Source organism: Lissotriton helveticus, chromosome 10 (assembly GCF_964261635.1).
Source record: "Lissotriton helveticus chromosome 10, aLisHel1.1, whole genome shotgun sequence".
In the NCBI taxonomy this organism is placed as follows: domain Eukaryota; kingdom Metazoa; phylum Chordata; class Amphibia; order Caudata; family Salamandridae; genus Lissotriton; species Lissotriton helveticus.
Genome location: NC_136071.1, coordinates 572,080,000 through 572,152,088, shown reverse-complemented (window position 1 = coordinate 572,152,088; position 72,089 = coordinate 572,080,000).

The following is a 72,089-nucleotide window of genomic DNA, read 5'->3' as shown; positions in this document are numbered from 1 at the left end:
TCACATGCGCAGTGAAGGCAGTGCACCTACCACTCCCCTCAGTGCATGTCTTCACTGTGGCCCATCCCCCAAGACGTGGCACAAGGAAAATAAAACGATAATAAAACGGGTTTTAAACCCGTTTTATTTTTCATGTTTTGGAGAGTGAGTTGGGGGGAGGGGTGGGGGTGACGCCAAAGAGGAGGAGCGACCTGCATATAGGTCTAAAGGTCCCAAATGTTTGAATACTTCCAAGTTATTTTGATAGACATGGCACAGAATAGCATTCTATTTCACCATGGGCGAAGCCATGGTGATTTGGGAGACCTTTTATGGAGCTGCCTCATGCTCCATTTATGCCCATTCTCCTTTACATTTACCTGCAGAGGTGGCTAATGATAAAGATGAATAGAACCTTTTGAAGACTAGCTATAGCTCTTTATTCTTCTGAAGCTACATACTTGATCTTACTGGCAAAGACATGGGAATGTATCAGGGCCATATATAGATTTACCAAAATGCTCCATGTTATGAGAACACCTCTTTTTCTGCAAAAAATCTGTGTATTCTGGAATTATTCATTCTGGTTCAGTTTAATTAAAAAATCAGACTAAAAAGACCTGAAAACAATGATTTGTAAAAGCAAAAATCAGAACTGGAAATGTTGGGTCCCAGTGACATTGAGCCATCTAATATTTAGGGTGATTGTATCAAGATAGAACCAATTGCATAGGGCCCCTAATGAAGTGGCCGATACATTATAAATTGAGATACTTCAGTCCAATCTCATGTTGGGTCAACAGAAGAAGTATTCTACCAAGGAGCCTCAAACAAAGGAATGAGGCTATAGTTAATTGAACTGAATATCATTGGAATATGAATGTATTTTCCCAGTTAATCAGAGAAAGACACATAGGTAACAAAGACACAGAAGGAAAGAAGCTCACAGACTCATTGACATTATTACAAATATTGGAAGAAATCAGGCGCTGAATAAACAGATACATTTTGTTCCCTTCATTCTTACTTGTTATTTTCATTCCTACTGATTGAACATTTCTCAGTTCCACTTAAATGATAATTTTCCAGACTGAGATGTGGATCCACTATTGAAGGTTTTAGAACTGATTTGGGGTGCTTCTCTTTCATATATAATTTTCTGGCTGTAGCTTAGACACAACCTTTGTACTTAGTGATGGCTCTCACTGCAGTAGTAATAGTGCTGGCTCCCAGCAGAAGTAACTAAAACAAGGACACAACGAAGATCTCAGCATATGCTGTCATCAGACTTTCTGAGTATTAATCAGGCACGGACAAAAGGGCAACGCTGCTTAGAAACTTTTACACCTTTAACAAAAGAAACTAATGGCCTACTTCTTACTCCTCAGAATAATTAAACAGAGTCTGTTTATATGCCAGGGTGCACTGTTCACAAGCCCAATCTGGTGCTGTAAGTGTAGCGTTTATAAAATGATTATTTCACATCACACAATGCATTAAACCAATGTTATTCATCAGTAAGAAATGAATCTAGAGTATTTCATCATTTGTGCATCTGCCACAATGTGTCGTTAAACATAAGTTGTCAAAACCAAACTGTACTATATGTATGTACAATAATAGAAACAACAAAAAAAGAGAAACAATAAAGAATCCTCTTAACAGTGTGGTTGAATCAACACTATATATGCAGTTTATATTTGACAGTATCCAATGTTCCAATTATCAATTCTTCAACAAAGCATCCAATATTTCCCAATGCATTTCGGTGCGGGCACCTTCATCAGAGGGACACTGCAAAAACATATGTGTACATACTATGTATTGCATTTCGATTAAATTTTCAAGAAGTATCAAAGTAAATTAAAGAAGCGTTAACAAATTAAAGTCTGTTCACACTCAATTGTGTGAGAGCATCATCAGCCAAAATCATGTGTAATCTCCAATCTGCTGTCAATTGTCTCAAAGTGGTATTTTTGCCAGTTGTGCACATAACCAGAACAAAAAAGTTACTTTTCAAGGAAAAATTGCTATTTTCAAAAAGTGCAGTTTTCAAAAAGACACGCAAAGTGCAGTGAGTTTAAAAAGAGTAACCCAAGTTGTGTTGAATAATAATGTCCAAGGGTGAACTAAGGATACACATGCAATAGCACATGCCTATGATATACCCTATCTCGTCACTCAGGAAGAAGTAATCAGCAGCCCTTTGCTAAGAGGACCTTACAGAAGAATTTGTTTAGGTAGTCTGTTCTCCATTTTTCCTCACTTTATTTCTGGGTCTCCGCCCTGTATCCACACGGATGCAATCAATACATGCCCACAGTGTAGGGAAGCTGAATCAATTCTCCATCACATCATGCAAAATGCATCCTACTGGTCCATGCACTTAGACTTTCCTTACACAAGGAGTCTTACTACTTTGCCATTGCTACATACCCAGCTCACATACACACACATGGAATGTCAGCACAATGATTTAGAGGGTCACACAGAATCATTCTTTCAGCCATCTGAGATGATCTATTTGGAGCCTCCATCCCCCCTCCTTTGCTCATCAGAGCCTTCATATCGTACTGAGCTTTCCTTTGCTGATGGCAATAGGCCTTTAATCCCCTTTGCTAACCATTAACCAATTTTTGTTTACTTCAGTCATTTGAGATTCTCAAACACTTTCCGTCATCCTTCCCATCTCATTTTTACCCATTCACCTATAAACTCCTCTGGCAAGTTTCAGTCTCTGTGCTCTCATACACACCCCAGACTATTGTGCCAGTCTGAGGCCATGTCTTCTATCACTCAGGGGTCACATTGTAATATCCCAGCTTTTTAGTCACTTTACAGAAAGTACTTACCAGGTTTATATGTGGGCTGAAGACCTGGGGGGTTGGCAGCATGAGAAGCATGAATAAGAACCATTTACAAAAGGAATATCCTAATACATGTGGCCTTGAATCACACAGGTGTCCTCTCTTCTTCTCTCACTTCCAGGTCCTTTTGGGCCTGTAGGCGTTGGTCCTACTCCAAGATCTATTCTCCTTTTCTGGAATGTGTTGGGCTTCCTGATCCTCACCCTGGCCCTGGTCTAACTAGTTCTGTTCACCATAGTACCAGTTTCTTGAATCTGGTGGCCCTGGTTGTAGTCCTTCCTGACCCTGGACTTCCTGGCCCTGCTCCTGGCTCATCCTTCTATTAGTCCTTCCTGGGCCTCCTGACCCTTGTACAAATGATCCACACCGGGACCCTCCTGGTCTGATGGGTCCTTATACACCTAGCCCTCATGTCCTGGTTTTTATAGGCTGGCACTCCACGTTTTCCTGGTCATCCTGATTCTCCTTGCCATGGTCATTGTGGTCCACCTGGTGCTTCTTCCATTGATCCTGATCCTCCTTATCAGTTCCTCTTAGGCCAGTCCTCGTCATTTTGGTCCTGGTCTGGCCCCATTGGTCCTCAAGGCTCTTGTTGTACCGATTTTCCTGATCCTTGCAAGCCTTGTCTTAATACACCAGTACCTAAATCTCCTGCTCCACTTAGAATTTCAGGTTCTGGTCCCTTGGTTCTGACCTCTCTGATCCTCTGAGCCCTGTTCCTGCTTATTTTTTTTCCTTCTCCTCCACCTAACCCTCCCCTGTCTGGTCAGTGGTTTTAATAGCCCTAGTCTTGACCTGACTATCTCTCCGAATCTTCCTACAACATGTCATGATACACTTGGGCCTGGTCCTCCTGCTTTTGGTCTTCTTGGACTAACCAGCTTTTATCCTGCTGGAAGTGGTTTCCTGGCCAACTACTCTTGATTCTTCAGGTCGTGTTCTTTCAGTCTTCCTGGCTCTCAGTCTGGTTTGCCTAGCAATGGTCTACTTAATCCTGGTCCTTCCAGTCTGTGTTCTCCTCCTGGTTTTGTGCCCACTTAACTTGATGCTTTTGTTTCGGATCCCACTTGTTTGGGTCTTTGTTTGCCTAATCCTATTGGTTCCTCCCCTCTGGCCATCCTGATTCCTTTCAGGCCCCCTTTCTGCTAGCTCTTCCTTTTCTTTTCTGATTCTCTCGACCCTTAGCCATTCAATCTGGTTCTTTCAGATCACTCTCACACTGCTCATCTGATTCCCAGGACATCAATTTCTGTTCCTGCTGGTTCCCCTGTCTAAAAGACCCCTTGTGTCCTAGCCCTCTAAGGCCTTTCCCTCTTAGCTCTTTCTTTCCCGGATTAGATCATCCTTCTCCTCCTGGACCTTTGCCAAATGGTCTGGGCCCTCTTGTTTGATTCGCTTTGTTTGGGTCCTTCTGAGCCTCTGCATTTTGGTTCTGGTCTTCCTGGGCATCCAGATACAGTCTCCTTAGTCTTCCTGGCTCTGGATGTTCTGGTCCCCCTGATCTTCCATACCATGGTCTTGCTACACCCAGGTCCTGGTCTTTCTTCTCCACTTGGTACATTGGACGCTAGCTCTATGGTCATGGTCCCTATGGCACTCCTAGGCCTGTTCCTGGTCTGCTTGGCGCTGATCCCTCTAATACTCCTACTATGACCTGGTCCTCCTGGTATTCTTGGTACAGACCCCTCATCTTCCTCACTTATTCTGGCCCCTGGTCCTATTGGCTTGGATCTTGTCTTCCTGGATCTGGTCCTGATCCTCTTGGCATTGGTCTTCCTGCTGCTTGTCTTCATGCTTCAACACAAATTCATCATGGTCCTCGTTATCTGGTCCTCCTGGGCCTGGTCATCCTGTTGCCCATCTTCCTGGTCATTCTGTTTCTAGCCGCTGTGGCCTGGACCTGCAGGCTGTGATCATCCTGGTCCGCCTCGTTTTGGTACTCAAGATCCTGATCCTCTTTGCCCTGATCTTCCTAGTCCCCCTACTCCTTTGTTTTTAAGTTCTCTTATAACTTTTCCTCCTGGCCACCACAGTAAATTCCACTTGTCTCCCAGATTCTGGTTGGCCCTCCTTTTTTTTAGTTTAGAAAGATTTATTGAATATTATATGCATAGTAAAACATCAGTACAGAAAAATGTGGCATTGAAAAGAGAATGGCATAATAATAAAAGGAAACATGTATACAAATCAATCCCAAACAGGGATGTAAAACTTTACCAATGGAAAAAAAGGCTTTTACATTTGTTTTCCTTTTTGGAAGAGAGGGGAGAAAAAGAGAGACAGAGAAAGAAGGGGGGGAGAGAAAGGGCAACATACAATACAGAATCAATAATAAATATTTCACAAATCATTACAAGTGAAAATAATCATTAATACAAACATTGTGATATTGAAAGGAGAAAAAGGGAAATTCAAGAAACGTGTCTAGAAAGAAAATCCGTTAGAGGTAACCATAACAAGTCCTTTTTGATTAATAGAAGTACTGAGGTGGCAAAAGCACAGTCTAGTCCATGATGGTGACATAACAGGTTCCACCAGGCATTGTATGAAATTTTTGAATTATCCTTCCAATTGGTTGTGATGATCTGAAAAGAGATAGCTATATATAGATTCATAAACTTGCGTACATTACATTGAATATTCCATAAAGGTGAGGAACCACCTAAAAAGATATGCACAAGCTCAAAAGGAAATCTATGGCTAAAACATCATTTAGTTTTGACCATAAATGGGACCAAAGGGATTTGACCAGCGGGCAATGAAAAAACATGTGAAAGAAATGGGATGTCTGATATTAAGGAGATCAAAAATTCCCAGGGAACCAAGGTCAAGGATGCAGAGCAGATCAGAGAGGTTTTTAAACAATTTTACATGGAGCTTTATACTTCAGAGGGTCACGAAAGAGAGGAGGATATAAGGGCATATTTGAGCGAGATAGAGTCCTCGGGATTAGCAGAGGCTGATAGAAAAGGGCTGGAGGAATTATTCCAGGTGGAGGAACTGATTGAGGCTCTGAGGGATTTACCGTCTGGGAAGGCTGCAGGTCCGGACCAGATTCCGATAGAATTTTACAAGGTTTTTCAATCCTCTATCCTAAAAGAAATGTATGAAGTGATGTTGCTAGCACAAATGGGTGAGTCTGTTCCAGAATCTTGGGGGGGCGCTGATATTATTATTATACCAAAAAAGGGCAAACCCATCGACGCCCCGGGCTCTTACCGCCCCATTACTTTAATGAACGCGGATATCAAGGTGTTCTCCAAAATTTTGGCAAAAAGGTTATCTAGGGTAATTGAATCACTCGTTATTCCCTCTCAGCATGGATTTATTCCAGGGAAGGGAACAACTCAGCACACCAGACAAGTGATTACGGCATTTGATGTAGCAAATACCCTAGAAGTCCCAATGGCAGCGGTGTTTCTTGACGCCGAAAAAACTTTCGATAGGGTTTCTTGGAGGTACTTGTGGGATGTTTTGAGTTGGCATGGTATAGGACCAGGCTTTATAAAGGCCCTGCAGACTTTATACATAAACCCGAGTGCCAAGATAAGAGTCAATAGAGGCTATTCAACAGCAGTTAATATCCAGAGAGGTACAAGGCAAGGATGCCCTTCTTCTCCTTTGCTTTTCGTTCTATATCTTGATCCTTATGTACGCAAGTTGGAATGTAATGAGCAGATTCCACCTTTAGTTCTCAATGGTTGTCGATTTAAGTCATTAGCTTACGCGGATGATGTCGCCATCCTGACTGCAGCACCTACGCTTGCCATTAGGGCAATCGAAGATGAAGCTGAGGCATTTGGTCAGTTCTCAGGGTACAGCTTGAACAGCACTAAAACGCAGATCGTCAAAAACCAGTGGGTAATATGTAATGATGACAGAGTGACGGGTATGGCAACTTACTTGGGGGTACAAATCACAGCGGAAATAGATAAGATTGTTAAAAAGAATTTGGATCCTTTGATAGCTCAAGCCAAAAGAGATCTGGAAAGAATGAACAATTTACACCTCTCTTTGGTAGGCTGTACAAATATTATCAAAATGATGTTGCTACCTAAATTCTTGTATATATTCAGGGCTGTACCCTTGTTGATTGAATCTAGCTGGTTTAATAGTATCGAGGCTATTTGTAATAGGTTTATCTGGGCACACGGTAAGACCCGGAGGGCCTACAGGTATATGACACTTCCTAGGGAAAAAGGGGGCTGGGGTGCACCAGATTTCCGTTTATATTAAATGGCTACGGTGCTGCAATATATACAGGGACTTATTGGAGGCAATGTTGATGATGTAAGAATGCATAATATGTCTACGGAGGTCTATGCTGTTGCACTGGGGGTAAATGTTCATAATTGCTTCTTAAAATGTACAGATTATAGCTACTTTAAGAGAACCAGATTTAAAACGGTCAAGGCGGCAATCACGGTATGGAATGCTTTCTTAAAGAAAGCCAAGATGGGGAGGTATAATAGGTATGTTTTCTTGGTCAACAACAGATCACTCCCAGAGGAAATATTTGCCGATCACACAATGGCAGAGTGGGCTTCAAGGGGGGTTACGCAAATAGGCGATCTATTTTCACAGGAGGGTTTTAAGCAATTTTCGGATTTAAGAGACACGTATGGCATACACAACAGGGGTTTCTTTAAGTACCTGCAGATCAGAAGTTTTTTGAAAAATAAAGTGGGAGGCCCAGTAGGCTTTAATAAAATAGAAATATTGGAGAAAATAAAGTTGATGGGGGATTGCACAATTAAGTCTTTTTACGCAATTCTGCTGAAAGAAAAGCAAGATGACTTAGGCAAATTCAGTAAGAAATGGGCAGATAAACTAGGAGTTGAAAGTAACTTGTTTTTTGATTCGCTGGACCTAGGCTGTACAATATTATGTGCAGCCCCGTTACAGTCCCAGCATTACAAAACACTATATTTTTTGTATTTCACGCCTGCAAGGATTGCAAAATGGGGGGGGAATACAGGAATTAACTGCCCCCGCTGTAATGCGTTGGAAGCAGATAGCATACATATCTTTGCAACATGTCCCCAAATACAAACACTGATTAATGAGATTGAGGGGTTTTTGGCAAGGTCTTTGGGCATTGTGATTTCTCTTACTCCAGCTTGGATTATGTTAGGTGTGGCTGATCGGGAGCAGGATCTGCACACTGAATTTCTGTTTGTGATAATGGCTGTCTACAGACTGACAATAGCCAGGGCTTGGCTAGATAAAATCCTCCGAAACTGCAAAGTTGGTTGGCAAATATTCTGTATGCATACAATATAGAGGAAAAAATGTATGCTCAAAAAGGGAGGAGAGGAAGATGTCTGGGGAGAAGAATTTGGGAGCCAATACGTAAATGGAAAGAGCGGCAAAGAGAGGACAATTAAGGAGTTAAATTTTCAAGTTGGTTGAAGTTATAATGGGTTTAGCATTAGTCAAGGGTGGAATCTATACATTAGACTTCATGGATTGGAATATTTACAGAATTGTAATGTACTTTTCTCTGTTTTCCATTTTGCTTCTGTGTTTCTTTTTGATTATGCTTGTGTAATATGTATCTGATTTGCTTGCAAGGAAAAAATAAAAATATATTTAAAAAAAAAACAAGTGAAAATAATCATTAATACAAACATTGTGATATTGAAAGGAGAAAAAGGGAAATTCAAGAAACGTGTCTAGAAAGAAAATCCGTTAGAGGTAACCATAACAAGTCCTTTTTGATTAATAGAAGTACTGAGGTGGCAAAAGCACAGTCTAGTCCATGATGGTGACATAACAGGTTCCACCAGGCATTGTATGAAATTTTTGAATTATCCTTCCAATTGGTTGTGATGATCTGAAAAGAGATAGCTATATATAGATTCATAAACTTGCGTACATTACATTGAATATTCCATAAAGGTGAGGAACCACCTAAAAAGATATGCACAAGCTCAAAAGGAAATCTATGGCTAAAACATCATTTAGTTTTGACCATAAATGGGACCAAAGGGATTTGACCAGCGGGCAATGAAAAAACATGTGAAAGAAATCACTATCATCATAGGAGCAGGACCGGGGGCGTGGCTAAGCAAGCCACGATGGCGGCTGTGTGTTGCTGAGGCTCCGCGATCGGGCTTGCATCCTGCCCGTTCCTGGGAATCGCTGGGAGCCTCAGCCAACACAGAAACCCACCGGCAGCTGCAGGCACATCGGGGGCAGCTTTCCCAGACCCGATAACAGCCACTACAGCGCGGCACCGAAGAGCGACACTGACTCTGCCGGGGCGACGGACAGCCCGCAAGATGGCGGCCGCGTCTCCAGCCTCCTGAGCCCGGTGCTAATACATCCCTGAGCCAGAAGCGGACATCCGCGATCCATCCACACAGCCCGGAGGGGCGGCGCACCTATCCGGGTGGCACGGCTCACGCCCGGAGATCTACTGTCCACTGGGCTCACCTCCGCGAGCACGGCTTGCTCCATAAGATGGCGGCCGCCGATCAGAAGCCTCACCACACCGGTGCTCCCACCCGGCCGGACGCCTACCGGACTGCAGCGGACTGAGGACCGTCAGCCACCACACCGCCAGTGCAGCGACCGTACTTCCCGACGCCAGTGGGGCTCTCCGCGGCGGTGAGTGCCAGCTGTCTTTCGGACCCCCCCCCTCCTGGGGATCTCTGACACCGCCGCCCCGGCGGCCCCGGTGCCCCCCTGAGAGGCCCCCTCGAGGATAGCCCAACACCCCTCCCCCCTGACTGTGAGAGCGGAGGGGCCTGGGCGCTCCCGGCGCGGACTGCCTGACCCTAAGATGGCGCCCGGACCTGGCGCGGACCTCCTCATAATGCCGACGGTGGCGGGACCTCCCGGAGAGCAGCGGTGATGCTCCGCAACCTAGACTCATCGTCCCTGCCACGGCCTCGTGGGCGCCCGACACCCGCAAACCCTGCCGAACGCTGTTATCTACCTAGTGAAGGGCGAAGTGCGACCGGCCTCTCGCCTTGTCACCGGCCAGCCGCTGTACGTCTGCGGGCACCACTGGGAGGAGCCCCCTCATCACCTCGTCGCTACCACAATCCCAGGGGATCCCGGGACGAGCCAGGCGGTACCTGGATACAACCTGGGGTCCTTCAGCACACCGAAAGCCTCCCTGAACCCTCCAGCATATCCCCTGAGCCGGCATTACCTCACCGCTCACCCTGCGGAGAGATCGGGACTCTGCAACACAGAGGGGACCCCTCCGTTTGAGCCATCAGTCACCACAGGCCGCCGACCAGCTCCGGACCCTCCTGGTCTCCATTCCCCGAGCACCATCTGCTGTGCATGCGCAGTCGCTGGCCTACGCCGAAGGGCACCCGCTGCCCCCGCTACTACCGTGAACGCAGTACTAAAGAGGTATCTACCTCACCCCCGCACCAGTGCAGATCGTGTGCCTGGCCCCTGCCGGCCAGCTATCGCCCGGGCCGCCCGCTCTCTGGCTCCTGCTCTCCTCTCCAACTGGACGACGTTACAAAGCCCACCCCATCGATCCCTTGGGGAAACCGAGGGGCCAGCAGGCGACCGCCGTCCCGGAAATGGCCCCCGAGAACATGCCACAAACAAGGGCCTGGACACAGAGCAATACCCCACCCACCGATCCCACGCTGTCGGCGAAGCTGGATCAGGTGTTGGCAGCCATTGAACTATCCAGACTTTCGATGGAAGAACGGTTGGGGGTCCTGACGACTGACATCACCCTGATCCGCGACGATCACCGTAAACTGGTGGACAGAGTGAAGGAAGGTGAGCGGGTTGCCTCCGAGATACTGCCCAAGGTGAAGACCCAAGCGACGGACATACAGGACATCCTACGCCGGGTGGCGACTCTCGAGGAACGTACAGTGGACTTGGAGGGGCGCTCGAGGAGATGCAACATTCGCGTCCTGGGGCTGCCGGAAGGAATCGAGAACTCGGATCCTCTGACCTACATGGAGTCCTGGACAAGATCCTTCACCCCAGAATCGGAACGGTCGGCGTTCTTCTCCATCGAAAGGGCACATAGGGTCCCCGCCCGGGCGCCTAAACCGGGCCTCCCTCCGCGCCCCATGCTGGCCAAGTTCCTACACTTCCGAGACCGAGATGCGGTGCTCCGAGCGGCCCGGGCGGTGGGCCCCTTGCAGGTGGAAGACCAGCGAGTCATGGTGTTTCCGGACTATGCCCGAGAGGTCCAACAACAGAGATCCACCTTTCTGGACGTTAAAAGGCGCCTCCATGCGAACGCTGTGCAATACTCGTTGCTATTTCCGGCGCGCCTCAAGGTGCTGCACAATGGAAAGGCACTTTTCTTCACCGACGTGGACGAGGCACAGGACTGGGCTGAACGCCACTGCCCGCTGATCCCCAACGCCAGGCCCCCAAGAGGACAAACCGTTGATCATCGTCGACCCAGAAAACGAGGTACGAAGCGCACCCAAACGGGCTCATCCAAAAGTCAAGCCTCCTCTCCATCGGGCTCTCCCGACCTCACGCAGATCATGAAGGAGCGACGAGACGCACTGAAGGCGGTAACGGATCTGCACCTCTCCCCCCTGGCTCCGGACCTTGAACGCCAGCCACACCTATTCACCCCTGAGAAGGACCGAGACAGCGACGGAACTATGTCGGGATTCGGCCCGATCTCTTCCCCTCTTCTTGTTCCGCATGAGATGGACGCTATCCTGATTACGCAACCTGGAACCGCTTCCTGAGCAGAGACATACGCACTACTGTATCCTCTTATAATGGCTGCTCTTTGTGTTGTATGTGAACCGTTGGTTACATGATGGATTGAATGTGTGTGCACACGTGCGATCGATACTTCTCCTACAGAAGCCCGATCGACGCACAGCCCAGCGACGACACACGCCGCCACCCCCGCTAACTTTTGCTTAATTTCCTCCCTAGTGGGACTTTTGGTTTGGATATGCCACCCCCGGTGATATATCCCTTGTATTGGGACTGTTTCCCACCTTTGGTTTTTACCTGTTTCTTCCCGACAGTTCCCCCATCGTTCCTATGGAAGCACGGCACGCAGGAGCTTACACAACGCTCACAATCACGCTCCCTCGGGGGTTACAAGGGGGCTAGACTCACACACACGATTCCATGGTCATGACGACCTCACGCCCGGATGTTAGCATCCTCACACTCAATGTACGAGGCCTTCACACGCCCAGCAAACGATATTCTGTCTACTCCTACATAAAGCGCATGTCGTCTAATATTGCTCTCTTACAAGAGACGCACATCAATGCTACTGAATTACGCCGGCTACAGTCCAAGTGGCGGGGGACCCTCTGCGCCACGACATATTCAGCATTTGCGCGCGGCGCCTTGGTCTGGGTTCGACCGGGGACCCCTTTCCGAGAACTTAGGCGGGTGGTGGACAAAGACGGCAGATATGCGCTACTGGAGGGTCTACTAGACGGTCAGGGGATCCTTATAGGAAGCATTTATGCCCCCAATACAGAACAAGATAAATTTTGGGATCACCTCACGGGAGTGTTAGCCCAGTTCACCGACGTCCCCTGGGTCTTAGGGGGTGACTACAACTGCACGTTGGATCCTTTACTAGACCGCTCACACCCCCCCCCTGCGCGCTCTCCAATCCCCCGGCAGGCGGAACTTTTCAGGGCTTGGACGGCACACTGGGCACTCACCGATGCATGGCGACACCTCTACCCCCAGGCTCGCATTTATTCCTTCCACTCCATACCCCACAACCTCCGAGTCCGGCTGGACAGATTCTTGTGCTCTGCCCCGATCCTCCCTACACTGGTCTTCTCGGACTACTTGGGCCGAGTTGTCTCAGACCATGACGCCCATGTACTGCGCCTGTCCTGGCGTCCCCCACACCCACCTGTTCCCTCTTGGCGGCTCCCTAAGGACTGCCTGACGGATCAGGTGTTCAGGGACTCACACCAAAACAGTATACGGGAATATTTTACACACAATACAAACACAGCGACATCGGCACTAGTGGAGTGGGATGCTTTCAAGGTGGTGGCGCGGGGAGAATGCATCAAACAGATCGCAGGGGTCCGCCGCACGTTGGAACAGACATTCACGGCCACGGAACAACGCCTAGCTGTTCTCACTAAACAATCGGACGATTCAATAGACCATGCCACACAAATAGCTGAGGCAAAGTCCACCTACCAGGAGGCCTGTGCCGGCCTTAGGAAATACAATTTCAAAGCCTATGCCACTAGAGTCCACAAAGACAGGGACAAAACGGGTGCGTTACTGGCCTGGATGGTGAGGCAAGACACCGAGAACAAACCAATCACAGACATTATCAACCTGGAGGGAACATTGGTCCAGTCCCAAGCTGATATCCTCTCGGCATTCCACTGCTATTATGCACGGGTGTACGGCGCCCCGACGCACTCCTCTCTGTCGTTCGTGGACCATTTCCTTGACCCGCTGCCATTGCCCGCGATCTCGGATGCCGACAAACGCACGCTCGACGCCAAAATAACACCCTCAGATGTCGCACAGGCGTTACGAGCCTTATCTAGTAACAAGGCGCCGGGCTTGGACGGCTTCCCACTGGAATACTACCAGACGTTTTCCCCCCTGGTGGTCCCTCGCCTGACCCAGGTGTTTACAGCGGCACTCGATGCAGGAGTGCTCCCCCGTTCATTGCGTGAGTCGGTGATTGTCACCTTCCCAAAGCCCCACAGAGACCCGCGTCTCATGGGCTCATATCGCCCCATCACGCTTCTATCTGCGGATTGTAAGATCCTGGGGAAAATCCTAGCGGACAGATACGCCCGGATCATTTGCCCACTGGTCCATCCTGACCAATGTGGATTCGTTCCAGGGAGGAATACCTCACAGAAAATCCGCCGGGTCTTTCATATCCAGGACCAGGTGCAAGACAGGTTCCCTCGCGCCGCCTGCTTCATACTGGATCTAGAGAAGGCGTTCGACACCCTCACCTGGCCATATCTTTTCTCGGTCCTACGCCGACTCAACTTGGGCCCTAGCCTTACAGCATATACACGCCTCTTATACACCGATTTGACGTCGCGTGTGAGAATTGGGAAATACATCTCACCCGCATTCGAGATCCATCGGGGCACTAGGCAAGGATGCCCCCTGTCGCCTCTTCTCTTCGCCCTAGCCGTCGAGCCACTGGCAGTCAGATTGCAGCAGGAGGGAGCAATCTGGGGCATTCCACTTGCGGACACCACGCACTGCGTTTCAATGTACGCGGATGACCTTCTCATCTACGTCCGAGACATTGAGACAGATCTTGCTCCCATAGCAATGACGCTTGCCGAATTTGCGGACGCCTCGGGGCTTCGAGTGAATTGGGACAAATCCACGATCTACCCCTTTCACCCCGAGTTGCCACCCCGAGACATTCAATTAGGGACCCACAGACTCGCATGGTCCGCTGAGGCCCCCCGCTACCTCGGCGTCCGTCTGTACCACTCCCCGACCGACATCTTTGATGGGAATCACCGCAGGATGCTGGCTAGCCTCCGTCAGACGGTCACCTTCTGGACCAAGCTCCCACTTGCCCCGATAGGACGGATAGCGCTAGCAAAAATGGTGATGCTTCCCCGGCTCCTCTACCATTTCACCAACCTACCGGTGATACCGCCGAAGTCCTTCTTCCGAGACCTCAACTCTCTCCTGAGTAGCCTGGTCTGGGGCGCGGGCCGGCACAGAGTGGCCTTGAAAACCATCCAACTCCCCACATCACAAGGGGGGCTGGGGGCTCCCTCCTTCGAATCATATTTCTTGGCGGCGCAGCTCCAGTGGTTATCATATTGGACTGCGGACCGATACACCCAGGAAACCAGTACTCCGACTGGTAGAATTACAAACCCGGAGCTTCTCCGCCTTCTTCTTCCGGGCACCAAACCGCGGCGTACATATCCCCTCCAGGTTACGATAGCGCGTCAATGCATGATGCGGGTACATCGGATCTCCCCCGGGAGAGTCCCGTACTCCCCGTCGCTGCCTCTGGTTGGCTGCCCCAGACGGGAACTCTATTTCTCGGCTCCCATGTTGGCCGAGTGGACTCGCTGCGGCATCACGGACATGGAGTCGCTTTTTGAGGACGGCCAGTTGAAATCGTTCGACCGGCTGACCGCCGAGTACGCACTCCCCCCAGGTCAATTCCTCAAACACCGACAGTTGCTTGAGGGCTTTCGTCCCTACCACAATCTTCAGTCCGGCGAACCGGACACGCATCCAGTCATACACACTGCCCTACTCATGGGTGTGGGGCGCCACTTAGTCACTTGGCTCTATAAGTCGGTTCGAGAACTATCACAAGCCTCACTGGCGACCCTACGAGCCAAATGGGAGGAAGATTTCGGACGTGCTTTGCATGACTCGGAGTGGACCAAGGCTCTCGAGGCCCCGAAACGAGTCTCTAGGAACGCCCGCTTCAAAAACATTCAATATTTCATACTACACAGGGCATACCTTACCCCAGCGCGACTGCAACGGTTCTACCCCACGACAACTTTCCTGTGCCCTAGATGTCGTTCCTCAGCTGCGGACTTCCGACACATGTTCTGGAGCTGCCCCACCCTCCACTCTCTGTGGCAGACGGTACATGACACACTGACGGAACTCACAGGCCTCACGACCCTGGCCTCATGGGAGGCTAGCGCGCTAGGCATCTTTCACGTTACCAAACGGGCCCCAGCACACAGGCGCTTTGTATCCCTAGCACTGCTACTGGCGAACCGCTGCATAGCCATGCACTGGCGATCCCCGGAGGGCCCCCCCATAGCGGCATGGTCAGGGGCGGTTTGTAAGTGGGCGGCAGCCGAGGAGGATGCCCTTCGAGAGGAAGAAGCTAAGGGCACACGTAAACATCCCATTTCGATAGACTGGGCCATGCTCCTCCACAGCTTCCGGCAATCCCTGCGTGCTAGTGCCCCACCCACACCTACCCCCATTCCCCCCCCCCGTCCGCCCGTCCGGGCGCACCTACGACTCCTAGCTGACTCCCGTACTGCCTGTGCCAGGTCCCGCCACCACGCGCCCTATTAGGGACATCATGACCCCCCCCTCACACCGACTGCCCGGCTGCCCCACACATAGGTTGACCTAGCCTACTGACGGCGCGGCCACAACGTGCATGGATATTGTGGACCCCTCTTGTAGCCCATCGCCCGACTCCTATCCCTTCTGGCGACACTCCTGCTATTGCCACCGTGCTCCCCCCCACAGTTTTGTCCCCAGAGTTGCACAACACCACCATTCTACGACCTGCACTGGCCCTATCCCAACGACCTCCACGGCAGGGACTACTACAACCACTGTTCCTCTTTGTCCCCCCAGGTGGGGTTCCCTGCCTGTACCCCTGCTTACTTACCTGTTTGTGAAGCCTGTGTTATTTTTATGGAAGAAATGCCACATTGCCCAGTTTTATGTGTAGAAAAGTTGCGTAATTGGCTGACCGCGGCTGAATGTTGACGCCGCGCCGGCAGATGAATCCTTTAACCTTATGTTGGCTAATGCAACAATAAAAACAAGTTACAAAAAAAATCATAGGAGCAGGACCAACATTTCTTGGTGTCAAGTAATCTGAACTTTAGACCATATAGAGTCCCAAACCTGGAAGGAAAATTCCAGAGCTAAATTCTTTTCCCATAGGAGTTCTAATTTAGACTTGGACCTATCAACAGATGGATGGGAAAGTAATTTATAAATGGCAGCAGCCTTGAGAGGAATAGAATAGTCTGGAGAAGGAGAGAGGAAGGGAGCAGTGGTAGGCAAAGGGCTATTGTGAGAGAGAGTAGAGGTTAGGGCTTTTTTTTCAGATGAGGGTATTGGGAAGAATATGCGTTGGAGATATCAAATGAGTCACGAATGTCTGAGAAATCCCTCTGGGAGTTCTCTTTAAGTAAATGGTCATAGGTAATGATGCCTTTATCAATCCATTCCTTCCAAAATAGTGTTATTTTATTGATCTTTAAGAATTTTTATACCAAATCGGAGTTTGGGTTTGAGAATCAGCATGCAAGAGAAAGGAACGAGACAGTGAAAGAGCAAGGGCTTTGGAGTGTTTAAAGATGGGGGTAGTAAAACGCATTCGAGGTTGAGAGAAGCGAGTAGCTGTAAGGAACGAAAAGGGTGAGATATGTGTGAGCTCAATTGATCTCCAAGCTGTTAAAGGAGGACAAGAGGAATCTGTTAGAAAAGGCCAAATTTGTTTTTAATGCGAAAGCGGAGTGATAATGATTGATGTTAGGATAATTGACTCCACCCAAATCTTTAGGTTGTTGAAGACGGGAGAGAGAAATCCTAGCTTTGCCATTATTCCATAAGAATTTAGTAAGGGTGCAATTTATAGATCTGAAGAAAAAGAGCGGGAGAGAAATAGGGAGCATCGAGAAATTAAAATTAACAATGGGGAGGAGCATCATTTTAATGGTTGCTAGCCTCCCCCACCAGGATAGGAAAAGAGGGGACTAACCTTCAATGAGAACAGAGAGCTTTTTAAGTATGTCCGCGTGATTGATTTTAATAGTTTCTCTAGTAGTGTTAGCATGAAGAACGCCTAAACACTTGATTTTCCTGGGGTTCCATTTGAAGCCAGAACCATGAAACATACGGGAAAGGCAAAATTTGTTTAGAGGTAAAACTTCAGATTTGTCAATATTTAATTCATAGCTAGAGACTAAGGAATATTCTTGTAATAAAGAGAAAAGAGAAGGTAGAGAGGTGGACGGGTTAGAGATGTAAAGTAGGATATCGTCAGCGTAAGCAGTAAATTTAATATCAATATTCTGAAATTGGAAGCCTGTATAAGAAGATGAGCACCTAATTTTTTCTAGGAAAGGTTCCAAAGCTAAAATAAAAAGGAGAGGGGAGAGGGGACAACCTTGTCTGGTGCCTCTACGAAGAGAAAAGTATTTAGATTGGAAGCCATTAACCCAAATGGAAGTAGAGGGGGCAGAATATAACAATTGAATATATTGAATAATAGGGGGGCTAAAACCATTCAATCTCAATGCTCCCTGGTTGGCCTTCTTAAACCATGTTCTTATACTTGTATTGATTGCAGTGCCCAACTTGGTTATCCGAGCCTTGACCCCCTAGGTTCTGATCTTCATTACACTCTTAGCCCTGTAACGGTACTCCTGGTCATGATCCTCTTAGTTTACCTAGTCCTCTTGCACTGGTGTTCTGGGTGGCCTTGATATTGCCACCCTCAGTCTTCCTAGTCCCTGTCATACTTATCTTAGTGTCCTGGACATACTGGCCATTGCTCTTCAAATTTTGGATCTTTGCAGTCATGTTAAATCTGGTCCTGATCCTCCTGGCCCTCGTGCTCCTGCTCCTGACCTGAATGTTTTTTTGCAATAACGTGTCCTATGACAGATCATCCTAGGCTTTCCTAGTTCTGATCTTTCTTGACCTCTGGTTTATGCTAGTCTAAAAAAAATCTGGGCCTGTACTTCCTGGTCCTGGTTTGACTGGTTGTCATTCACATGTACTTCTGCCCCATGTCCATTGGATCCTGGGTGTCATGTTTCCCAGGGTCCTGGACCTGGACCTTTTCATTCTCCTCACCCTAATTCTCATCCATCAGTCCTCAGGTCCTGTTCCCCTGGTCTCTAGTCCCCTTGTTTGCCTGTTTCTAAATCTTCTAATGTAGCTCTGGTACTCCTTTGTCTGGTCCTCATGTATCAGGTCTTCTAGTGCTAGTTCCACTGGCCTTGGTTTCCCTAGCCATCCCAGTCCCTGGTCCTCCTGTCCCATCCTGCTCCTACTAGTCCTCCTGGTTTGCATATTCTACTTTGTTCTTAACCATCTGACCATGGCCCCTCTATCATGATCCTCCTAGTAATGGTCCTCTTGGGTCTGGCATGCTTCATACCTCTGGCACTGGTCCACCTAGTTCCCATGTTGTGGGTCTGCCAGGTTCATGTAGTTTTTATCACGCTGGTTTAGGATCCCTCTGAGTCTGACACTTATGAACCTTCTGATCCTGGTACCACTGGGCCAAGACCTCCTCGTCCTTTATAAACCCCCCTGGTCATTCTAATCTAGGTTTTCTATCTCCTGCTAGCCCTGGTCCTTTCTCGTTGTGGTCTTCCCAGACCTGGATTTTTTACTTCTGGCCACTTTGTCCTACTTGATCTGATCGCTGAGGTCTTGACCCTGCTGTCTCTGGTTCTTCTTTCCACTGGTCTCTTGGTACTAGTCCTCTTCAGTCATTTACTTGGGTCTGCTACTCCTGTCCCTGGTCGTCTACATCCCTCTGGTCCTGATCGGTACACATGCCCTCATAGCACTCCTTCTCATTATGTTCCACTGCCTCTGGGCCTTCTATTGCTTCAGGCCCTTATCCACTGAGCCCAGATCCTCCTGTTCCACATCCTCCTGCCCCCCCCGATCTTTCTCACCTGGGCCCGGTACACCCTGTGCTGTTTTTCATTGTCCTGTTCCTCATTCTTTATTTGTTCCTGGTCCCCTCTGGCATTGGTAACTCTGGACCTTGTAGATTAGGTCTCCCTGGGCCTGGTTCTTCTTGTCTTAGTCCTCCTGGCCCTGATCATCCTATCCCTCCTGGTGGTTCACCTCCTGGCCATTATTCTCCTACTTGTCATCCTCCTCTTCCTACTGCTTCCTGCTACACCCCCTCCCCACAATTGCTTTAGTCAGGTATGGCCTCCAAACATGTCACACTAATTTTTATCTTTTGGATTTCAGATTTCTTTTGCTGAAACATTACTGTCAAGGTCAGAAATGAGGGCCCAGTGGAGACACAACCATACCCACTTAAAACACTGCTTAAAATGTTAAGAATCGCATCCACCATTCCCAGAATGCATTGTGCAGGTGATTAAAATGTCAGCTACTCATGACATGGGACCAAAATGCATAAATGCCCTAAACCTACTCTGCTGGCTGAATAGTATGAAAAAGCTTGTTTATTGATAGGCAGCAAAGTGAACTCCTTCTGTGAGTTACCCAGATTCATTACTTAGTTGTCTCCTGCTTTCACTTCCCAATTCCATAGAAGCCCCCTTACAGGGTTACACTCAAATTCACTCCTGCAAGTGCCCCAAAGCACGGTGCCCTTAAGCACCAAGGACATACTGTATCTGCCGCTCCCTCAGAGGCACATATACCACCTACCTGTCTGCATTCCCTGTTTACTGCAGCTTGTCGATTGCTACTGTGTTGCCAGGTTTGAAACACTAAGTACTACATACAAGAAGTCTTAAAATGAAGCCTCAAGCTAGCAGAAAGCCTTCCCGACGATGCCCAAAATGAGCCCAGCCCGGTGGTGCTGGTATAAAACTGGCCAAGTGGCAACCCTAGCCATATCCTGAAGTTTTGTTTGGATTTCAACATGTGTTATATGAATATTAAAATAACATAAATGTTTTTATTCAAAATTGATTTAATTATCTTTTCAAACTTAAAGAGCTGACCTTTTTGCAAACTATTGTGCATTATATATGCAGTTACTTTCAAATGCTCTGAACGTGTTGCATCACCATTACAAGAAGGCCACCACACTACCATTGCCCGGAGTACCTTGTTTCTTTATAGCCAGCTACTTAAAGACCTCCTTCACACTATTTATCTGGTCACTGGTCAAAATATACATCATCCCTACTATTTGGTCTATGGCCAGCTAAACAGCAGAGATTATGTGCTATTTTGCTGGCCACTTGATAAATAGCAGAGATTTTGTACTATTTGACTGGCAGCTGGTAAATAAACACTTCCATAAAATAGCAGTGCATACACACTTTAGGATGATAAATAAATGCAATTTCAGAAATCAGTATGATATGCACTCTTTTACATAAGCCTTGTCCTTTTCCATTTTGAACTATTGTTTTCATCATATTCACCATACTACATAAAAGGATTAGAAGTAAAGTAAAGTGATCATCAGTTTTATGTTTTGTGTGACATATGGAATGTTATGTCATTAGGAATTTTGTGCAGTGTTATGTGATCTACAGTCAAAGGGGGAATAGTGGCAGAGCTGTTCTGTTTTGTTTTAATAAGACTAATGTGGAGGCTAGTATTGTTGAGACTGAAATAAGAGACTTACTAGGTATTAAAAAGTAGCCCGGGCAGAGCAGGCTCACAGCGCACGCCACTACAACCCCAGCGTGTGTTAACATTTATTGCACACTGCTCTGTTACACCTGTAACACATTTTCAGACATTACACTTGTACATTTATCAGTTCACCATCATTTTCATTTGTAAGAAGCCTTAATTTAGGACCTTTAGCCATGTTATGGTGCTGTTGAGTTACTTCAACGTGCAAAACCACTGTCTTAATGCCTCACTGTGAAAGCAAGGACACTGTTTCCTGATTTCTTTTCATTCCCATGGTTAATACAATCACTGCATATGTCTGTGTGAACCTAGTCAGAGAGAAAAATAATTCAATTCAGGTTGGCACAGTGGCAAATACTAACTTTTGTATTGATAGTGCTGCACAGTCCCAGCCTGCGACTGAAAGCACTGCAAATATGAAATCATTATTTCTAACTATATTACACACAGTATAAGATAGGCTGCAAAGAGAATTAGGGGGTCATTAGCATGGGGGGTGGACTTTGTCCACCCACTATACCCCCGGGAAAAGGGACCGCCCGCAATGCCTGCGGCGGTCCCGCACATCCCTTAAAGCACCGCCCGCCGCAAAGCCAGAAATGCAAGTTGAGCATTTTACAGTACAACGCGACAGGCACTGCGCAGTGCTGCCACGTTGCACTGCCAAATGCAGGGGGGTACCATAGGTACCCCCCATGTGCAACCCACTGACCAGAATCCATGAGGGCCCGCTACGGGCCCCCAATGCTGAGAAACGCATGCCTTTCCATGGCGGTGTTGCCGTCACGGAAAGGCATGTCCTCGCATGTTTGCTAATATGGATGGCGGTGTCTACCACACACGCCACCATATTAACAGCTTTTCCGCCCGGTTGACTCTATGACTGGGCGGAAAACCGGCTGCCGGTCTTTCCGTCCACCGAGGTCCTTCCTGCCATGGTAATGTGGTGGGGGGGAATTACATGCGGGCGGGGGAAAATGCCGGGCAGATCTCCACCGCCATGCGGGCGATGGCGATCCGCCCGACATACTAATGGGCCCCTTAGTATTTAATGTAATGCTTTCCAGAAATACATAATATGCAAAGGATATTGCATATTGCATATTAAATAACATCGGTGAAAAATGCACTCTTTTATGTTATAGCACCTGAATTAGTTAATGCAATTACTTCAGGGGTGTTTGGATTTGAGTGTATGTATGTGGAATCAGAGAGAAACAGAATTGAATCCTGGTTGGTGCAGTGCGGAATGCGATTTGTGTATTTTTAGTGTTACGAGGTCCTTGCCTGCAACCAAAAGCACTATGAATTTACAAGTCATTATTTTAGAATAGGAGCAGTAAGGTAGTGAACTTGCATTTCAGGAATTTCCCAGCAGTTTCCAGAGCTTTTTAAAGCTTCTCGCTGGTCAAAAGCATGTAATTTTTTTGATTTCTCTCGTTCCATGGACATTTTGCTAGGCTTTACTAATGGTAAACTGCCATTCTATGTGGCACACATTTGGCAGTGGAATGTCTCTCATAAGCCTCAGCCAGCAAGGAGATTAGTAGTTAAAGGCACAATTGTGAATATAGTCAACTATAATAATGCCCTTCTCCTGAAGGCCCAGAGTACCTCATCAAGAGACTGTATAGGGTCCAGACAACTGCAGCAAAACTGGTAATGAATACATCGAGATATGACTCCTCCACAGGTATATGAGAGAGCTACATTGGCTACTAGTGAAAGAGAGGCTTATCTTCAAACCAACATGTGTAGTATATAAGACACTAAAGGGAATGGGTCCAGTGCTGCTACGAGGAAATTCCACTGGCTCCCCGTCAACAAAAGAATAACATTCCGTCTCCTCACCCACGCACACAAAGCCCTTTATGACCTAGGACCCGAATACCTCAACACGCGCCTAACCTTTTACATTCCACCCGCCAACTACGATCGTCCAATCAAGCCCTCGCCGTGATTCCACGCATCCAAAGATCTACCATGGGGGGAAGATCCTTCTCCTACTTAGCGACCAAGACCTGGAATTCTCTCCCCACCCACCTCCGCCTTCCACAGAACCACCTCTCCTTCAGAAAACAACTAAAAACTTGGATATTCGATAGATAGCGTACCCCCCTCCCTCAAGCGCCTTGAGACCCTCTGGGTGAGTAGTGCGCTATACAAATTCTAACTTGACTTGACTTACTATAGGCCACTGAAGAACCTAAAGTCAGTTACGGACAATTTGGTCTGTGTACAAAAATATAGGAAAGTCAGGGCAGGTGGAAGGACATTCCACATCAAGGCTGCCCAGTTGTGGAATACGCTCTCAGCGTCCATCAGGACTAGTGAGAAAAAAACAATTTGGCTCTTTCCCAGAACTTAGCCCTTGACCTTCAAGAACTGGCTTAGAGCTCTTGTTTCAGGGCTGTATAGTAAAAGTGGGATAGGGCAAGACACCATTGCACCAAGATGAATGTTTGCTCTCTATAAATGTCTGTTACTTATTTACTTACTTACTATAAGTATATTGAAAACATGGACATGCCACACAGATGCAATTTAAAACTTGCCAGCTACTCTGATGCCAGTCATCGTGCATAAAGAAGAAACCTAGGATGAATAAATAAAAGCTTATACAAAGATAGATAAGAAAAAGTAAAAGCCCAGGTGTTATGTTGAAAGAAATGGTATTGGATGAAAGGTTTATGTGACTCACTAATTGCTGTAATGTAGTTCAAGTTTATTTTACGTTTATTCGGACCGTTGGTCCACAAACAATACATGTCGATAAAAGGTTCATCCAACAAGTTAAACAAAGCATTTCATTAGCACACATAAAACCTCCTAAAACATATTTAGTCTAAAAACCTACAATTATCTGATCTGAGAATATTGATTTATTGAGACTCGTTAAAAAGATATATAACTGCCTTCACTTTTTACATATATTTCCCCATAGCTACAGCAATATCTAAGTGGGCCATTTCTGTCATCAGTGTCACAGCCTGGGTCCTAGTTTTAATATCATATTTCATAAAAATTGGTTTTAAAAATGTAATACGTCAGTCCAAAGATTTCAGGCAATCGAATAAGATGTGCAGCATATCACATTTGGACCCCAAAGAGCAAAAGCAGATTCTCTCCTCATTGATCATAGCCCGCTTTACAGAATTGTTCATGTAACAAGGGTTTACCCCAATTCTTACTCTCCGAACCTAATTCTGTAATTTGCGGTCCGGTAACTTATCAGTGTAGGGGAAACATTTAGCTTATTCCATGCGTCAATCATAAAACAGATCGAAGTTTTACTAGCGAGATAGTTTTTGTCCTGTGCATGCGATAATTCCTTCCCCGCCGACCTGAGTAACTTTTTATCAATATTAGCCACGGAGACAGTAGGGCCTACATTAACGCTCATCTTCTTACATAACTTTGTCAATTTCCCCCTGATCTCTCTTGCCCACTTTAGTTCACTGTGCTGTAATGTAGTAATGAGAGTTTTGAAAGAACATTCATTAACTACGGGACAGCAATAAAACGAGACAAAACCAGAATGTAGTAAGTCACTTTCTTGTTTACCTATATTTTTGACTTATACATCAAACTTCCTTAACCACTGCGATCTTGACTTGCATTTCAATAGTAATTTCAGGGTGAGATTATGGTCTTTTCGAACATAATTGACAAGGGCCCATTATGTGTGTATTGAAGGATCTTCCTCCTTTATCCAACAGCACATAATTGACTTAGATGTTACCAGAAGTAATAAGTCAATGAAAGATATGTCTTCAGAGTTTAATTGTAAATCAGTTATACCAGTTTATGTGCCAATGCAAGACAATATTGGTTTAAACTCTACGAGAACATCAAAAATCTCAAGAATATTTCCAAATTCGGATGAATCGTTCCAAAAGTGATGTATACCCACCCAACATGCAACCATCACGAAATATTAATCAATCAATCACTCAATCATGACATTTGTATTGCGCGCTACTCACCCGGAAGGGTCTCAAGGCGCTGGGGGAGAGGGGTCCGCTACTGCTCGAAAAGCCAGGTCTTGAGTAGCTTCTTGAAGGTTAAGTGGTCCTGGGTTCGCCGAAGGTGGATGGGGAGGGAGTTCCATGTCTTTGCTGCCAGGTGTGAGAAGGATCTTCCTCCGGCGGTGGCTCTGCGGATGCGTGGAACGGCGGCGAGGGCGAGGCTGGTCGACCGTAGCTGGCGGGTGGGCGTGTAGAAGGTCAGGCGGTTGTTGAGGTACTTGGGGCCTTGGTCGTGGAGAGCCTTGTGTGCATGGGTGAGGAGTCTGAACGTGATCCTCTTGCTGACGGGGAGCCAGTGCAGGTCTCTCAGGTGGCCGGAGATGTGGCTGTGACGGGGAATGTCCAGGATGAGTCGTGCGGAGGCGTTCTGGATGCGTTGGAGTCTTTTCTGAAGTTTGGCTGTGGTTCCGGCGTAGAGGGTGTTTCCGTAGTCCAGTCGGCTGTTGACGAGTGCCTGGGTGACCGTCTTCCTGGTTTCGGTGGGGATCCATCGGAAGATCTTTCGGAGCATGCGCAGGGTGTTGAAGCACGATGATGAGACGGCGTTGACTTGTCTGTTCATCGAGAGGGAGGAGTCCAGGATGAAGCCCAGGTTGCGTGCATGTTCCGTTGGCTTGGGAGTGGTGCCCAGGGCAGGGGGTCACCAGGAGTCATCCCAGGCGGAGGGTGATGACCCCAGGATGAGGACTTCCGTCTTGTCTGAGTTCAGTTTCAGGCAGCTGTTCTTCATTCACTCGGGGACGTCTTTCATCCCTTCATGTAGGCTGGCTCTGGCGGTGGCTGGGTAATTGGTGAGGGAGAGGATCACCTGGGTGTCGTTGGCGTAGGAGATGATGTTGAGGTTGTGTTGGTGTGCGATGGCTGCGAGGGGGCTCATGTAGACATTGAATAGGGTGGGCCTGAGTGATGATCCCTGTGGTACGCCGCAGATGACTTCTGTGGCCTCGGATCTGACCGGGGGGAGGCGGACTCTCTGGGTTCTTCCGGCGAGGAACGAGATGATCATCTCCAGTGCCTTCTCTTGGATTCCGACGTTGCTGAGGCGTTGCACTAGGGTGCGGTGGCAGACAGTGTCGAACCCTGCGGAGAGGTCTAGGAGGATGAGGGCAGCTGTTTCCCCGTTGTCGAGCAGGGATCTGATGTCGTCGGTGGCTGCGATGACGGCGGTCTCAGTGCTGTGGTTGGCTCGGAAGCCGGACTGCGAGTGGTCGAGGGATCCGTTCGTCTCGGGGAAGGCGGCAAGCTGTCTGTTGACGGTCTTCTCAATGACTTTGGCAGGAAAAGGGAGGAGCGAGATGAGGCGGAAGTTCTTGAGGTCGGTGGGGTCCGCTGTTGGTTTCTTCAGGAGAGCGATGAGTTCGGTGTGCTTCCAGCTTTCTGGGTAGGTGGCGGTGTTGAAGGAGGCGTTGATGATGTCCCGGAGATGGGGTGCGATGGTGGAGTTGACCTTGTTGAAGACGTGGTGGGGGCAGGGGTCGGTAGGGGATCCGCATTTAAAGCCCCTCTCGTTCTGTAAATGCGAGCATAGCCCAGACTCCGTCAGTAATGCTCTTACTAACTTGGGGGGAGCCCTAAATAGATCATGAATCAGTAAATATTTGGTCTGCAGGAGGGCGGAAAGTAACGTAACTACAAATGTCACCTTAAGATCATTACTACAGGGAGAATGTTGAAACCATTTGCCTTAAAGACTTTTTCAAAATAGAGTAAGGTTGTCAGGTTATCAGCCTTATTTGGAGGTTAAGTGCATCTTTCCCACTAGTTTTGATAATTTGTGCATACAATTTCGGCCTGTTTCTAACAATGCCCTTTCAGCTTTAGATAAGTGTAGAAGTGTAAAACTGGAGGCCCATATTGACTTTGCAGGTGTGTGTCGGTCACAGTGCCTTGGATATTCATAGTCTTTCACTAGCATTATTCCTTTTTGCGTTCGCAAAGAAAAATACAGATTCAATGTCTTCTACCTTTAACAACCCTGATTTCCCTAGTGAGGGAATATTGTATTCTTAAATGCAATTTTATTGGTCCTGTCAAGTGCTCTAAATAATAAAGCAGAATCAACCATTGTTTTCTATTTAATTTTAGCTAGCATATTTCCAGCATCAAATAATGATAAAAATGAACCAAAACCTATTAAATTTCTTTCTATAAAGAGCTAGGATGGACCTTTATCTGGGCAAAATTCTATTCTGAACTGCTTTGTTACCTTTGTTAGGAGAGATGATATGTTAAAATTAGCTAAGAATATTTTTTATTTTTATTTATTCTGATTTTTTTTATAGACAATCTTGTGTTTTTTGATGGACTAGAAAGTATCTAGTTCCTTTAACAATACTGCTGAGAATCTCTAAGGCAGCACATTTGTTGAATACGTTATTTTTGGAGTTATATGGGTTCATGCCATTTTGACAGACTCTACTTGATCTAACCAAGTCAGATAAAAGGGAAACTATTTGTTAGTCACACACATCATGTACTGAGTCGCAACTCCTTCATTCAGTGTCAGAATTCTATCTGTGTCACTCATGAACAAGAAACCTAAATATTTAATCTAACCTTCATTTCAATTTAATCCATTTTACAATGCCATCTACTTTGTCAAAGTATATTCAGTGGCTTGTACTCTAACTTATTTTTATTCAACTTGTACCCTGAAACTTCAGAGTATTTTTCAATAACTTCTTGGATGGCTGGTCTTGAGTCCTGCAAATGTAAATTTGGTAGGAACAAAATAAAGTTCACCACATATGTGGCTGGTTTGTATATACACTGCTACTGATTTCTATGCCCACAAGCCTTAAATTGGCCATGATAGTACAGAGTATGGTTTTGATTCTTGTCTAAATCAGAATTCTTGGTATATATCATTATAAAGGTTTTTTAATAACCACATAATGAAGATATTAGAAACAAAATGAAAAGTCCCATAATGTAATGGGCAGTCTGCGAAAATGTTCGGAATAGATGAGTGCACCTGATTCCAAGAATCCACTTTGCAGATATATAAACATTAGGCTTATAGCTCACAGTCCCTGTGCAATCGAGGTGGTATACATGAGTGAAAAGAAAAGGCAGATGCCAGAGCTGTTTTCCTTATTATGTACATTATAATTTAAAATTTGTTTACTGAGTTTAAAAGACTCTACTCAACAAAGTATTGCAAACATAGCCCTCAGTAAAGCAATGCACATTTGATATCCTCTCCTATTTTTGAAGTTTGCTTTCTTTACAACATATCTCTACCTCCCATCCCTTTTTCCAGCATGGGTTTGATGACTTCAGCAGTCTGCCTTCTATGCTGAGAAAGCTCGGGACCACTTTAATATCCCTACTCAACCAGATGGTCTTTGTAGCTGCTTGAGAGGTAAGAGGGAGAAAACAATCACAATTGGATCTCATTACAGTGTAACCGATTCCGCTACACAATAACTACTCGACAACTAAAATTGAGTTTAGTAAAGTTTAATTATAAATTCAGAAATAGATTGATGCAAATTAGTCTCAGCATCACAGTATAGAAATAAAGGACAAACAGAATGAGTCCAAATCTCCTAAAGACATTTACCCTATATAACAAAAAGCATACAACTAATTATTTTATAACAATGCAAGTAATAAGGAAAAATAATTGAACGTTAAATTGCATCTCGATTATCAAAGGTAAGCATTAGCACACTGTTTGTCCCTACACTACCTCAAAAGGAGTCAACCCTAGGTTAAGAATCTTTGAGTAAGAATCGATAACAGAAAGGTGTCGGCCGCCAGAGTCTTCAGTAGAAGAAACTCCAACTAAGAGTCATGTAGCATAAAGCCACACAAAGCAGAAGAAGAGGTCTGTACCTCATGAAGTCCTGAGATGTCTCTCTGTCCCTTGCTAAATTACAGCATAAGATATTAGTTGCATTCAAGGTAAATCATGTGATCAGCTCCGGTAACTTTCCACAGGCACAAATTGGCTACTGGCACCACCTTTCGCACATCAATAAGTTCCAACTTCATTCGTCCTTAACCATTCTTCTCCTTCTCCATGGGAACTCACCTTCTTGCCTGTTACCGCATTTCTCCTTGCCAAACTCCATCTTCACATACCTCGTAACATTACTGAAGCACAAACCCTCCTTTACTAAATAATGAAGCTTCATCCTCGCCTGCAGTAGAAACAAAAAAATGTAAGCAAACCCATTCTATATTAAAGGTTAAATACGAATTAGATGTTAGAGTTAAACATGAGCTTGTGCTGAGACTATATTTAAGGCCGCAAAATCATCTCAAGTTAATGGTGCACAGGGTTACAAATACGTGCACATTATTAAACACATAGTAAATATAGTTTCCTAAAGAATGGATAAATTACAAATGATTATGAAAAATACGTTATTTCAAAATACACCAATATGAGTATAATTTCTTGCTACATGCATAAATGCCTAAACATTGGTCTACAAATACACCTTATTTCATTAGCTTCACTTGAAACACATTATAAGCTTTGAATTTGTTTGGGAATATTAATATAGAAGTATTGCAGAAACATTTAGTAGTCAAATTTCTAGGCACGCAATTTATGAGTCCCAATATTTTTCACGTGTAGCACTTTAAATATACAGTATCCCATCTTTTCTTAGTAACAGTAATCATACAGAATATATCTAGGTGTAGACTACATTTTATTATAATGCATTTCTAAAGTATCTTAGGGTGGAATCAAAATTACCCAGCTCCAATGCCAATGTAACGAAACTGTGAGACACTGTCACTCTTTTTTATTTTGCTTAACAATTATACTAATGCCCATTATGTGCTCACATCAAACATGTTATTTCCATGTTAGGTTTGACCGTAGTTAGTGATTTTCATGTTGTACTCAACCATAGCTAAAGTGTGTTCATGTTAAGTTAGCCATAGTTAATGTAGGCCTCAGTTAAACAATTCCTGCTAACATCAAAATTGTGCTTATGGCTGCTGTCAGCTATCTCACGTTTTCCTCTCTTTTCAGGAGAGGAGCCAAGCTAACAGCAATAGTTTGCACTAATGAATAGTCATTGTTTAGTTTCATGTGAAAATGTTTTTTTTTTTTTTTTTTGGCACCTGTGTTGAGGACCGTCTGACTGTGATGCACCATCCTGTAAGCAATATCTTCTGAAGGCCTTGCAGCTGTAATCTTCCTTTGTGCAATGCCTGAAAAAGAGGGGAATGGCACCCTATTGAAGGAATGCTTAGTTTTGATTGGTTCCTACATCTTGGGAAGCATGGGCAGTGTAGCCATTTGTTGAATCTAATGTTTTAATGGTGTATTACTGATATAGATAGTTTCAGATGCACCTATCTACTCTTTCGAGAGCAGATGCACATTACCTCTTTCTCGAGACCCTATGCTTACTTTCACCACTCATAGAGTTCATTCTCAAGCTATTCCGTTCTTCAATGCCTGATAAAACCTTGCTTAACTACCTCAAATCTCATCTGAAACTTTAGCTTAGCCTTAGGGAATTTCCCTCCACTGGAATCGTATTTGATTTGCAAATGACAATCCTTAAATAACTTGTCTTTGTATTTTCTGTTTTGATTCATGCCTCAGATTATACCAAAGGACGCTTTCACAAGGTGATTATTAATTTATGAGTAATCCGAATGATTTGAGTTTGTAACTTTGCTATCTGATTATAAACCTTCAGAGTTTGGAAGTCTACTACTCTTTGCAGTGCTTGTGGGGTAAAATGTGCTTCACTGACATTGAGATGTTGTTGAACTGTTGATACATGGCCTCAGGTTGAGACAAAGGTCCATCCACTCAGGTGCAGTTTGTACTTGATAGGCACCACAGATTTGCATGGTGAAAAACCCATCCCGCACTGCTTCAAAAATAAGCCCCCTGAGCATTATCACCTTTTTAGGTAATCTACATGATGCACCCAGAAGCCTTTCCTCAGGGCAAGCTTTAGCGCTTGTTGCGCCTGGTGTGACAATCTTTATTGGTGCCCTCACCACATGACCAACTCTTCATATTCCCTCATTACGACCCAGAAAACGAGCTCCTCGTCACTCTATTGCCCCTCTCTCACATACATGTAATTTGTTTTAAAGAGCTGGTAAAGGCTGGCTTAACTAATCCCATCACCTATCCTCATGAAATACAGATCTGTTCTTTGCAGTAGACATATCAACCCTCTGTGCTACTTTATGGTGAGTCAAAACTACCATTAGACAAAACTCTGATTTCTCTCTCTAGTAGGAATGTTATTCACGAGAGCTATCTTGACATTTGTAACGCTGCCTGAAAGCTGGATGCACAAGGAACTCTGCATCAGGTGCTTTTAAATTGTAAGTTATTGCTAAACCCAGTGCCCCATCCAGGTCAGCACCCAGTGCGGTCACACACCCCTGAAGCCAGCCCCGGCTGTCACCGTGCTGTTTTGTAAACAATAGAGCTCCAGAACTTTGCCTACATCCGCTGGGCCATTGCTGACAACAGCACTGGAAGCGGACATGGGGCTGAGCTGCATGGAAGCCAATGGTAATTGTGAATTGCAACTCATCAATTTCTGTTTACAGCCACTTCAACCAGTCACTTGAATGGCTTTAATGTGTAAACAAAGAGAATGTGCAAAAGTTTTCCAGAATGTCCTTATTTACAAGGACTGGTGCATTGCCCTTCCCCCAGTCCCTCCACTGAACTTATGGCGCATGGGAACAATCCAGCCCGAACTGCCAAGCCATGCCTTCCCTCGACCGCAAACAAGCTTCCTAGGACCGGTTTCTGGACTGTTCCCATGAGGCACAGGGTCAGACTGATTTGCATATGGCCATGTCTGAACTGGGTTGGCAGAGTGGGCTAAAGAACGGTGATGGATTAAACCCAGATCTGTTGACTGGGTGTGAGTGTTTGATTGGTTCAGATGCTCCGTCCATCACCACCCCCTTTTGTACCGCTTTGTTTGCCATAAGTTGGCAGGGTATGCTCAGACATGAGTCCCTTGCTCACTTTGCCACTGGATTCAAGCAAGCCTGGCTGAAGACGGCTGTAATGCCAGAAACCGGTTCTAGGAAGCTTGTTTCCGGTCCAGGGAAGGCATGGCTTGGCAGTTCGTGCTGGACTGTTTACATGAGGCACGGGGTCAGACTGATTTGCATATGGCCATGTCTGAACTGGGGTGGCAGAGTGGGCTAAAGAACGGTGATGGCTTAAACCCACATCTGTTGACTGGGTGTGAGTGTTTGATTGGTTCAGATGCTCCGTCCATCACCACCCCCTTTTATATCGCTTTGTTCACCATAAGTTGGCAGGGTATGCTCAGACGTGAGTCCCTTGCTTACTTTGCCACTGGATTCAAGCAAGCCTGGCTGAAGACGGCTTTAATGCCAGAAACCGGTCCTAGGAAGCTTATTTCCGGTCCAGGGAAGGCATGGCTTGGCAGTTCAGGCTGCACTGTTCCCATGAGGCACAGGGTCAGACTGATTTGCATATGGCCATGTCTGAACTGGGGTGGCAGAGTGGGCTAAAGAACGTGATGGATTAAACCCAGATCTGTTGACTGGGTGTGAGTGTTTGATTGGTTCAGATGCTCCGTCCTTCACCACCCCCTTTTGTACTGCTTTGTTCGCCATAAGTTGGCAGGGTATGCTCAGACGTGAGTCCCTTGCTCACTTTGCCACTGGATTCAAGCAAGCCTGGCTGAAGACGGCTGTAATGCCAGAAACCGGTCCTAGGAAGCTTGTTTCCGGTCCAGGGAAGGCATGGCTTGGCAGTTCTGGCTGGACTGTTCTCATGAGGCACAGGGTCAGACTGATTTGGATATGACCATGTCTGAACTGGGGTGGCAGAGTGGGCTAAAGAACGGTGATGAATTAAACTCAGATCTGTTGACTGGGTGTGAGTGTTTGATTGGTTCAGATGCTCCGTCCATCACCACCCCCTTTTGTACCGCTTTGTTCACCATAAGTTGGCAGGGTATGCTCAGACGTGAGTCCCTTGCTCACTTTGCCACTGGATTCAAGCAAGCCGGGCTGAAGACGGCTGTAATGCCAGAAACCGGTCCTAGGAAGCTTGTTTCCGGTCCAGGGAAGGCATGGCTTGGCAGTTCGGGCTGGACTGTTCCCATGAGGCACAGGGTCAGACTGATTTGCATATGGCCATGTCTGAACTGGGGTGGCAGAGTGGGCTAAAGAACGGTGATGGATTAAACCCAGATCTGTTGACTGGGTGTGAGTGTTTGATTGGTTCAGATGCTCCGTCCATCACCACCCCTTTTGTACTACTTTGATGTGGTGGTGTTTTTTTGTGGTTAATTGAAATTTTGTTTTTAAAACTTTTTAATCATTAACAAACTTTATATTTTATACCAACTATGGACAGGCGTAAGGGTGTGCCTGTCACTGCTAACACGGCAAAGGGGAAGTCGGGCATGCCTACAACTGTCTCTACCATGGATTCCTTTCTGCAAAGGGTCGCCTCCGTGTTGGATATGGAAATTTAGCTGGTAAATAGGTGCCTTTCAAGGTCCCCAAATAATATCCAGCACCTATGTGTTACAGAGACTCAACTAACTGAACTGCCTGTTTGTCCTGCTATTCGGGGTCACTGCCCTGTGTTAACTGTGAGCCTACACGAAGACACAAGCGTGTATTCTGAGTATGCTGCTGGGACTTCCATTTCAATGCCTACCTGTGCGATGCGCCTATCTTGGTGGCTCCCTTATCTCCTGTTATTGTAATTAGTAATAAAATAGGGGGGAGGGACTGTATAGGAGCTGATGCAAGCTCTTCGAGTATTACAGAGAAACTACCCCCTGCCATACCGAGAGAAAAGGTAGCCCAGACATTGAAAGGGACCATGCAGTTGGGGGGTGGTACCAAAAGAAAAATGTAATCTATTGGTGGACACCCAAAAAAAATGAAATCTGCCTTGGGTGTTAAACCTCCTGGACTTATTGGAGCCCCCCTGATTATTCCCCCAACCTTGGATCTCTCTGGGGTGCTAGCGACACTTCATGTTTCTAGATGAAAAATTGGCCCCTATTATTGAGAGGCTGACCCGGATTGAGGAGTACATATCCTTGCACACCTGTGGTTCATCCCTCAATTTTATATGCTGGACAGCAAGGTGTGGGTCCCATGATAAATCTGCATAACAGATTGTCATCATTAACAGGGATGGAGGGCTGTGATTGACTAGGAAATGTCAAAAGTAATGATTCAAGAGAGGGTCCCGATCCTGATTTAAATACTCTGTAACCACAAGAGACAGAGAATGATATTTTAGGTGTAACTGTAGGAAAATAAAAATAAAATGTATCCGGGAACATTGCAGGGCTAGCGAGCAAATTCAAGGATCCGCTATGGGTCAAATTTTTGAGGCAATTCCTAGTTATAACCTCCAGGAACCTGGTCGGTAGAATGTGATTCCCGTAGGAATATAGGGCTTTTTTTGTGCCTGACACTCCCTATGTAGGGGTAGACCTATGCGGGGAGTAGTAACTTAAATCTCCCTGACAGTCGTTTGCCAGATGCAGGTTATCCCTTCCCCAAGCCCAGGTATATTGCCATTGATAGTAAAAAAGGGAGATAAAAGCTGGGGATTAATCAATTTTTATAACTCGGTGACTTGCCCATTTGGTGTGAATAATTTTGCCACCTAGAGCACCCTTATTTATCAATCTTTTGGCTCCATTCTACACAACTCAATGATTTCCGGGGACTTCAATAGCCACCCGTACGGAAACCCCATGCTCACTAGAGTCTCAGAGTTGGGATGTCCTCGCTAATTGGGGTTCCACTTTGAACATATCACACAAGGGAAGGCACTAAATAACTTATTGAGTGACCTGGACATGATGTGCACCATGTTCATTTCAGATCCAGTTCGTACTTTCCCTGTACCCACTTTTAATGGAAGACGGAGGGGGTCAATTATCGACTATATCTTAACTTTCTCGTCCTTACACGCATTATTTAGCGGTTTTCATATTGAGGACAGTGTATATAGTGATCACAGTCCTCTATATGTGTATTTGCCGGGACCATGCCAGCTCGGATTTGAGGAGCAACATTGTCAGGAATGCTTAAAGCAACTGACAACTTACGTCGTCTAAAATGGTCCCAGATTACCCCAGATAACTTTCATCGGAAGGTCAGAGAACTGTGCACTACTGAGGTAGGGCTGTGTCTGGATGAAGGCTCTTTGCCAAGTGTGGTTATTAAAGCTTATGCATCTATTGTAAAAAAAAAGTGGGAAAGATCTTGAGTGTCCCGGGTGGTAGACCGGTGCAGCATGGACCGAGCTGGTTTGATTCTGCCTGCTCTAAGGCTGCTAAAAAATTAAGGGAATCTTTGTCAGCAAACCCTCGAAACATTGCACTGATTCGAGCCTGCCGGAAGGAATATAAGGATTTCTTGGCAAATATAGTGAGGGCCCATGATTCCCATATAACGGAGGAGGAATGGGTGCTCCATTTTAAAATAATGTTCGAGAGCCCTATGGAGCCCCTCCCACAGGTTGGCCGTGATAAAGCTCCAAGTCCGGACGGCATCCCTCCGGACCTATTTAAGTTGGACCCTTCATTCTTGGCACCTATACTTGTGGCAGTGTTTAATGCAGCCGCAAAATATGGGAGCCCTGAGTCCTGGGCGACCTCTACCATTGTCCCTGTTTTCAAGAAGGGGGACCGGAGTAGCACTCATTGCTATCGGCCTATCTCCCTTCTTGATTCAGTGGTCAAGGTCGTGGGTCGTATACTGTTGGACAGATTGACTAGCTGGGTAGAGGAGCATAAAGTCCTTTCAGATGTCCAGTTTGGTTTCTGTCCTGGGTGTTCTACAGTGGCTCAATGCCTCAATCTCTCCCTGATACTGAGTAAATATACAGTTGCTCGCCCAGGTACTGTATGCCTTGCCTTTTTGGACCTGTACTCAGCTTTTGACAGTGTCAACAGGGTCAAGCTGTGGCAGGCCAGGAGGGCAATGGGGGTAGAGAATAGTTTAGTCGACTTCTTGGAAGATCTGCATAGGTCATCCAAGGCCAATGTAAGGTTCTCTCAGGACCTGGACATTAAAAGGGGAGTAAGACAGGGATGCATAATGGCTCCATTCGTATTTAATCTTTATATAACTTGGAGGTAGATTTCCCATACGTAGGGCGTCGTGGACTTCCTGTCCTACTGTATGCGGACAATGCCGTCCTCCTAGCGAGGACGGCATTAGGCCTCCAATCTTAATTGGAGGCTTTCTCTAGCTTTATGTCTGACCGGGATTTGGCCATTAACCACACAAAATCGTATGTTATGCAAATGGGATTGCGACCAAAAAAAAGCTTCCAATTTAGGGCTGGCTCTTCCCCCATCCCCCGTGTGAATGTTTTCTCATACCTAGGGGTTCTCCTGGATGACCAGTTACAATGGGGGCCCCAAATTATCAAGAACAGATGGGCATTGGTTAGGGCTAATGCGGCAATTTTTAATTTTGCCACACAGATAGGGAGGAAACCAATAGGTGCCATGTTAAAGGTGTATCAGGCTAAAAGCCTGGCTATAGCCAGTTACGAGAGTGAAATTTGGGGTCATACTATGATGAACCCCTTACAGGTGGCAGAGAACAAATTATTAAAGCTCCTGATGTGCGCCTCTCAAAGTCTTTCTAACTTGATGGCCCACAAAGAGTTAGGGGTTCCGTTTCTGTGTGATACCCTGGCCTCGTGCCCTATTGTATTTTAGTTAAAATGCTGGCTAAACCCTGAGGTAAATCTGACCCATGCCATAATGAGAGAGTGCGTGACTTTGGATAAAGCACTCCAAATTCCATGGCTTAATTATATTAAAAGAAGTCTAGAAGAGATAGGACGTGTAGAGCTATTTCATAAGCCTGAAACAATCACCAAGAAGGATGTGGAGTCAGTAAAGTTAGCCTATCTGTCTTTAAAGAAACTGGATAGGGACGAGCAGGAACTCAAGAAAGTAAGTGTCCGCAGGTTTATAATGCTTAAAACAACCCCACTTACGGAGCTCTACCTCCTGGGGTCCTTGTCCATATACAAGAAGTTTCTCCTAACCAGGTTTCAGATGAATCTGTTCCATCTTTTGCTGGCTAGTCCCTAGGGCTGTCACATAGGACAAGTGTTAGCACCCTGTGACTGCGACAGTTTGTCTCCACAGGATCTGCTGCACTTCATGTTCTTCTGCAAATTTTACTATGTTCCACGGAAACATTTCCTGGTCCCTATCTTAAAAAAGTTGAATTTTAGACAAGCTCGCCCAGCCCTCTTGTATTTACAACTATTGAATGATGATTGTATATTTTTTGTTGTGGGGTGTTTAAAATCTATAATAAAATCAAGGGCCTGTATGGATGTATAACGTGGGGGTTGTTGTTCTCCAGACAATGATAGCATGTTGACCTAGCTTTCTTTAGGGTGTAAAAGGAAAGCAGGCCTGTTTCTAATTTTTATGATGTTTTATGGGTCGCCTGTTCCTTATGACTTAGCAGCTTTGCACATTTTGGTATTTCTGGCCCCTCGCTTTTAATATCGAGTAATACTCTGGAGTGGGCTTGTTTTTTACTGTGTTTTTTTAATATGCCCAACATTTTTATGTATTGTAAATTTGTAACTTTTATGGTTGTCTTTGTGTAACCGAATTAGGTTTACTTGACTTGAATTACTTCCCACCCTTTACCCCTATAAACGCCACAACCCACACCTAAAATGAAATACATTTACATATTTAATTTTCAATTAATTAATTAATAATTACTAACAACTGATTATTAATCAATTATGCATAAATTACTTCTACCCCTTTATCCCTATCAACCCCACAACCCGCACCTACAATTATTTACACAATTTCCATAATTAATTTACAATCAATTAATTAATATAAATGAACAACTAATTAATAATTAATGAAACATACATTACTTTCCACCCTTTACCCCTATAAATCTGACAACCTGCCCCTAAAATTCATTATACAATTTCTATAATTAATTTTCAATCAATTAATATTAATTAACAAATAATGATTAATTCATCAAAAATGATTACTTCCCACCCTTTACCCCTATAAACCCCACAAGCCGCGCACACAATAAAAATTACACAATTACCATAATTAATTACCAATGAAATAATTTATATTAATTAAAAACCAATTAATAATTAATCACAAATAAATTACTTTCCACAAGTAACACTATAAAATATCGTATACATATTAATAAATAAAAAATAATCATTAATTTATTATAATTAAATTACTCTTCACCCTTTTCCCCTATAAACCCACAACCCGCTACGGAACAAAAACATGCAAAATGTGATGAAAATAAAATTGATGACTACTAAAAATTTAACACATATATTAAAAAACTTAAACAATACTTATACAAAAAAAATGTCACATACATTTAAAATATAAACTAAAATACATAACACTAATAAAAAATCGATATTTTAAACAACTATATTATTACAAACGATATTAATGACTTCTATATTTTTGAAAATTCGATATTCTTGACCACGATATTCTTGCTATCAATATTTCTGTGTCACAATATTTCCAAATCGATATTTGTGTGAGTCGACATTTGCAACTCGATATTCTGTCTGCATACCAACCTCAGTCACCGCGGTTGTAACTAATATTAGAACATTGGAATGTGGAGCACTCAATTGAATACAATGGAGTGTCCGTGTTTCTACGAGAGGCCTTTGTTTTATTTGTTAAAACATTTTGCCATCTAGTGGCATAATGTTCTAAATGCCTTATAGCCCTCCGTAGCTGGGCTATACCACCCATTAAAGTCCTGCTCCCTTGTTAAAGGCCAACGCCTTCGGCTTGGGCCTTAAATGCGGAGCGGGCCTTTAATGGCCGGTATAGGCACGCTGTAAGGCTATAGAATTTAGACCTCAGATTTAGAGTTTGCTATAATTCAGGTGTGATTATCAAAACATCGGCATCACCAGACTTTCTCATGTCTCATTTAGAAGTGGGATAACTGCTCGATGTCAGAAGGTGGAACCATTGAAATCGCCAACCTGGGTGCCCTCTGGCAACCAGAGCCCGCCGTACATATTTTTCCATCAAAGGACATCATGTAAGGCATACCAGAGCTGGCAAGAAAAAAAATAACCTATGTCCCACACATTCCATAAGAAAACACCATCATGTCAGGGCCATGGTTTTTTTGAATTCCAGAAATAAATCCCAACTAGGGAGGGTTGTTTCTGCCAAACCAAAAATAATGCAAACTTGCTGCTATGTCCTGACGGCAGGCTGGCATTTTCAGTTTTGTTGAAAGTGCTTTTTGATTCAGTGGCGGAAACACTTTTGGCAAAATTCTGCTTTCCAGCACGACAAGGATTCCTAATCATGTCAGGCGGTCCTCTAGTTGAAGCAATAATTTGAATGAGTACCTTAAAACTGCCTTAAACATTAATATACAGAGATCATTAATAGACTGCCTTGTTTCTATAGCAAACTGACAGTCGAAGTTTGATCAATAAGAAAGACAACTGGCAGGTGGAGGTAACAAAAGCCAAACTCAACTTACTCAGTACAACTAGAAATGTTTTAAAGAGAGATCTATAGAAGTGATGTGGTTCCTCCTCCAAAATTAAAAAAGGTTTTAATGAATTGATGGCGAGCAGTGACTCACAGTATTAGTCCCATGAGCAGTGCAGTGACCTGCAACATTGGTGTCCATAAGAGTGGTCCATAATAGTTGTCACAGTACAAACTCCTCTAAGTCCCTATATCTTCTTCTTACTTTATGTGTCACAAAGAGCTAGGATTGCCTTATATAGTTGCTCTTATCAAAGTCTGGTCCTCTTCTTTATGACTTTCCATTTAAAAAAATGAGGAGGCTTCTTTGTCAAGAGATATTATAACTGATTGTCTCTTGTGTGACTGAGGCCTTCAAATTCCTTGGCTGGCCTATGTTAAATCTGACTATTGTAAAATTGGTGTACGACTAGCCTTTACGGCCCCAAAAACTTGCAATAATCTAAACAAAAATCGCGTTCAACAAGCTTTGCTCAACTATGAGCATTTAAAGTGAATTAGGGAAGCCAATGGGAAAATTAATATTTCCATTTACCTCAGTCACTTTCCACCAGATTGCCCCACTAACTCTCTTTGTCGTGCACGGGAATGCTGGGAACACTCCCTACCTTTCCGTTTTCGAACTGACACAACAAGATATCTATTATGCTTTCCATTGGATTTTGAGAGGGACCTTTATACCAGTGCAAACACAAGGAAATGATGAACGGATCACTGACATTTTTCAGACACTCACCCCCATTCACAGATCTGGGTTGAATCCATCATTGTTCTTTAGCTCACTTCGCCACCTCAGTTCAGACCCAGCTATATGCAAATCAGTCTTGACCCTGTGCCTCATGGGATCAGTCCAGCCTGAACTGCCAACACAGGTCTTCCCTGAACCGGAAACAAGCATCCTGGGACTGGTTTCTGGGTAACACTCTTCATCAGTCAGGCTAGCTTGAATCCAGTGGCAAAGTGAGCAAGGGACCCACGTCTGGGCATATCCTGTGCCAGCTTTATTCACATAAATGGCGTGGGTGATTTACAGAAAAATATCTAGCTTCAGTTTTCCACAACTGTAATCTTGTTAGGAATACTCAGCTACTGTCAGAACAACAACATACATCCGTACTATTGTAGTGCACACAGTAACTCCTTACTTGGCAACCTCAGGAAAATAAATGGTACTGTGGAAACTTGTAATCACAATTTGCGGCCACCCATGGTGCCACAGAGCTAATGAGCAAAAGCTTTTTGTTGACAAAAGAATCAAGAGCTAGCCACTGATAGGGATAGGTACTTCTAGGGCTTATAACCAGCCCAGTCAATCTAGCTTGAACAGAGGATCTCTGGTGGTGTAAATTCACCAAACGCTTTAGGTAGAAGAAGTAACTGAATGCTCTTTGACCCATGATGACGTCAGAGGGTTAAATCCTTGTCCCATCCTCTTCTATTGAGGAACCAGGGAAATATCAAGGGGGATGTACAGAAAGTAGGCTGCTCCTGCTATTGCCTCCATGGCCCCTGAAATGAAAGACGGAAAGAGCAGTGTCAGAAGAACTAAAGACAGAGAAGGGCAGGGGCGGCTCCTCCGTAATGGCGGAGGAGCGTCAGCCCCCCTGCTGAAAGTCTGCAGAGGCAAAGGACAAAAAATAAAATGATAATAAAACATTTATCATTTTATGTTATATCCCGCAGGCTGCGAGCCAAGGGAGCGTTGTGGCCTCCCATCCTGACACTGCAGCTGCAGCACCAGGGGAGAGTGGTGAGCACTGCCAAATGCCCATGACGGTTTGGCCGGCCCTCTGCTGCCCGCAAAACCATCATGCACACTTAGCCTTTCTCCATCAAGCTGTGTTGTACACCTGGGTTGAGAAACCAACACAGGCTTCCAAGTCTAGGTCTGAGCATCAAAGAGAAAGGCGGGGGCGACATCGGCCCGCCGCTGGTATGGCGGGGCACCAACCCCACTCCCCCTTGCCAGCTATCCATGGTGGGGCGCGCCCCCGCCGCGTCATCATGACGGGGCGCGCGTGCCTCTCCATCGATTGGTCAAGGGGCTTCCAAGTGACCCGAAAGCGATTGGATCGCTTCGGGTCAAGGGGGAGCAGGGGTCAGGCCGGCTAGAACCGGCCTGACCAAGCGGGGGGTTTAAAAGGCCGGGGAGCGCGGGAGGAGTTCTCTCGTTCCCGCACTCCCAGGCTTGCCTTCTCAGCCTTTTAGGTGGCTGTAATCTTTTCCTTTTTTTGTTTCTACAGGTTGGCGGGAGACGCGGGCGATCGATTCCTTTTGAGTCCAGGGACTGCACGGCTTGTTATTTATTTTTTCCCCTCTATAGATCGTGATTTGGCAGAGAACAGAAGCAGGAGCCGGCTTGGGGGTGCGGGTACGGAGCCGGCAGATTCGGCAGCGAGGTTGCAGCCTGACGGCGAGAGCGGAAAACCTTGAAGCAGCGGAAGCGGGTTCTAGCCTCAACTGAAACGCTCAACATTGTGTAGGGCAAATGTCTCGGAATAGCGGCGCATCTGGGAGCCAAGTAAGGCGCACGTGCCTTGAAGGTACCGCCAAGGTCAGGGAAAACGGGCATTTTGCTCAAAGGCGGCGCATTTGTACGGGGTACGGCATTAGCTCAGTGACTAAGGCAGCATGCAGTGGGGCTCTGTTGGGACGCAGGTTCAAATCCCGGCGGTTGTTCCCAAGTCGGTAGTTATGTATATACCTTGAAAAGGGGTAAGAGAAAACGGCTCGTTGGTCTAAGGATAAAAAAGCAGACTCTGGGTAAATACTTAAATAACCTCTGTTGCTCTGTTGGTCATATCATTGCGTAAAAAACGGGTCGAATTTTGCCAAAAGAAGGCTAGCTTTTTTTGTGGCTTGGGAGTTCGGGCTGGACTGTTCCCATGAGGCACAGGGTCAGACTGATTTGCATATGGCCATGTAGGAAATGGGGTGGCTGAGTGGGCTAAAGAATGGTGATGGATTAAACCCAGATCAGTTGACTGGGGGTGAGTGTTTGATTTGCTCAAACGCTCCATCCATCATCCCCTTTTGTATCGCTTTGTTCGCCCTAAGTGTGGCAGGGTATGCTCAGACGTGAGTCCCTTTCTCACTTGGCCACTGGATTCAAGATAGCCTGGCTGATGAGGATTATGAATCCGAAACCGGTCCCAGGATGCTTGTTTCCGGTCCATGGAAGACATGGCTTGGCAGTTCGGGCTGGACTGTTCCCATGAGGCACAGGGTCAGACTGATTTGCATATGGCCATGTCTGAAATGGGGTGGCTGAGTGGGCTAAAGAATGGTGATGGATTAAACCCAGATCAGTTGACTGGGGGTGAGTGTTTGATTTGCTCAAACGCTCCGTCCATCATCCCCTTTTGTATCGCTTTGTTCGCCCTAAGTGTGGCAGGGTATGCTCAGACGTGAGTCCCTTGCTCACTTGGCCACTGGATTCAAGATAGCCTGGCTGATGAGGATTATGAATCCGAAACCGGTCCCAGGATGCTTGTTTCCGGTCCATGGAAGACATGGCTTGGCAGGTCGGGCTGGATTGTTCCCATGAGGCACAGGGTCAGACTGATTTGCATATGGCCATGTCTGAAATGGGGTGGCTGAGTGGGCTAAAGAATGGTGATGGATTAAACCCAGATCAGTTGACTGGGGGTGAGTGTTTGATTTGCTCAAACGCTCCGTCCATCATCCCCTTTTGTATCGCTTTGTTCGCCCTAAGTGTGGCAGGGTATGCTCAGACGTGAGTCCCTTGCTCACTTGGCCACTGGATTCAAGATAGCCTAGCTGATGAGGATTATGAATCCGAAACCGGTCCCAGGATGCTTGTTTCCGGTCCGAGGAAGACATGGCTTGGCAGGTCGGGCTGGACTGTTCCCATGAGGCACAGGGTCAGACTGATTTGCATATGGCCATGTCTGAAATGGGGTGGCTGATTGGGCTAAAGAATGGTGATGGATTAAACCCAGATCAGTTGACTGGGGGTGAGTGTTTGATTTGCTCAAACGCTCCGTCCATCATCCCCTTTTGTATCGCTTTGTTCACCCTAAGTGTGGCAGGGTATGCTCAGAAGTGAGGTCCTTGCTCACTTGGCCACTGGATTCAAGATAGCCTGGCTGATGAGGATTATGAATCCGAAACCGGTCCCAGGATGCTTGTTTCCGGTCCATGGAAGACATGGCTTGGCAGTTCGGGCTGGACTGTTCCCATGAGGCACAGGGTCAGACTGATTTGCATATGGCCATGTCTGAAATGGGGTGGCTGAGTGGGCTAAAGAATGGTGATGGATTAAACCCAGATCAGTTGACTGGGGGTGAGTGTTTGATTTGCTCAAACGCTCCGTCCATCATCCCCTTTTGTATAGCTTTTTTTGTGATTCTGGGCAAATTGCCCCATCAACCTATTGATACAATAACTTATAAGGAGGCAAAATAACTGGGGCAATTTTCGTGATTCTGGGGAAATTATTGCAACTGTGTGTGGCATGTAGGAATTAATCCGGGGAATATAAAGACTGTTTGCTGTGGATCTAAGTTCTATTGTTTGTGTGTCAATCACATACGCTAACCTGTTTTTCTCATCGTAGGAGTGCATAGAGGGTGCTCTTCTTACTAGACCAGCAAGAGGCAAGGACATCGCTGTAAGGGGACACAGACAGGCCTGCACTTTACTGCTTCTGTGGGCCGCCGGGCTAGAGAGCGCTCGCCCAACACCCAGGCTAGCTGGTGTGGCGTGGCCCCAGTTGTGTGGTGCTTACGGCCAGTTTGTGTACCTCCAACGTGCGCAGGTAAGGACCGGTAGAGGTCCCATTTAGGTAACAAATAACATTGTGCTCACGGTGTTATTGCTGATCAGTGCGTAAAATACCTTGCAATCGTTGGCTTAAGAAATATGGCTAGTAAACGTGGTGCAAAGCGTTCCCGCATTGAACATAAGTTGGAATCTATGATGCGCAGAATGGCGATAATGGATAGGGGATGGGGAAAGGTAGAGCAAATGGGGCATAGCCTGGCAGAGCTCAGACAGAAGGTAGATGGCCAGAGTGGCCCAGCAGGCAGGCCCAAGCGAACAATAGTGCCCCCAAAACCCAGAGGGGAATTGGACCCACTCCCAAAGTGGGCTAGAAACAGGAAGGGGAAGAATCAGGATCCCACACCAAGGCAGCATTTGGGTCAGATCCCTTCAGGGGAGGGTCCCTCAGGAGTTCCGGTGACACCAGTGAGCCCTATACCTGAGATAATGCCAAGTGTCCCATTGACCCCTGTGCCTTCCCCGCCTGTGCTTACATCAAGTTAGGGGCCTTCAGTATCAATCCCGGTGGTACCAATGATAAGCCCTGTGGTGCCCACGCCTAGCCTCACACCATCCCCGGGGGTTCCTGTCCTGAATCCAGTGGTCCCCACCCCGGTCTTAGCACCAGCAGAGGTTAGTCAGGCACCGCCGGAGTTAGCGGCTCAGATAGCGGCAGTTCTCCCTTGGTTAGGAAAGGAGGGAATGTTACCGTCTTCTGTGGGTGCAAAAGGGGTAGGGGAGGACCCATTAGCGGAGGCGCAGAGGATGGTGGCAAAGATTATGGCTGCCCCAAGTGGGGTGCCAAGCCCAGGGCCAAGTACTTCCAGTTTACCCCAATCAGTGCAACAAGAGAGCGGCATTGGAAAGGATGGGATGGCGGAGCCAGCGGGAGCCGGGGCAATAGGTAAGGAGGTGGCATTGCCATTGCTAGGCGCGGGTGTACCACCCTCTAGGAGGGAGCATTTGGCAAGGCATGTAACACGGGAGGTGAAGGAATTGATATGGTCTGGTGCTTATGTCAATATGTTTTCTTTACTTGTGGATAACAGGGAAATGGAGTATGCCAGGAAGCAGAACAATTGGATGCTTCCCAGTGAATGGTGGTTAGAAATGTTGAAATTCAGGGTGGAGGAGACCCTGAACAGTTGGATTAGGGCTTTCTCAGTATTTATGGCCATAATAGCCAAACGTTCGCCTAATCTGCAAGCAGAAATGGCGTGTTCCCAGAGCAGGGGTACTATGACTCATGATAAAGATGGGGGGGTAGGTTGGAAAGAATATGACATGAATTTCAGGAAGGCTAAAGAATTTGACCCATCACTTACCTTGGACCGGGTTGACTCAATCTCGTGGTTTGATCAGTTTAGCCCAGAGCAGCCAAAATGCAGTGCAAAATTGGAACAAGGGTCACACTTCCCAAGCACCTCAGCCCTTTCGGCCACCACAAACCGGGGGCACGGCCCCTGGTTCAGGGAACGGGGGGGGTTGAAAAGGAGTATGCTGGGATTTTAATAGAAAGATATGCACCAGGGCCCAAGACACTTGTAAATTCAGACATGCATGCTCCATATGTAATCACCCCTCTCACCCAGAATCAAAGTGTCTCAAGAAAGGGAATTCATTCTCAGGGAATAGAGGGAAGAAGAAACAGGAATAAGGAAAAGGTACAAAGGGTGACACATTCACCCATTGACGTTCTGGCTATGACTCCTTGGTTAAATAGGTACCCAGACCATGCCACAGCTAGGATGCTACAGGAAGGTTTTTTGTATGGCTTTAGGATTCCGGCTGTTGACTACACAGGGACAACATAATGTTAAAATCAGCTGTCAGTAAGGTCCATCCCAGGGGTAGCATCAGTTAAAATTGCAAAAGAATTGCGCCTGGGTAGAATAGAGGGTCCTTTTGATCACATCCCCGTGCCCAACTTTGTCTGCTCGTCCCTGGGGTGGTCCCAAAGAAAGAGGAAGGGGAGTTCAGGTTGATTCATAATCTGTCAGCCCCTAGAGGCAATTCATTAAATGACGCCATAAATGAATAAATCTGTAGCATGAAGTATGCCTCTTTTGACCAGGCAGTTGATATGCTAACAAATCAGATGTTGAATCCGCCTTCTGGCTGAAGCCTGTCCATTCTTTAGATCACCACCTTTTAGGCTTATTATTTTAAGGGTAAATTCTACATGGATATGTGCATGCCCATGGGTTGTTCTGTTTCCTGCGCTGTTACAGTTCATTTTTGGAATGGGTTTTGAGACAGGCAACGGGGCACCAATATGTCATGCATTATCTGGAGGACTTTCTCTTTCTGGGGTCGGCGGGCTCCCGGGAATGCGCTTGGGCACTGCAGGAATTTTGCATGCTCATGCATGCTTTTGGGGTCCCTCTGGCGCCGGGGAAGACGGTTGGTCCAGCAACCACAATAGAATTTTTAGGCATTGAGTTTGATTCGGTACAGGGATCTTTTAGGTTACCAGAGGAAAAAATATTGAAATTTAGAGCAGCACTCCAGCAATGTTTGGCAAAAGATAAAGTAACCTTACATCAGCTACAACAGACAGTGGGCCAGTTGAACTTTGCACTAAGGGTAATACCTATGGCACGACCATTCTCCCGTTCCATCTCACAGGCCATGACAGGCCCCCAGGAGAAACACCATCACACAAGACTGTTGTCTGAGGTTCGCCAGGACATGTGGATCTGGATCGCATTTCTGGAGGGTTTCAACAGCAGGGTAGTGTGGCCCAGTCCCCCTACTACTTCAGCGGAGTTAGGTTTATGAACTGACGCTGCGGGCAGTGTGGGATTTGGTGCCATACTCGGGAACAAAAGGGTGGCTCAGCATTGGCCGGCTTGGTGGGGTGAGAGTGGTCTGACAGCCAATATAGGTTTCCTGGAACTCTTTCCCATCTGGGTGGCACTGACTGTTTGGCCTCATCATTTGCGTAACCAATCTGTCATTTTCTGGTCAGACAACATGACAGTGGTGGAATGCATTATTCAACAGGCCGCCCGGTGTAAAATGATCCTCCACCTGTTGAAAGAGATAGTGCTGAACATACAGTTTAAGGCTAAACATGTTCCAGGCGTGCTAAATAATGCAGCTGACACACTATCTCGCTTCAAGATGCAGGTTTTCAGGGAACACCTACCATCTGCAGCGGTGATGCCAACACACTTCCCGGAAGCACTCTGGCAGATTGGTTTCTTTCTTTGCACAGATCAGGGACACCAGGGACCCCATGAATAGTTTCATTGTAAGGAAGGGTCTAAAAGGATGGCGGCACCTCCAGAGGTCGCCCCAGACACAAGGCAACCAATAGGTTTAGAGCTGCTGGCATCACTGTTAACTGCCCTGGGTGGCAATTGCAGTTCAACAGGAGAGGCATTACTGTTTAGAGCTGCCTTTGCACTAGCTTTCTATGGGGCATTTAGAGTGGGGGAACTGGTGGCACGCAACAAACAGGATGTGCTAGGTGGGCTCCAGCTGGAGCAAGCAAGGATACAGGGCTGCACACTGCTAATAACCATTAAAAAATCTAAAACTGATCAGGAAGCCCATGGTGAAGGGTTGGTAATTCATCGGGCACAAGGCAATCCTTGCTGTCCAGTGAGGCTTCTAGTGAGGCATCTACAAGCCTTCCTCCAGCAGAGGAATAGTACAGTGGGGGGACACTATTAATGCAACCTGACGGTACCCCACTTACAAGGTTCCAATTTAAAAGGGTTTTAGCCATGGCGATTGACAGGACTGGTTTGGATCCAAAAGACTTTGGAACACATTCATTCTGATTAGGGGCTGCCACAGAGGCAACGGCTAGAGGGTTGCACAGCAACAGTGTGAAAAGAATTGGAAGATGGTCTTCTAATTGTTACAAGCGCTATGTGCGGTATGTGACCTTTTCTACGCGGCCACTACTTCGGATTGCCTTTACTTCGCATCGTTAGTACGCAGAAACCATTACTACCCATGGTTTTACTGCGCATGGCCGTTACTTCGCAGGATATCCACATCGTTGTTTTTATTTAGGCGTTTCCGTTTCTAAATAACGTAGTACGACTCTGAAGACACAGGAAGCTGGACCAGTGCAAGGTGATCCACGAGGAGAGAGAGGTAAGTGGGGCTGTGTGTATGTTTGTGTAGGTGTAGTGTAGAGTAGTGTATTTGGGTGTAGGGTAGTGTAGGGGGTCATGAAGGGTAGTGTTTGTGTGTAAGGAATGGACTGGGGGTAGGGGCAGGGTTGTGCAGGGGGTAGTGTTTTGGGGTTTAGGGTAGTGTTTTAGGGTTTAGGGTAGTGTTGGGGTGTTGTGCAGGATAGTGTTTGGGTGTAGGGACAGGACTAGGGGTCGGGGAGGATTGTGCAGGGGGTAGTGCTTTAGGGTTTAGTGTAGTGTTTTGGGGTTTATGTAGTGTAAGATAGTGTTTTAGGGTTTAGGGTAGTGTTTGGGTGTCGTACATGGTAGTGTTGTAGTGTAGGGAGCGGATTGGGGGAAGAGTAAGGGTCGTGCAGGGGATAGTGTTTTAGGCTTTAGGGTAGTGGTGTGGTGTTTGTGTAGTGTAGGGTAGTGTTTTATGGTTTAGGGTAGTGTCTGGGGTTGTGAAGTGTAGTGTTAGAGTGTAGGGTCAAGGCAAGGGGAAGGTCGTGTATGGGGTAGTGTACTATGGTTTAGGGTAGTATAGTGGTATTTAAGTAGTGTAAGGTAGTGTAAGCATGATTTTAGTGCGATGTTTTAAATTAGCATAAACCATAGTACATTTATAACCATTTGCGTTATAAATGCATGCGCAGTTAAAACATGCGAAGTAATGGTTTATGCTAAGTAAAAATATTGCACTAAATCATGGGAAGTAATGGTATGCGAAGTATCGACATACATCCCTATGTGCGGCTGCACATGTTGTGAGGGTGGCAAGATAATAGTGGACTGATGCCTGTCCTGTTTGTTTGCTTATATTTCAGTTTCTTGAGCCTGTCACGCAAGGGGGAAATTGTCGTGAGCGCATCACCAGCAAGATTCCACACAACAGCGGCCACATCCACAGGACAAGGGAGCTCATGTAGTATGGGTCATTGGTCATTCTTATGTATGGCGTATGAAATCTGTTTTTTAAGGTAATTACAGGCAGAGCTGAGCAGGATGGTTTCAAGGTATCATTCCATGGTAAAGGGAGTATCTGCCTCAGTCATTTTAGGGGTTTTGCTACAGATCTGTTGGATAGACACAGTCCGCCACCCACAATAGTTATCTTGCATTTGGGCGGGAACGATCTGGTAAACCTGGGGAGAAGGGCCTTGATAGAGGATATAATCGCTGAAGTAAGCTGGTTAGCTAAGACATGCCGGGGCTGCACCATAGTTTAGTCCCAGATGATACCCAAATTCAAATGAAGAGGGGGAGATTCTGTGGAAACGTTGAATCACTCGGTAAAGAGGATCAACAATAAAATAGAAAAATTGTTCAGGTCCCCTCAGTTGCAAAACATATGGCATGGGTGTGTCAGGGGGGAATGGTGCTTCTTAAAAGACGGATAGGAAATACTTTGTATTAGAAGTATGTTAAGGTTAGCCACCTGATATCTGTACATATGAATTGTAATCAAATGTCAAGTATGTTATCTGCGTAAAAATTGTGTAAATATTGTTTATTTCAATTTTATATTGATTTTATGTTTTAACAAATACGGCCGGGGGTTGTACAACCCCCCGCCTCCAAAGAAATCCTCTTACATGTCTAATTTTAATAAATGTTGGTTAAATACAAGGCGGGGGAGGGGGATGTTTGGTAGTCCCTGGCCATAGAGAAAGGCGGGGGCCGTCATGAGCCCCACCGCGGGTATGGCGGGGCACCGGCCCCCCTCCCCCTCACCAGCTATCTATGGTGGGGCGCGCCATCATGATGCGGCGGGCTCACCTCTCCATCGATTGGTCAAGGGGCTCCCAAGTGACCCGGAAGTGATTGGATCGCTTCTGGGTCAAGGGAGAGCAGAGGTCAGGCCGGCTAGAACTGGGGGGTTTAAAAGGCCGGGGAGCGCGGGAGGCGTTCTCTTGTTCCCGCGCTCCCAGGCCTGCCCTCTCAGCCTGTTAGGAGGCTGTACTCTTTTTCCCCACCCACCATCCCCTAAAAGCAGATATTGGTTATTGTAATATAAGGTTGTTAATATGGTTTATCCCAGTGTGACAGGTGTGTCGTACGATTATTTTTTGTTCCTTAGAACTTTTTCCTGTTTGTAGGTCATCAATTGTCGTATTTATTGCTATTACTTGGTCAGGCGGAAAGGTCATGATTGGTGAGTAGTCAATTTAATGTCCTTAGGGGGCGGCGCCATTTTTGAATGGGGTCGCCCAGGGGTAGGGACAAGTGGTCTCTCCTAGAACTCCAGGGGCGGTACATCCGGTTGGCTGGATGGGTGCGAGGGAGGGGGGAGTCACGCTTTCTTTAGGCTGGTTGGCCACCCCACACGGGCACAATGATGTCACTAAACGGCGCAGAGTGCAAGGGCCCCTCTTTTAATGGAATTCATGGAGCGTACGGGGGTAATCGGGGGGGGGGGAATACCCTCTCGGTAAACGGGCCCTCTGCGCATGAGCACTCCTACAGGAGGGCATGGTTAATTGATAAGGATCTGACACCAGTTAGCAACCTTGCCGTAGGCCCAAATAGTATTCGCAGAAAAGTCATTAATGTATGATTATGATTCATATATTAGACTAGGATAGGAAATACTTTATATTAGAAGTATGTTAAGGTTAGCCATCTGATATCTGTACATATGAATTGTAATCAAATGTCAAGTATGTTTTCTGCATAAAAATTTGGAAATATTGTTTATTTCAATTTTATATTGATTTTATGTTCTAATAAATACGGCCAGGGGGTTGTACGACCCCCCACCTCCAAAGAAATCCTCTTTCATGTCTAATTTTAATAAATGTTGGTTAAATACAAGACGGGGACGGGGATGTTCGGTAGTCCCTGGCCATACCAAGGCGCTCAGACCAATCCCAATGCTGCTCACATGCTGGGAATGCTATTCCCAGCATGAGAGCAGCACTGGGGTTGGGAGCTGGAATCCTGTGCATTGTGCAGCAGTTACTGACGTCTGGGCGAGGATCAGGAGCAAGGCAGTGGCCATTGGAGCAGGTAAGAGCTTATAATTCTGTGCTGTTTCTTTTTTTTATTTTTGTGTGTTCCCCCTTCCCTCTGCTCCACCAACTTCGCAATAAGAGTGGCTCCTACGGTAGAAGGGGCATAGCTGGACAGACCTTTAATTCACGGGCATTTCCAAGGTCGGCTGGAGCCCTTAAGGCAGGTTTTGAAAGCAAAGGGCTGATCCTTCCTCCAGCACCTCAAAATAAATTGCAGCAAGCACAGGGGCTTCAAGAGTGACAGAGAAGAAGGGACGGGAAGGGTAGAGAGAAAGCGCTCAAAGAGGGACACATGGAAAGGGGAGAGAGTGAATGGATGGAAAGAGCGCAATATCGTGACACGCCGAAGGGAGCGGGGCTAGTTTGAGCACTTTTCCCAGGTTCTCTTTTTGGTTCCCCCGTTGTCCGCTAAACTTACCTGGACAACGCCGCATCACGCCACAGCTTGACAGGCTTCCCAGCCCACGCCTCCACCGCCGAGAGTCATCTTTCCTGCACTTGGGACGCGCCGCCGCTCCGGGACTACGAATCCCGGCAGCCTACGCGGCGGCGCGCGCTGTGACACCGCGAGGGCGCCAGGGGAGGCGCACAAAAGCGGGCAGGACCGGCGGAGCACTTGGGAAACGCTAAACTTACCTGGACAACGCCGCATCACGCCACAGCTTGACAGGCTTCCCAGCCCATGCCGCCACCGCCGAGAGTCATCTTTCCTGCACTTGGGACGCGCCGCCGCTCCGGGACTACGAATCCCGGCAGCCTACGCGGCGGCGCGCGCTGTGACACCGCGAGGGCGCCAGGGGAGGCGCACAAAAGCGGGCAGGACCGGCGGAGCACTTGGGAAACGCTAAACTTACCTGGACAACGCCGCATCACGCCACAGCTTGACAGGCTTCCCAGCCCACGCCGCCACCGCCGAGAGTCATCTTTACTGCACTTGGGACGCGCCGCCGCTCCGGGACTACGAATCCCGGCAGCCTACGCGGCGGCGCGCGCTGTGACACCACGAGGGCGCCAGGGGAGGCGCACAAAAGCGGGCAGGACCGGCGGAGCACTTGGGAAACGCTAAACTTACCTGGACAACGCCGCATCACGCCATAGCTTGACAGGCTTTTCCAGCCCACGCCGCCACCGCCGAGAGTCATCTTTCCTGCACTTGTGACGCGCCGCCGCTCCGGGACTATGAATCCCGGCAGCCTACGATGCGGCGCGCGCTGTGACACCGCGAGGGCGCCAGGGGAGGCGCACAAAAGCGGGCAGGACCGGCTTCGCGGGACGCGACCGAAAAGCCCGGGGCTAAGCCCGGGCAAAGGGCGGGCCCTCTACGGCCCTCATCGGCACGAGGAGGCAGGGCAGGGCCAGAAACTCTACAGGACTGATATGCAAGTAAGCAATCTTGTTGATTTTTACATATTTTAAGTACCTACAATTTTCTAACAACATTGGCTGTGAGTACTTTGTAAAGTATGCCTGCGAAAACGAAGGAAGCCCCACAGAATACCCTTGATAATTATCTCGTCCAGACAGTTAGGAAAATCAATACGCAAAGGAGAGACTCTCTTGGTTTAAGTCAATCTCCAGACCTTCGCTGTTTGTCACCTACTGCTTCCACGATGATTGATGACACTATTTTGCAGGAAACCTGCCAGGAGAATGCAATTGGCGGCCCCATTCTCCTAGATTTAAGCAGTGCACCGGATAATGCAGTTATGGCCATTGAGACTTTTAACATACAGGCTGAGGAAGGAACTGATATTGAAATTGACTCTGATCAAGAGAGACATGCACAAGCTGCACCCGAGGAGAGGACACCAAAAGGGCCTGCAACAAGGCCAAGACGTCTATGTGCTAAGAATCCTCCAAAGCTGAGTGGCCCGCGTATAGGGGCAAGAAAGAAAAGGGTCACCACCCCAAAGATTAAACAAGTAAACGTCTTAGAGGATAACCAGAGTCATATCTCCGAGGATGCTTTTTTCGTAAGGATCTCGGACTTTCTTGAACAAAAAATCAATGCCATTGTAAAACCCTTAATATCCAAATTGGACAAATTGCATGCAGAGGTTAAGAGGTTGGGTGGCTTAAGTACCAAGGTTGCAGATGGGGTGGAAAATATCACCAAGATAGTCACTAATCTGCCCAATCATATAGGGGGAGACGTGATTAATGAAGTCTTTTGTGACAATGAAGGGATCCAGTTACCTGTTGATAATTTATTGCCCCAGCCATTGATACCTTTGTCCACCACCACTGAGGGCCCTCTTTTAGTTACCATCCCAACAGATGATCTCCCTTCCGCTAGACCACCCCCAGCAACTACCCATACTACGGCCCCCCTCCAATTTTTAGTTGAGGCCACTCCAGTGGTCCTGGTGCTTGCAAGCGTACCTCCATTGGAAGGGGGAATAGTCGAAAGCCCTACCTCTCTTACAAGCAAGGCTCTGCATTGGCTAACCAACAATATGCGGTTAGCCCCAGGGGGGAAACATCATCTGGCAAATGTCATTAAGTCTGCGACCAGGGTCCCTTGGTTGGGAAACCGCCCGAAAAAGTTTAAGGGGGACTGTGTGGCAGTGACCCTTTCGAATCAAGATGTTCTTCCTAACATACTGGCCAATCTTTTCCCCCCCCAGCGCAGGCAAGGCACTGTTGTTCCTCTAACTTTGAAGTTTTTTTATGGGGAACAACAAAACGTTACGTATCCAAGAACTCCAGCGTTGGGGTGGGACAGACCCTGGGATTTTAATCCCAGACGGGGGCAGGATATAAGGCACAACTCTGTAGCCCAATATCCCCTTTTACCACAACATAACTCCTTTGTTGAACCTCTTCAGTTATTTAATCGCTATGCCCCACTGTCCTTCATGGATCAGAATGACTGACTCGCTCCTACAGAAGATACTAACAGTGAGGGTTTTTTACCTGTTTTTTTACTCTGTCCCTGTACTTTCAGACTTAAAAATTAAAAGTAACAGGGTTTGTAGTATCTTGAGTTGGAATGTAGCTGGTATTAGCTCTAAAATTAGTAATAAGAACTGGCTGGAAATGGTTAGATCATATGACATCCTTGTATTCCAGGAGACCTGGGAGACGTCCGACGGATTTGCTCTAGACGGCTTTTCCCAGTTCTCTGTACCTGCTGTTTCTAGCACATTTGGAAGGGCAAAGGGAGGCTTGGCCATATATATTTCCTTGAACATTCAGGGAAAGCCAAGACAAATTAAATCTAATTCAACAAACATATTAGCGGTTGAATTAACTACATTTAACTCACAGCCTATTTTACTAGTTAATTTTTATAATTCTCCTGTCAGTCAATTGTTTAACGACCATTTGGTAACCTTAGAGGATTTCTTGTCTACCCACAGCGAGAATAGTGTCCACGGCTTTGATGTGATTCTTATGTGAGATTATAATATCCACCCATGTAATATGGACTGCCGTGAGGAATATGAAGATTTTCCCCCTTACCTTTGTATTCCACACTTTGAACATTCATCGCGAGGGGAGGCATTGGAATCTCTCTTAGCAACTTTTAACCTTTACGAATTTTCTAGCAGCAACACAGACTTGAGGTTACCGACATTTGTGGGTAACAACTCTGGCACAATAGTAGATTATATCTTTTTGTTGCCTAGTATTCTGTCTGAGGTTTCAACCTATAAGGTAGTAACCTCAGTCTTTAGTGATCACAACCCAGTAATTTTAGAGATTTTATCCCAGGGAGTTTTTGGAAAAAGAGAGGCTGCATTCTTATGTGCAACCAATTTAGTCTTGGGAGATCAGAACCGTAGGCTGAAGTGGGATCAAGTTACCCCGATCACTTTCATACAGGACACTTTGTCCAAAGTTGAGGGTGAGGTTGCAATCTGCCTGGATAATAATAATCCGTCTTCTATCTTGATAGAGGCCTTTAACATTATCTGTATTCAGGTTGACCTGGATCTGACTGTAAGGAATAAGGCCCGGACATGCAGGGGCAAAAAATGGTTTAACACAGACTGTTCAAAGGCCCACTCAACTCTTCTAAAGGCTTTAAAAGTTGAGCCAAGAGATAAAATACAGATAGCGTTGCTAAGGAAAAACTATAATGACGCTATCAGAAAGAGAAAATCAGAGATTAAACTTGAGGCCTGGAACGACTTGCTGTCGCCCGACACACAGAGAGATAGCTCAAAATTTTGGGCGATAATAAACCATCCCTTTTTTGTCGATCTAGATAAGCAGAGAGCAGATTGCACCATACCGGACGACCAGTGGGTCACACACTTCAGCAATATCTACAGTTGTTCTGATAATATCTCAGGCTGTGGATTACAATCCACACATGCAGCCCCTCCCATCTCCCCTTTTAGTATAGAAGAGGTAAAAAAAAGCTATCAGCGACACACATTCCAAAAAGGCTCCGGGCCCCGACAGGGTTCCCGCTGACTTTTTTAAAAGTGCCCCTGAATTAAGCGCCAAAATTCTTACCAACATTTTTAATGCCACAAGAGATTTAGTTTTTCCTATTAGCTGGTCGAAGTCTACCATCATACCTATTTTTAAAAAGGGACAAAGATCAGACCCAGCCTGTTATAGGCCAATCTCCCTAATCGATTCAAGTGTCAAGATTTTGGGAAGAGTCCTTTTAGGAAGACTGACTCAGCTTCTAGAAGGAAAGGGCATTTTATCGAATGCACAATACGGATTTAGAGCTAAAAGGGGAACTTTAGATCAGTGTTTAAATTTAGAACTGATCATAAGTAAATATGTGGCTGCCAAGGGGGGCTCTCTGTACATGGCCTTTATAGACCTCTCCTCAGCTTTTGACCTGGTCAATAGGGCTAAGCTGTGGGGGGTCCTTCTGGCCATGGGCTTTGATGCCCCACTGGTGGGATACTTGGCAGAGTTACATAGAGACCTCAAGACGTCGGTGAGAGTGACCAGGGAAGGTAGATGTACCTGCCACTTCGAATCAGGGAGAGGGGTTAGGCAGGGATGTATCCTTGCACCCCTTCTCTTCACACTTTATATAAATGGTCTTGAGGCAGTTCTGGCTGCGTCCCACACCGATACTCCGCGTGCAGGAGAAATAAAGATACCTGTCCTCCTGTATGCGGACGACGCCGTCCTTTTAGCTCGTTCTGGAGTGGCATTGAATAAACTACTCTCAGCTTTTGGGGATTTCATGTCCTCATTGGACATGAAAACTAATGTAGAAAAATCCCACGTAATGATAGCAGGAGCCGCAGGCAGGAAAAGAAAGACTAAAACTTTCTTTTGTTCAGGGAAGGAGGTCAGGAGGGTTCCATCTTTTCCCTACTTAGGCGTGATCTTTGATGAAAAAGGCAAGTGGGGTCCCCAGCTTTTGGCCAAAAGCAACGCAGTAGCAAGAGCGGCTGCTGGGCTGCTTGGCTTTGCGAAAAAGCTTGGTGCTCGCCCCATGGAAAGCATTATAAAGGTCTATAAATCTAAATGCTTATCGGTTGCCCAATACGGCTCTGTTATCTGGGGGTACACTAATCACGAGTATGATAAAATTCAGAAAGTAGAAAAGAAATTTTTGAGAACCCTGCTTTCTGTCCCCCAGTCAACTTCTACATACATAATACATACAGAGCTCGGCTTGGGCTACATTACCGATATCTTGAAGGCAGCCCCAGTCATTGGTTGGTTGAAAGTGTGGCTCAATCAGGAGCTCACTCTAAACCATCATATTTTTAATGATTGTTTAACCCTGGATAATGTTCACAACATCCCCTGGTTAAAATATGTCAAGACGCAGTTAACTCTAGTTGGCCGACCTGAACTCTTTTCCTCTCCACATTTGATAAATTTAGAAGACGTAAAGACAGTCAAAAATCTTTTGATCGAGCGTTATGTCTTGGAGAGGGAAGCCACAGAGTTGAACAAACACACGGTTAGGAAACATTGTACGATAACAACTGTTCCAGGCATGGAGCCATATCTTTTTTCGGTACACAAACCATACCATCGTTTCCTCCTAACAAGATTTCGTCTTGATTTAATTCCTTTTATTTTGGGTAATTTTAAAAAGTGGTCTAGACCTGAAAATGCTGATCCCTGTGATTGTGACCATTTTTCTATTCAAGACACGACGCATTTTATCCTGTTCTGTGGTCATTACAAAGAGAGTAGGAAAAAATTCTTGCTGCCTATACTGTGCAATATGGGTTTTATACAGGTAAAACCAGCTATGCTATTTCTGCAACTTTTACCCAATTTAAAAGTGGCACTCCATGTTGCTAGTTTTTTGGTTGCTGGTGCTCTTATAAATAAGTATCGTTTTAGCACTAGGCACTTTGTCCCTGTTTAATGATTAATGATTACCTTCTATATCCTATTGACTTTTACACTTTTTAAGATTATGTGCATAATTTTATCCTTGTATAATGTGTTTTTAGGGTTTTTTATAAATTTTTCGATATGTATTACTATGTGTCATAATGAAATGTTACCGTGTATTGCTCGTTCTTCTTTTATGATTTTAATTAATCGAATAAAGAAATTTTGACTGACTGGTTCCCCCGTCCGGCCCTGAGCAGGGGACCGCAGCTGCTATCCCTGTCTGGCCCTAATTGACATCTACGAGAAACGCAAACCCTTTGGCTTCAGCCATTCAAAGCCGAAGGCGGGACCAGTGTCTGATTCAAATGAGTTCCACGTTAACAATAACAGTGTACTCGACTATCTTATGCACAATTTTTCTTCACTGGAACTCTTAGTAGAGCTTTTAGTGTGGTGCTAAACAATGGTTAAAGAATGTGATCTGTGTAAAGCCTGCAAGGAGCATTACAGAAGAAAACTACTGCAAGGAGATATACATTCCTGGTAGGTTTATTTCTGCTGTCAAAGCATAACGTTTGTAAAACGTTCTGCTCTTAAACTAGAAGTCTGGGATGCACTTTTCATTTCATGGTCTCTACTTGACATTTAAACCAAATATATAATCTCATTTTCTGTGCTGGCTCATGTGGCCATGCTAAATCCACACACCATGTCTCATGTTATTTATAAAGGATTAAAACTGCTGCGGGTTTGACTCTGTTTTCAGGTTAAAGCCTGAGAGTTCTCGGGAAGGCAGAATTTTCAGCGAACATGGGCATGAATAATCGGTAGTCATTGAACGGTATTTCTCCAGGTTGCTCTTGCAACCTCTCACACTCAGAGATTTAAAATACAAAGTGTGTATGCTTCTATTCAAGCTGAAAAAGTCTAGACTCTAGGCATGTGATGGAGATGTAGCAAGTCTCAGATCCATCACAGAAATTTAGACCAGTAGAAGCGACGACTTTACCTAATCCTAGAATGTCCAATGGAGGTTGAGGAAATAAACTGTATGCCAAATTTTAGTACAACCTATGGCAATGTATGCCAGTGACTTTGAAATTCATTATTTGTGCATTTAAATTACCTGGATAGCATAAAAATCTGGTAAAGATCCAACCCTCCTGGGGGTTCTCGGACAAACGTGCTCTGATCACTGTTAATCCCTCCAAATCAGCAGCATCTTCTTTGCAACTCACAACTTAATTGTCAATTGGATAAGCAGCGTTTTTATAAGATTGAAACATAGATTGACTAAACAGCACAGAGATTTTCACAGGTGTATTTCTTTAGTAAGACTGCTTTACATCACATCCCCTAGCATTGTGGTAGATGTAGTCCTTGCATCTTTCATTTCCTTTTTCACTTGAGGCGTTCCTCCCTTGCTGGTAGTGTTGAACTGGCCTGACAGGCACTTTGGCACTGCCAGATGAGTCTGCTTGAAAGCAAGCGGCGGCCAGTCCTTTAGGGCAGAGGAGCATCGCCCCCGCCACCCCCGCCCCCTGCTGCCAGCGTTGAAAAGGTGAAAAATAAAATGGTAATAAATTGAATTTTTTACCATTTTATTTTTCCCGTCCCCCACCCGAGACGGTGTTTGGGGGTGGGGCAGCTGCTGCTGACTGACAGTTTACTCTGAGCATGTAAATTTGGCTGGGTGTCTAGTGACAGCCAGCCTGACCTGCGCAGTGTAAATCTCTCCACCCAACTGTCTCAGGCAACTTGGTGGAGAGCAGGCATAGTCACACAGTGCCTGCAGGAGCATGAAGGCAGCCCTCTCGAGCCAATCCTGGCACTGCTTTCATACTGCTGAACATTATCAGCAGCATGGGAGCAGCTTCTGAATTGGGGTGGAGAATTCAACTGCTTCAAGCTTCCAGAGGACAGGAGGAGGCGAGCCAGCAGAGTGGGTAAGTACTCTCTCTGCTCGTTCGTCCTGTTATTTTACCTCTTTCTGCTTGTTTCTAACCTTTAATTTGCCTCTTTCTTCTCGTTTATGACCCTATTTTGCCTTTTTTCTCGCTTCAGACCTTTATTTTTCCTCTTTCTGTTAGTTTGTGCCTTTTTTGTGCCCTCTCTCTGCTCGTTTCTGACTTTTATTTTTTCTCTTTCTGCTCGCCTCAGACATTCATTTTTTCTTTCTGCTAGTTTCTGACCTTCATTTTCCCTCTTTCTGCTTCCTCCTTCTGCTAGTTTCTGTCCTGACACCTAGACAGAGATGTTGCATCCACAGCAACCCAATACCCAGTGTTAAAAATAGCAATATGTATGTACATAAGCGGCGTTCATTTGTGTTCTCAGTGCCCCTTGATGTAAACAGAACGAATATCGCTAAAACTCTGACTATGTTATCTCCCTAGCATAGACCCATGCACACACGTACGCGACAGACATTTTAGGTACCATGGTCTCCCTGTTCACGATCGCTCATCAGCGCCCTTCCCTGACCCTGCGAGCACCCCCCCGTGTACCCTGACTGCCCCCGCTCTCTCATGACCAAGTCATGAGCCCTCCCCTCCCGCATGACTCTGTCCCTAAAGAATCGCACCCCGCGCCTGACCAACACCTCCTTCCCGCCCTTGAATACCCCTCTTGTGATCAACCCTTCCACAGCACTCGATTGTCCACACTGACCCTCCCTTTCATGAATATCTCTCCTTTGATGACCTCTTCCTCTGAGCCTGAATGTTTGTACGGACCACTGGTCATCCCTTAGCCTGAGGATACAGTTTATTGCCTTTATGCACTCGTCTCTCTTGGAAGAAGCTCCTATTGATCATGACCACCCCACCCCATGAGACTCGATCAGACACACACATTCCAATGGAATCAGCAGAACGCTCAGTTGCGTGACAGCCCCTCCTCTTGCATGGAGGATAAGGACCCGTACTGTAGCCACGTGTTGAAATACCTTCATACTATACAATGTATTGATTGTAATATAGGATGCCTGTGTGTCACAAACCTGTGTATAAAAGGCGAAACCTCAGAGAACTTGTTAGAGCACCTCCCGAAGACACTATGCGAGTGTCCCAAAGGACAGGCTCTCCTCATGAGTAATAAACTCTGTTCTTGTTTTCCTACTTCCAGTGCCCGTCTCTTTATTTGGTAGTTATTCAAGATGAGAAAGAAGAGTCGCCCTGCGCCAGCAGCCTGGGCATCCGGGGCGTTATGGGCTGACTTTTCGACAATTGGCGCCCAAAACGCGGGGCCCATCAGCGACATCAGGTCCGGTAAGAGAGGTCCAGACGATGGGGTGAACATCTAAATGATTGGAGTATACCTGCCTTGAGAGGGCCCTCGTCCGGCTGCCGATTGAATGAACTTCACCGATTCCGAACGGATCTCTCTCTCAAGTGACCTGTTGTCGTGACTGGAAGCCCACAGGAATGCCGGAAGTAAAAAAATGGAGAAAGAGAACGAGTGGGCGCTGGAAAAAGGAAGGCGAAGAACTGTCCACATGGTCCGGTCCGGGTAAGGTCGTGACACACGACAAATTGCGACATTGATTGATTGATTGATTGTTTGATAATACTAGTATTTCCTATTGATTGCTTCTGGGAGATTCTCTATTTGCAAACAAACACAGAATCACCATTCTCTGTTTAGTCTTTGCAGATAGTGAAGGGTAGGCAACGCAAAACTTTAACACGTCGTGCCTATTCTTTTTCTCCCCATTGATTGATTGATTGATTGAATCGAGCATTGAATTGTTCGGAGTTGGTTCTCTTAGGAATCTTCTCTGCCTGCAAACGGGGAAGAATAGCAACATTCTCTCTCCCTTTTGCAGAGAGTGAAGGGTAGGCAACGCAAACCTTTAACACGTCGTACCTCTTTAGTTCCTCATTGATTGATTGTTTGCCCGAACATTGACTGTTTGGGAATAAGTTCTTTTTGGAGGTATTCTCTATTCTGCAAACGAGCACGGAAGTCGCCATACTCTAGTCTTTGCAAGTAGTGAAGGGTAGGTAATGCGGACTTTTGTCCCCGTTGTAATCTGTCATACCTATCTACTCCCCACTGGCTGATACGCCAGTTTCACCTGGACCATTTACTAGAGGAACGTCATCTGGCCCGACCAGAGAACACCCCTAGTGAAAAGGGACACATACACTAATAACTAAGTGATCACTGTAACCTGTTAACAGAAGCTTTAGCATGAAACAACCTGGAAAGAAAGGAATAGGAAAACGAAATCAGTAGGCCACTGATGAGCATGAACTTTTATTTAAAAATAACGAACAAGAAACGATAACAATACGTAATAATAAAACCTATTAAATGCTCTAGAAACAATAAAACGTTAGAAATAAGAACGGTAAACTGTAGAAAATGCAAGTCAGCAGAACATCCGCCCCCACTCTGGAAACTTCCAAAGCGGGGCAGGGTTGCGGCCACGCCCAGCCAAAGGCAACCCATATAAGGCGGGTCCTGCTGCCAACAGTCGGCCAGAAAATCGTAACATAGGGTGGAGCCGGAGGAGAGACAGGGGCCAGCGGGACCCAGCCAGGGGATCGCCTTGATCACAATGGAGAGTTGTAGGGGGGGGGGAATGTCTCCTCGACCCTCCTCTCTCTCCCCCAGTCCGGCCACAGCGGCCCTTGAGAGTTGCAGGTAGTCCCGCCACATGCTCCCCCGGTCCGGCCACCAACGGGCTGGGGCCGACGAGATCCGGCAGCGGCCGATAAGCCAAGGAACCCGTTCATGGGGCCAGAGCAAAGGGCGTCCGGCCGACATCCACCGGAAGCCCGGCCCAAAGACGGACGGGACATTTTTCCTTTTCTCCTTCGTAATAGCAGCGACAACACGCCAGGCGCCACTTCTTTCTTTTCTCCTCCGTAATAGCAGCGACCACACGCCAGGCACCACTTCTTTCTTGAAAAATGGCTTTGACAACACTGGAGGGGATGTCTTGCATATGCCTCCGACCCCCCCGTCCTCATCGCCTGGTCCGGCCATAACAAATGTCAAGCGAGACGCCGTGGGGTGCCCTGGGAGGGAGAGACGGTGCGAACAGGCCTCTCCCGCCTCCTCAGGTGGAGGCTTCCCAATTGCACCCTCAACGCTCCAGGCGCCCGGAAAAGGGTTCGTCCACTATGGCGATGCCGCGACGCCTCATCCAGCAGGTTGGAGCCCATCCGCTCATTTGACCCCGCGATTGCTGGCGGCTGCCGAACTCCCAAGATGGCGGTCGACCCGGCAAGAGTGGGCCCAGCATGCAGGTATGGCCTGGTCACTTGTTGATTCCACCATCATAGTTCTCCACAACCTTGAAGATTCTAGAGGAGCCGCGGGAGTCCCCGACTCCCGCAAATACCCCCGATGGGGAATAACTGCCATGATTGCCCACGGAACGATGGAAATGTAGCCGCAGGACGTCGGCGCTTCCATACTGGCGCCAGCCTCAGTTTGAATGACTAGAATCTTGCCGACCACAGTTCGGATCAGTTCCGGTGAAAGCACAGTATGACCCGGTAGGAACGTTGTTGCCTCCCCCCCCTTTTTGACTGATGGTTCAAACCACCGATCCTTTCTTTTGCCCTTTAACGGAACTTTGGACTACCAAAGGAAGCTCTGGGCCCAACCACGAGTTTGCAGACATTTAGACTATGCCTGGTTCTGCCTGACTACACCCAAGATGGCGCCGAAGCAAATGAAACCCTCAACTCTTTATTGTACCCCGATTGCTCAGCCTTGGTGTCATAGAATATGTATGAAGTTTTTAAACTTTTAGATTGATATAGGATGTGTACTGATTGTGAGTTCGAAACAATGGATTGATATAGGATGTATACTGTCAGCTCGAACAATGAATTGGTATGAGATGGGTACCGATTAGGTGTTCGGACAACGAAGGACCATGAATTTGCGTAAGATGGGTACCGATTGAACATTCGGACAATGAATTGTTGTTGAGTTTGGCGCATCATGATTATTGAAAGTTCGAAATTTTGATGTTTATGATATTCGCTTGTGCTAAAAGATTCAATATGATTTCATTGCGCTTTTCGCACTTTATGTAAGAAATAAACGACCACCGACTCCATTAAAGTTTTTCTAATAAAGTATCCTCACATCTACAGTTTCGGCCTGCTCCGTGGCTGGTCCACAGGAGAGTAGTCCTGTATTTATGCACCGACATTCTTATTAAAGAGTTTTGAGAAAGCAACTATAGTTGTCCGTGTAATTTGATAAAGTTTTGAATGAATGATCCCTATTTTTTCCGATATAACTAGAATGAAGACGGAATGACTAAGCTCGATTAGATAAAAGATTGAAAAGTATAGTACGTAGAAATATTGCAAATAGGAAGGGTCAAATTTTAGTTGTGTATTTCTTCCTTTTTATACAGCCATAGGCAACAGCTAAAGATCCTGGTATTTCGCCTATACTTTATATGCTACCTGTATAAGAAAAGTCACGCTAAGGGTCCACCTGGGCTTAAACGCCCCAGTGGGCAGTGACTGCATCCTGTGGAAATAGACCGAGTACGCAGTAAGTAAAAGCCTTTCTGGGTTTATGCGCGCTAGTGTGTCTATCAATATAGCCTCCTGCTCTCCCCTCCCTTCTTTTCCCTCCTCTCTGCAGGTCACCTCGGAATGCCGACTAATGTATGAAGATGGTGATCCAGCGGACGACGAGACAGGAAAAAGGGTCTAATTATAGTATCTAACCGCGGCAAACCCCGAATAAAGCAAAAAGGAATAATGTACACACTTGATCAAGCATTCTTACGTTTAACTAAGTAGGAAAGGGTCTAGGGTATTTCGAGGTAAGGGTTACACAAGTATCCTCCGCCGAGAGGGCTAGGGATATTACCAATATTTGAAAACCTACTACCTCCTTTTTTCGCATCCTCATAGACATATAACTGAAAGCTGCCCCATTGCTCTCCAATTGACACCAACGGTTGTCTCAGCCTGGAAACGCACTTGCTAAAATGACTCGAATAAACCTCCGTGAGCATTAGCCCGACCTGGTTAGTTTATGGCCAGTTGCCAAAGACGTAAGTGTGTACAATGAAAATCATCAGTAAAAGGCAGCCAACGGATAAAGGATAAGAAACAGGTAAAAAGAGCTCAGGACAATAAGTATGCGCAACATGCAGAAAAAGATAATTGTGGCCAATAACTGTTTTATGTTTTGTCTTGGATCTTTGTATGTAATATTTGTACTGTCTTCCCCGTCCGAGTTTGTGTGTACATGATGTATGGATCTACATCGTCTCTCCGCTTGTGTTTACGCATTATTTAACCCCTGCTGTTCTATGTTGTGTGCGCACTGAATGAACCATTATTGTACACGTCTCTCTCTCTCTCCGCGACATACGTGCACCAAATGGTTCGTTTAGAAGTGCGACTCTCTCTCTCTCTCTCTCTCTCTCTCTCTCTCTCTCTCTCACTCTCTCTCTCTCTCTCTCTCTCTCTCTCTCTCTCCAAACCCCCCCCCCTGTTTTCCTCTTCTTGTATAGTGACGTTGTGCCCCTCCGGCGCAAAACATAATTGGATTTCCTCCTCGAACGCAAAGGTGTTCAACAAAATTGACCAAACCCAAAACGATTGTGACTTGCCATATTACTACCTCTCCTTTCTGCAAACGATAGAACCCAAGTTGGTAATAAAGGAAAGGACAGGTAAGACGACAGATGTCCCCTAATCTGGCCTGTTATAAAGGGAACTCTAACGTCAATGGTCTTCTGTTTTAGAAATGCGATCCCCAATGCCACGATTGCCCCACCCCCTCGCACCTAAGTGCGGACGTCCAGAGTACCCCACTTCTCCCAATCAACCCCAGCTCCCTGTCCAAAGCACCCACGCACCCCCGATCAAACCCCAGACCCATGCAGCTACCCACGAAATGTAATTTGAGGACCTCGATTAACGGTCATCCCCCAGGAAAGCCATGTTTTACATCCACCACTCCCCCTTCTTCATGATGATAATACCCCTGCTTGCAAGAATTAGCCGACCCCGAAGGAAGATGTAGTATTGTCGATACCTGGGTTAAAGGGAGGAACGAGTCTCTACATAAGGACTCGATTTTTTTTGTAATGTAATACATTGTGTACAAAAGCCAAATTTCTCTTATCTTGTGTCGCGAATGAATACCACGCCAGCCTATAAATCCAATATACAATGCCCTTCTCCAGACTCCATAAGTGACGACCTCTGACTGTGACCGATGAACTTATCCCCCACCTACTCAGGAATGGGGAAGGAATTGAGATGTATATCTGTTCTCTCGACCAGTTTTCTAAAACTTGTTTTTCCCCCATTCAAAGATACAATCACCGGAGGAGAGGAGCTGGACGTGACGCACAGCCTGGCCACAGATCATGGAGCACGTGTGACGACCAAAGGTAGAGCCGCAGAGCAACGTGACGTGGGACGAGGCATAACTTTCAAACTCAGCAGATGGAGGAATGAAGGGCTGCCTTGAAGCCCTCGACTCGCTGACCCTCTTGTGCCTGAAGTCCCCGTTCCCTTTTTAGTCTGATTGTTGGGCTTGCCTGCTCATCATCCTTTGCTCCCTTGGTCCCTTGGTGTGTTCAAAGATCTGGCCCCACTCCGCCCTCTCTTCCCTCGATTATTCAACAACCTCTTTCATATAAACTTTGACTATGGACTGGGATTTTGCCACGAAAGACAAGAAAGACACGCAGGTGCCCAGCATAAGGCACCCCTAAGAAAAATGAGTTAGGAAACAGGACTGTGATCTAACAGCAAAGGACTGATCGCACCCTGCAACATGTAAGGACGATTCCGAGCTGGACTTATAGCTCCACCGCCGGTGCTCAGCAGCGCCAACAAGAGAAGACGGACTCTGTTAAAAGACATTGCGACAAAGACCCTCCCCCTTTCCAGAACTTTCTATTCGCCCCTTGACTAAATTACTTGTATCGAATTGAATACCTCCCTCAACCATTTTGTATTGCCTTTTAAGAAATGTTTCATCGGTCACTCATGTGGTTAGGTTTTCCGAAAATTCCCTATAATACTGACAAGCCGGAAGGTATCTGAAGGTTCTTTCTGTACGTGATGCCACTGGAGAGAAAAATGTGAACTTGATTTGTATGTATCGGAACATTTTTCCTTGATTCTACACCGACTAAATATTATGCCGATTTCTAGGCTTGTATAAAGGAGCCCAACAGACGTAGATTGACACGCATTGTATTCTGCCTATCACATCGACTGTGTAGAAATTGAACGTGCTTATGTAAAAAGTGGGGACTGTTAAAAATAGCAATATGTATGTACATAAGCGGCGTTCATTTGTGTTCTCAGTGCCCCTTGATGTAAACAGAACGAATATCGCTAAAACTCTGACTATGTTGTCTCCCTAGCATAGACCCATGCACACACGTACGCGACAGACATTTTAGGTACCATGGTCTCCCTGTTCACGATCGCTCATCAGCGCCCTTCCCTGACCCTGCGAGCACCCCCCCGTGTACCCTGACTGCCCCCGCTCTCTCATGACCAAGTCATGAGCCCTCCCCTCCCGCATGACTCTGTCCCTAAAGAATCGCACCCCGCGCCTGACCAACACCTCCTTCCCGCCCTTGAATACCCCTCTTGTGATCAACCCTTCCACAGCACTCGATTGTCCACACTGACCCTCCCTTTCATGAATATCTCTCCTTTGATGACCTCTTCCTCTGAGCCTGAATGTTTGCACGGACCACTGGTCATCCCTTAGCCTGAGGATACAGTTTATTGCCCACTACTTTATGCACTCGTCTCTCTTGGAAGAAGCTCCTATTGATCATGACCACCCCACCCCATGAGACTCGATCAGACACACACATTCCAATGGAATCAGCAGAACGCTCAGTTGCGTGACAGCCCCTCCTCTTGCATGGAGGATAAGGACCCGTACTGTAGCCACGTGTTGAAATACCTTCATACTATACAATGTATTGATTGTAATATAGGATGCCTGTGTGTCACGAACCTGTGTATAAAAGGCGAAACCTCAGAGAACTTGTTAGAGCACCTCCCGAAGACACTATGCGAGTGTCCCAAAGGACAGGCTCTCCTCATGAGTAATAAACTCTGTTCTTGTTTTCCTACTTCCAGTGCCCGTCTCTTTATTTGGTAGTTATTCAAGATGAGAAAGAAGAATCGCCCTGCGCCAGCAGCCTGGGCATCCGGGGCGTTATGGGCTGACTTTTCGACACCCAGAGGAGTGACAGTGCTGCACCGTACAAATGCTCATTTATTGATTGACCGCAGGTGATTGCACTCACCACCCATTTGGCTGCCCCACCACTCTCGGTGGTTCCCAGCCACTGCTGCTTGAAAGCGCTAGTGTGTGGGCTAGTTTTTCTGATTCTGTGGGCTGAGACAGGACAAAAAAAAGTGCCCACAATGGCGATTTCAAATCAGTCTATCTGGCAGAGGCAGAGTGCTCGAGGGCCTAACAGGCCAGTCCAAAACAGCATGTTGGAAGAAGTACATGTTGTTTTACCTTCTTTAATTACCTTGCATTTTTCAAAATCACCACCACCTGGCAACTTCGAGTTGCCTGTCTATTACATCAGTAAAATCTTAACTGTACTGTTTAAATGAAAGGTGGTTATCCTATTTGCAAGTGATCAGCATTTTATTATTAAATGGAGGCTGAAAAGGGAAATGGAAAGTGCTACATGGTTTACAATGCAATGGGGCCTTACTGAAAGCAGACTTGCTTGAGTCACAGACCTGTTAACAGTTTTGAGCATCTTTCTCCAAGGGCTACCACAATCTGTTTTTAAGGTCATTCCAAGATTCCATTCATGTCCTCCTTACTACATCACTGGCGTGGAGGACATGAATGGAGAAATCCCTCCTGTACTCACACCAGAAGGTTTTTCTTTTTGTAAAATATTCTTGAGCTGCAAGGAAAGAAATTCCCTTGCACCCCAAGATTTATTTTCTTCTACTGTCACAGGGTGCTAATCTTACAGAGTGAAACTGGAAGCAGTCACACTTTTAGATGCTGGCTCCTTTCAGTTTGATTGTTGCCTGGGGAGCATACGTCAGCCCCGTGCAATGATCAAGATTGGAGAGGTATCAATGGAAAGGGGACAAGGCCCACATTCCAATGGTACCTCTTCCTAGGGGATCACTTCTTGGGGATCACTGTAGGAGAGTGATCCTCAAGCATGGGTCTACCAACAATCCACCTGGGGTGGCTCTTAAAGGAGAAAGAAGCTGCCCCTGACAAAGCAAAGTGCTCCCCACTAAAAACAAGTAAATCATTTTTTCTGTCTCCCCTGGTAGATTGGGTTGGGGCAGCTTACTTTGTACCCTGTTCCTCAATGATACCAACAGTGGGGTGGATTAGGAGGTCACCCTTAATCTGACACTCACAGAATGTCGGAAAACCCACTTGAAATCAAAGATTTCTTTTACATTAAAAAGAAATGGGCCTGGGAGCTGGCCTTCCCATGCGTTTACCCGTACCTCATCCCTAAAGCCCAAGCAGTCTTTCTGCCCTCTCTGGGGTGTGGATTAGGTTGTTTACCCCAATCTGCCCTTCCTGGGGGAAAAGAGAAACAACTAGACACCAAATGTTTTTAGATGTAAAAAAAGAATGGAGCGGGGGCATTCTGCCATACCTCCACCCCTAATGCTACCAACAGTCTTTCGGGCACCGATTAGGGTGCAGGTCGGGGACTTACCCCCAGTGTGCCCACTGGAGAGGGTTGAGTAGAAAGGCCACAAGATGCCAGCAACTTGTTTATAAATATATAAAATAGAAACGGGTGGGATAAAACCTGCCAAAGCATTGTGCGGTACCAATAGCACTAAAGGCCCCAATACTCTTTCTGTCCAACCTTGGGGGTAGATTGGGTGATATACCCCAATTTGTCAGGTGGTGGGCAGAAAACACATTGACTGCCTTGGACAGATTAATAAATAAAAAAAAAAATATATATAAATATATATATATATATTCCAACAATACTCCACGCCTCCACACGGTAAGAATTCCACAGAACCACGGAGCAAAGAATCCGCAGGTAATTGACAAAAAGGTGCTTTATTAGTACACCATTGTGCAAAGCATGGACAGTCAACATGTTTCGGCTCCTGCCTTCAACTGGATCATAGAGTCCTGCTATCTAGAACGTCTATTCAAAGTGAACATGTGCATTTAGATGCCTTGTCTGTTTCAATTATTTACAACACTCTTATACAGAATGTGGCAACTGGCGCCTGCCATTTTTACTCAGTAAAGTACCTTTGTTGCAAGGCAGTAAGAAACAAAATTACATACATTCATAGTCGCTCTTAGGAGGAGAAAAAAACATTTGAATATTTTTGTGCAAAATTACGCAATCGTTTTTTCTATCAAGAGGGGTTTAAGTAGAAAGGTGCAATTCTTAAGAAGACATTAAAAATGAACATTCATATTGTATGAGTTCAACAACTTAAAAATCTGTAAAGTACTCAATGATCAATCAAGTTATTGTTCTTAATAGCTTTGTTTTCTAAAGTGCAATGTGAAATAAAACTCAAAGCTATGTGCTAATCAGGAGTTCATATTAATTAGTCCGTAATATATTGTCTTATTCTTTACTGTTCATGTTTTCTCCAAATGACATTAATCCAAGAAGGGTTGATGATATATAAGTTCTACAAAAGAAAGTGCTTAGTGCTTTGTGCAATCTATTTCACAGTTTTTTCTTTTTTTCTTCTTAATGTGAACTCATGAGTAAACATTTGTCTCAAATTGGGATTCAGTACAATGATGGAGAAATTCACTTGTCATATTATTGCACAGAAATTCTATTTTTCTTCACTTTTCCTCCTTTTCATGAAGTGGCAAAAATGAGAGTTTTTTTCACTTCCTTCTCCTTTATTCTTATTGGATTTTATCACGGTCACATCCTTTTCTCTTGGAAGTCCCATCTTTATTGCAGATGTACATACAGCTCTGCATCCAGATTATGACCATTCGGGTTTTCAGTCCTAATGGCTAAGATGTATCGAGACTCTGTCTTTCTCATGTCCAGGGTTCTGTTCCCTCCTCGTTGTTTTTGTTTTACTATTTTCAAGCCGAAGTATGTCAATAGTTGGCTGTCACCTGAGTAATGTTCCGCAAAGTGTTTCGCCATGGGATTAGAAAGATCTTTGTTTTTCATGGCTCTGAGATGATGGAGTACTCGGAGTTTTCATTTATTGATGGTACTCCCTATGTATTGTTTTTTACAGGGGCATTCCAATATGTATATCACGTTTTCAGATTCACATCTGATGTGATCGATGATTTGCTCTGTTTTCCTATTTTGGAGTTGGTATGAGTGGGTGTTTCGACCATGTTTGCAGGCCCTGCATTTTGAACACTTCCAAATTCTAGGTGTGTTTAGTCATGTTGTTATCTCCGATTCTTTAATCTCCAGGTGGCTATGTGTTAGGAGGTTGTCTAAAGAAGCTGTTTTCCTATATGTGATGTTGGGACTAGATGGTAATTTCCACTTCAATGTTTCATCGAGCATTATGATGCTCCAATTTTTCTTTATGACATTTTTCAAGGTCTTATTTTCGACATTGAAGTCCATGATGAAGCGTGTTATTTCATCCTCTTCTTGATCCTCCTTTGTTTCTAGTAATTCTGATCTTGGTTTAAGTTTTACTTTGGCTCTGGCATTTTTGATCACTTCTAATAGGTAGCCCCTCTCCAGGAATCGTGTACTCATCTCATAAAGATTTTGTTCAATATCTGATGGTTCTGAACAATTTCTCTTGGCACGGAGCATCTCGTTGTACGGTATACTCCACTTTAGATGGCTTGGATGCCCACTGTTGGCGTGGAGTATACTATTGCAAGCAGTTGGTTTCCGATGCATTTTCGTGCATATTTTGTAATCCTTGATGAACACTTCCACATCTAAGAATGTTACTTGATGCTTGCTGTATGTTGATGTGAAAGAGAGTGTCAGGTCTGACGTTGGTTCTCTTCGGGGCTGTGTTGATTGTCCTATAACCTCCCCCACACGACTCTCCTAGAGTCTGAAACAAGCAACACAGACTACCAAGATCGTCCCGTGAGGGCGGGAAAGGAAAGGGACAGCGGGGAGGGAGATCTGAAACGACAAGGACAATGAGTTAGAAAACACCCCCCTAGAACCCCACAAGGAATATCCTACAATCCTTTCTATTATCCACAACCTTGTACTATGCCCCTACCTGTGCAGGAAATATAAGGATCTTTGTATTTGGGGAGGAATGATGAGGGCCTTGATTGGGAAAGGAAGCCAACTGCAACAATAAACATATAGGAACACAATGAACATCTGAATACATACGAAACTATGTTACTTCCTCATTTCAATCTATCTACCACTCGT